Source organism: Schistocerca gregaria, chromosome X (genome assembly GCF_023897955.1).
Source record: "Schistocerca gregaria isolate iqSchGreg1 chromosome X, iqSchGreg1.2, whole genome shotgun sequence".
Classification (NCBI taxonomy): Eukaryota; Metazoa; Arthropoda; class Insecta; order Orthoptera; family Acrididae; genus Schistocerca; species Schistocerca gregaria.
Window position 1 is genome coordinate 651,934,736 of NC_064931.1, and position 72,089 is coordinate 652,006,824.

The 72,089-nt window shown below is 39.7% G+C and overlaps 1 protein-coding gene across 1 annotated transcript; it reads right to left on the bottom strand.

The window, feature by feature from the left end:
- Nucleotides 1-18,882: 18,882 nt before the first annotated feature.
- On the bottom strand, nt 18,883-52,794 carry LOC126298255 (transmembrane protein 267). The gene is made up of 3 exons (XM_049989558.1): nt 52,448-52,794; nt 41,136-41,191; nt 18,883-21,162 (listed from the first exon to the last, which is right to left on the bottom strand). Exons 1-3 carry the CDS (start codon nt 52,686-52,688, stop codon nt 20,845-20,847), a joined length of 615 nt encoding a protein of 204 aa, XP_049845515.1. The 5' UTR covers nt 52,689-52,794; the 3' UTR covers nt 18,883-20,844.
- Nucleotides 52,795-72,089: the final 19,295 nt, after the last annotated feature.

Consider the following 72,089-nt stretch of genomic DNA (forward strand, 5'->3'; position numbering starts at 1 on the left):
AAAATGTGTGTGTGTGTTTGTATGTGTGTTCTAGTGATTTAAAATAGTTGGAAGTTCAGTACTTGACATAAAAGTTTTTGTGGTTTAGTGATAAACAGTGTTCATTTATGTCAGGAAAACTAGTGGCAAGACAAAATATGAAGTACAGAATTTGCCATGAACATTTCTGTGCGGTCATTCCACATCAAATAAAAACCCATTGTCTCATTTTTTGGTTGTTTTGTTGTTCATTTTAAGAATCTATATAAGGAACCAAACTATTCTGCTCTGTCTCAAACAGCTTAGATTCTACCGTCTATTAAAGTTTTTGGAATTTAACAGATTTTGGTTGTCACATGAAGGAAGGACAGTGTGTTCAAATATATAAAATAATTTATTTCTACCTTATTTACCAACGAATAGTGATAAAATTTTAATTGTGTATGCATTAATGTGTAAATAGTTCAGAGAAATGTGAATTCAAAAATCATGGAGCTTTATATGGCCGGAAGAAAATACATGATTGCAATCTTCAAACCAGGTATAGAGACCCACACTAAGAATACTATCATCGAAAGAAACAAAGATAATCCAATTTTTTGTCTTTTTCCAAAAGATACACTCTATCAAAAAAGAAAAAATTAATGATATTTTCAATCCTTCATTGTTCATTACTTCACAGACGAAAATAATTAAGAAAATTCACATGCTTACAGTGTGTTGAGTTGACATTTTCCTTTTGTTTAAGAACATCCAATTTGTTTTAGAAACTTAAAAAGAAAAAGTACTATTCGATCACAATATTATTGCATCTGGGACTGAGGTCACTTCTGTGGACTTATTGTGAGATTTTTATTGCGATATTTCACGAGCATACACTGAACCGCTTGATGGTATATGTACAGATGAACTGAAAGCACTGACCGTGTTATGTATTTCCCTTAGTTACCACTGTGCTTGTTTGCTGTAAGGTCACTGTGTGTTTCTGATAATGGCCACACGAGGCCAAGTGCAAAAATATCATGGTTGTAAAATAATGTGTATAAAAACAAGATTACGTACTTTGTTTAACATGCAGGCAAGAAAACTATTTATGTAATGTGATTCTTCAGATTCTCTCGGCATATTTCTTGCTCGAACAGCTCACGCGTGTACAGTTCGAGCTATTTATGTAATGTTTTGAATTGACTGCATGTTGCTTCCTTTTGCATGAATGTATGAATCAACGCTATTGCTACTTTGGAGAGGTGTATAGCATTATAGAGTTGTTCTCATATTTCAGCAAAATGCTGAATTACATTCCTTTACACTGCATATGGGAATGTATACCTAGACTATTTTAGTAAATAATTCTTCAGCTTCAAATAGAAGGAATAAGATGTTAGCCATTTTTCTTTTATACATATTTAAACAGTGTGAAAGTACGAAATTGTTGAGGCTTTCGTGACCACTTGTTGACAAGCTGTCTATTTGCCTCTGTCTCGGGTTCTTCGGCCGACGTTCGTCTGATGATTTTACTGACGTTTTGCCAGCACGAGTGACTGGCATTGTCAGAGTTTTACCCTCCATTGCCGCTGGTGAACTGGAGCCCAGTTCACGGCCGCAGACGATATGTACGTGGCACGTTAACGTCTAACGTCTTCTCTGCAGTCATTTTCCGTGCGGTTCTCCTCTTGCTATATACGACGGTCGTTTGCTGCAGTACGGGAAGCCAGAATCCGTTTACCTTAAGACATTCTGCTTTCTTGTTGAAGCTATTTCCGTGTTTGTGTATTTCTACTGCTTCTCTGAACTAACGGGTGTGATAGTGCTTCTCTACAGCCAGAACATCCGTGTCGGTGAATTTTATTACATTGTCGCTATCACTTAGCACATGCTCTGCCATGGCCGATTTCTCCACCTGCCCCAACCTGCAGTGTCGCTTATGTTCGTTGATCCTGGTGTTGATTCATCGTCCAGTAATTCTGATATAAACTTTTCCGCGTGTGTATGGTAAGTGGTATATTCCCGACATTGCAAGAGGGTCTCTTTTTGTCCTTTGCCGGTCTAAGACATTCTTTGATCTTCTTTGTCGGTTTGAATATTGTTTTTACGCTGTGTTTGTGCAATATACGGCCGATTCTGTCCGTCACTCTGGGAGTGTGTGGAAGAAAGGCCGTACCCAACATTTCTTTTTCTGATTTCTTACTTCGCCGAGTGTTTTCCACTGTTGCCTTTCTAATATAATTTGTGGAGTGCCCATTGCTCCTTAGAACATTTTCCATGTGTTGCATTTCGCGTTTGAGGTTCTGCGACTCATATATTCGTCCTGCTCGCGTTACTAGCGTATGAATCATGCCTCTTTTCTGGCTCGGGTGGTGGTTTGACAGTTTGTGCAGGTATCGGTCCGTGCGTGTCTGTTTTCGGTACACGCTATGTCCCAGGTTTTCGCCATCCCTTGTGACCAGCACATCTAGAACTGTTAGTTTTTTGTCCTTTTCTACTTCCATGGTACATTTTATGTTGGCCTGGAGGCTGTTGAAGTGCCTTAGGAAGTCACTGAGCTGTTCTTCACCATGGCTCCACAATATGAAAATGTCATCGACGAATCAATCCCACACCTTACGTTTACAAGTCGCCGAGTTCAGTGCCTGTGTTTCGAAATGTTCCATGAAGAAGTTGGCCACCACTGGAATGGCAACACCTTACAGCTGTTTGTAGAAATTGTCATTCAACGTGAAATAGCTCATGGTGAGACATACATGGAAGAGCTTTGTGATGTCTTGTGGGAAAATGGAACCGATGTGCTCCAGAGTGTAACTGAGTAAAACTTTCGTAAACAAATAAATAATATCAAAGCTGACCAGGATGTCGTTTAGTGCAAGTTTTAGTTTCTTCAGCTTCTCACAAGGGAACATCCCCATCGCACCCCCCTCAGATTTAGTTATAAGTAGGCACAGTGGATAGGCCTTGAAAAACTGAACACAGATCAATCGAGAAAACAGGAAAAAGTTGTATGGAACTATGTGTAGTCCATGTGCATGATAGGCAATATTAAGGAGAGTGTTAGGTCAAGAGGCCGTGGTCCCGTGGTTAGCGTGACCAATTAGAGTTTTTAGTTCAAATCTTTCCTCCGCTGAAAATTTTACTATCTTTATTTTCGCAAAGACATAATCTGTCCGTTCGTTCATTGAAGTCTCTGTTCACTGTAATAAGTTTAGTGTCTGTGTTTTGCTACCGCACCACAAAACCGTGCGATTAGTTGACGAAAGGACGTGTCTCCCCAATGGGAACCGAAAACATTAGATCGCAAGGTCATAGGTCAACCGATTCCTCCACAGGAAAACACGTCTGATATATTATATATGTCACTGGTGACGGCATGTGCGTCACATGACAGGAATATGTTGTCGACCCACCTAACTAGTACACTTGGCGAATGGGTAAAAAGATTCTTCCACCTTGCCCGATTTATGTAGGTTTTCTTGTGGATGTGATAATCACTCCCAAAAATTGATGAAAACATAAGAGTTTGTCATATAAACTGAAAAAAAGGTTAAACATTTCACTCGAGGGAAGAATTAAACCAAGGACTTCTCGTTCCGCAGCTTTTTTCTTTCTTTTTTCTTTTTTGTAACATAATATACTTTTATTTACAAAACAACAAATACAGTGATGAGTTTCGAAGGTACTTTCAATTTCTATTTCTGTTAGTTATCCAGTCTTTTTCTTTTCTTTCGAAGGTACTTTCAATTTCTATTTCTGTTAGTTATCCAGTCTTTTTCTTTTCTTTTCTGATATGTAAATTTGTTGCAATCGTCTGTTTCGTTATATGTTGTCCGTTTGCAGGTTGATTTACAATGTTGCACTGATTTGCAAGTCAGAGAAACAATAAGATTTCATTGTTTTCAGTTTTGTTTGCATTTTTGCTAATTTTATGGGTTGTTGATTCAGACACTTCTAAGTTCTTGACTTTAGGTAGTGTTATTGGTCTGGTGCTATTATGTGTGGCCTGTAACTATTTGTAGAGTTGTCTTATTGGCTAAGGCTTACATCTAGGAAACAATGGACAATGACAAATATATAGCGAGGTGTCAACGAGAAGGTGGTTGAGGGGAAGATAGAGATAGAGAGAGAGAGAGAAATAGAGAAATAGAGAGAGAGGGTGATAAGGAACACATTTGAGATATAATAAAAAACTCTGTGAGTGGACAAAACATATTCTACATAAGCTTAACATGATTTGATAGGAATTGCAGAGCGATATAATCTTTTGTTAGTGTACTCACATAGTCATCTTTGGCATAGCGAGAGATGTTTCACACATTTGTATGAACGCTACCTGGGTATGCGCATAGGTGAAGCTGTAGCACACATCTAATAATATTTACACTATATATATATATATATTCCATTTGAGACCACGATATTTTCGTCGTGTCGCACTGTTTTGCGTTGCAGACACTGTGGTTGAACTGCACAATTTTCACACCGCACTCACTTTTAAGACACAAAACACTTTTGGGGCGTTGGAGGGTCTCTGCTTGTGTTCCTCCCAGAGATCTGTGAGGAACTGCACTGCGTCCGTTTGCTTTTTCGCGATTATGCCGTGCGCTGTCAACGCGAACGTCCACATGGTCGCGACGCGTTTGGGTCGTGGGAAACATTTTGCAGCCGGGATCGTGAGGGCTGTAGCTTCTATAGTTCGGTGGTCCGCCCTGTTCATGTGTGCCACCATTTTTCTGCCTGTCTCCCATATCATCTGACTTGTCGGACATGTGAATCGGTGTTCCACGGTGTCGATCTCGTTGCACGATTCTCAGTGCGGCGACTCGCGCATGCCGATGCGCGATAGACGCTCGTTCGTGGGTGTCTTGTTGTGTACGACTTTGTACCACGTGTCTCTAGCTTCTGGAGGTATGGCTTTCTCGGAGATATTCTTCCAGACTAGTGGCCAGTCGTGGCCTGGAAGATTCGTCTCTGTTCTGCTTCTGCCTTGTTTGCCTCTCAGTGCGCGATAGATTTTCGCTGCAGTTCTCACCTCTTTCACTGCTAGGGTGGATGTGATGTAGCTACTGTCCATTATTATTTGCTTCAAGTAGCACATCTTGAAGGGTATTCTACTGACGTCTACCGGCGCTTCCTCGGAATCAGGTCTGTGTTCCTTCAGTAGAGACGACGTGGTACAGTCTACACTTCTGTCCTCCATTTGTAGAGGTCGATGGAGCAACAGGACTGGGTCGAGGGCTACTGTGAATAATGCTATCGACAGTGGGCACCCTTGCCTCACAGATTTCCCTAGTTTTATTGGCGCAGATGTCCAGCCATTTACAGTAACTCGTGACGTGGCATTTGTTAACATGTTTTTATGACTTGAGAGAATTCGGGCCCAAAACCTAGTCTTACCAAGGTCTTCAGCAGGTACCGGTGACGGATCCTGTCGAAGGCCTTTTGGAAGTCTGCGGAAATGATCGCTGCAGTCGCTCTGTTGGATGCGGCGTGGGCTATAACGTTTCTGTACGCGCAGACGGCGTCGAAGATGTTTCTGCCTAACACTGCACATGTCTGCCACGGGCTGATTGCCTTTGTGAGGGCGAGCTTCATATTTTCCGCGACGCATTTTGCTACTAGCTTGTAGTCCGCATTTAGGAGGGTAATTAGGCGGAAGTCTGTTAACGTTTTTGGCGCCTTAGTTTTCGGTATCAGAGTGATGGTCCCTTCCAGGAACGGAGGTGGTATCTCCTTCCCGTCCAGAACTTCGTTGACAGTTTCTGTTATTATTCCACCTACTTTGTCCCAGTAGGTGGCGTAGAATTCTGACGGTAATCCGTCCGCTCCTGGAGCTTTGCCGCTGGAGCAGGTTTTGAGGACGGTTCTGACTTCATCCTCTGACATGGCCTCCGTCAGCAAAGTGCGATCGGTGTTGTTCAGCCGTCTGCACGTTTCTTCTAGTTTTTTTGCTGTTTCTGCGTCGTCTGGTGCATCGCCCTTGAAGAGGTCAGAGAAGTGCTCTTCTATGTGACGCATCATGTCCCTCCTAGTTATCTTGCGGCCAGCTGCGTCGCTAAGCTCCCTTACAGTTCTGTTTTGTGCCCTCTCCCTCTCTCTATGCAGGTGGTGCAGTGTGGCAGGTTATCTTCAGTGGCGCCGCGTGTCTGGTTGTGGACGACAACGCCTTTCATTTGTTGACGCCTGATATTGAGTAGTCGCGCCTTCATTCCTCTGACTCGCGTGAGAAGCAGGACAGCTGAGCGCGTCCTTTAGACACTGCATGTAAAAGTCTGCTGTGCTCTTCCTCCAGAGAGCCTTCTCCGCACTGTGCCTTGTCAGCGTCTTCCTGATTTGTGGTTTCCCACATGCGACCCACCATTGAGTGGTGGACGGATATTGTTGTCGCATCTGTAAACTTTCTTCTAGGGTGAGCGCTATCTCCTGCTGTAGTTTGGCGTCACTTAGATGCTGCGTGTTAAGTTTCCACTCTGATCTTCCTCCTGATATTTTATTCGTTGCCAGCTGGAGCTTGCAAGTGTAGGCACAGTGGTCGGAGAAGATTACAGGGCAGACTTCCACATGTGATACAGAGCCGGCCAACTCTCTGGTCACATAAATTCTGTCAAGCCTGCTTCTTCCGCGGTTGTGGAAGTACGTGAATTCTGTTGTGTTGGGGTATAATAGACGCCAAGAGTCGCGTAGATTCAGTTTTCTTATGAGTTCCTGCAGCTCCATGCACAGATTTGGTACTGGGACTTGACCTTCCGGAGCAGACACGCAGTTGAAATCGCCTCCCAGCACAACATTGCTGTTGTTGCGTGGAAGGAGCGCACAAATATCTTCATTTAAGAACTGGCTTCTGGCTCTTTTGTTTTCTGTGTCTGACGGCGCATAGATATTGGCAAAGTAGGTCCCAGCTATTTTGATCGGTATTCCGCGGCCGTCAGTCAGGGTCTTGATATCGTCTGTGTCGATTCCATTCCTCACCATTACGGCAGTTCCAGTTCTTGTTTCTGCGTCTATGTTCGTGAAGACGTCGAATCCCGGTACTTGTTCCAAGTCCGTGGTGACGACTTCTTGTAACATAGCTACATCGGCAGCTCGGTGCTGCAGGAACTCCGTGAGGGCGTCTATCTTTACAACAGAATTCATTTTACTTATATTGCACGTGATGACGTTATAGCCAGAGCGTTGTTGCATTTAAGCGCTATGTGGAGGCGAGAGTTGAACTTGCTGCGGGCGGTCCGGCCGTAGAACTAGGTCCTCCGGTTCGGTGGCTTATTTCCGCGCATTTTCGGGCGAGATGCCCGACGCTCCCCCGTCGGATGTCTCCATTCTCTCGTCGTTTGAGCTTTGGATGCCGGTTGCGACTGCTCACTCGACTCTTTCGGTTCGTAGTCGGATTGTCTCAAGATGCGGGCGAGTTTCGTCACCTGCTGCTTGATGGCGATCACGCGTACCTCGGTGTACGATGTGGGCGTGGACTGTACGCTGGGCCCGGCCTGCTGGCTGTCGTGAATGACAGCCTCAGCTGACGGCTGGGCGGGCGCGGCGGCGCGCGGCACCTTCACCCGCCGGGTGGCGGGGGACAAGCCGGGTGCTGGGGCTGCGTCGGTCTCCACGCTAACCACGGGACCACGGCGCTCCTTGATATTGCCTGTCTTGCGCATGGACTACTCAGTTTGTTTATTTTGCTTATTTTTTCATAGTTCCACACTTCTTCCTATTTTCTCGATCGATCTGTGTTCAGTTTTTCAAAGCCTATCCACTGTGCCAACTTATAACTAAATCTGACGGGGGTGCGATGGGGAGGTTTCCTTGTCAGTGAAATGTCCTGAGTGCTTTATGTATGTGTCGGTCTTCCCCACGTGCAGCTGGAGCAGAGAGGCCAAGTGTTTGGCCAGTTTATACGTCGGTGAGCCAGGAGTGCAACACTCGGTCTTAGTGGATCGTTGTTCTTATGGATCTTACGTAATCCATACACCAGTAAAATCATCAGACGAACGTCGGCCGAAGAACCCGAGACAGAAGCAAATAGGCAGTTTGTCAACAAGTGGCCACGAAAGAAGTAGTAGTAGATCTCTTTTTACAAGAATATATGACATGTAGAAGTATTTACAAATTTAGTTCAATTAAAATAAGCTAATTCGTATACTCATATATTTACAGACTTCTAGTTAGAGACAATCTATAGATTTACCTCTGGTATACAATACTTTTTATACAAATAACTTATTAAATAATGTAATGTCACGTTGCTCACTCATATCTCACTCGTAGTCACTGCACACACTATACACACATCGTATCATAACACCACTCACTACACACACACACACACACACACACACACACACACACACACACACTGGTGATCTCTGGGCCATTTTCTGCACCACAACTTTCCATTTGCTATCCTGAAAAACTGTGTCAGCATCCCTCCGTAATGAGTGAGATATTGAGCTTAGGAAGAGGAAGAGGTGTTAGTATTGTGCTATGCATAGCTTGGCGGTAAGTATTTCTAAAAAAGAAAAAAAGAAGAAAAAAACATAAAGGATGTTATATGGAATGATGGATATTTTATAATCATTATTATTATTATTTATTTGTATAACTTTTTTATGAAATCCCTACTCTGTTTTAGTTAAGTAATCCTTCAATGTATAAAATGTATTGCAGCACAGATACTTTTTAGCTGTCTTTTTAAATAAGTGTATTTTTGCAATTCCTCTAATCTCTTTTGGTAATTAATGGTATAGTTTTATTCCTTGGTAGAAAATGCTGTTTTGAGTTTTATTTTTATTTTTTCTTGGTAAATGTAAGTTGGGTCTATCTCTTGTTGGATGGTCATGGACAGAGCCGTTTGTGCAGTAATTACCAATGTTATTTTTGATGTATACAACTGACTCGTAAATGTATTCATATGGAGTTAAAATCTCCAGTGTTCTGTAAAGATCTTTACAGTGGGCTCGACTAGTATTTTTTGTTATTATTCTCATGGCTCTTTTCAGGAGTTTGATTGCGTTCATATTCTGTGCATTTTTTCCCCAAAAAAGAATTCCATAGCTAAGAATTGAGTGTACATATGAATAATATGTAACTAAAAGACACTGCATGTGACATACTGATGATAGGATTCTAAGAGCATAACATGCTGATGACATTCTGTTTGCAAGTACCTTTGAGAGTTCACACCACTTCAACTGAGAATCAATATTCATTCCTAGAAATTTTGCATTTGTTACACAGTCTACATTTAATTTAACATTGTCATTTTTCCTCTTCAAACTGAAATTCATGGCAATAGTATTCTTTATGCTCAATCTCATTTTATTACTTATTGCCCAATCATAAACTTCCTTGACAGTTTCGCCGGCCGCGGTGGTCTCGCGGTTCTAGGTACTCAGTCCGGAACCGCGCGACTGCTACGGTCGCAGGTTCGAATCCTGCCTCGGGCATGGATGTGTGTGATGTCCTTAGGTTAGTTAGGTTTAAGTAGTTCTAGGTTCTAGGCGACTGATGACCACAGATGTTAACTCCCATAGTGCTCAGAGCCATTTGAACCATTTGAACCTTGACAGTTTCATTTACTTTCTCGGCAAGGAGTTCTCTTGTTTTCTCAGTTACTATAATACTGCTGTCTTCAGTGAAGAGGATTTTTTCACCATGAGTAACACTACTGGGAAAGTCATTGATGTATGTCAGGAACAGTATTGGCCCTAATATGCTACCTAGCGGAACCCCTATATTAATGTATTTTGGTTCTTGTAAGTGTTTTACTAAATGTTTAGATCTATTGGAAGTATGTGTTATCTGTACTCTTTGTACCCTATCTGTTAGGTATGATCGAAATCAGTCGTTAGCTACCCCTCTTATTCCTAATGCTTCTAATTTATTTAATAGAATCTTATGGTCGTCTGTATCAATCGCCTTAGAAAGATCGAAAAATATACCTGTGACACACTCACCTTTATCAAGAGCATCCAGTACAACTTTTGTGAATCCTACTATGGCTGACTCTGTATTTTTGCCACTCTGGAAACCAAACTGTGATTCGCTTAATAGATTGTATTTATTCAGGTAATTCATTAATCTGTCTTTCATAATTGCTTCTATTATTTTTGAGAATGCTGAGAGCAGGGAAATGGGCCAGTAATTTTCTATGTCTTCTGCATTACCCTTCTAAAACAAAGGTACAACTCTTGCCTGCTTTAACTGCTCTGAAAATGTCCCTGATGTGACGGATTCATTTATTACATTTGTTAAGGGGCCTTGTATAATCTCCTTGCATTATTTGAGTACATACATTGGTACTTCATCTAAGACTACTGACTTTTTATTTTTTAGTTTTTGAGTTGTTTTACTGACTTCATTCTCTGTGGTTGGAAGTAACATCATTGTATTTATTGCAACATTATTTGCAGGTGTTATATAAGCCTTAACAATTTTCTATTAAGCCTCTACAGGGAGGAGATTTGCAGATTGTACGGACGCCTTCACCAACATCGGAAGAAGAAAGCGCGATTGATGTCCTCCCTCGCCTTCCTTTTTCGGTGCAGAGATGAAGATGCTACACTGAAATTCTTGAAATGTACGCGCCTATTCACCACCGCCCAAGCACATCGTATCTGTGACGGAATGGAATGAGCTTTTCTTCGTGAGTGAATTCATATACCACGCAGAGACTTGGCATGAACGGATCAGGAATTTTAGATATGTTCTATCAACCAAGTAGCACAGTGCATGGAGACGACTGGGACAGGATCGACAGCATCACTCACAGGAGCATGCAGAACGAACTCGAGCGCTGCACTGAGCGACAGAAGAAGAAGTTTGAAAGATGCCGGAAGCAGGCTGACAAGGCAATTCCTGACATGTAACGCATAGTGGTCAACCTCACTAAACGACAATTGACCGAAGAGGAGGTGTCTGTTCTTCAAAAAGGAGGGAATTTCGCTACCATCCCGTGAACTATAGCTATGGAGGACATCATTGTTGACACCGAAGCGGCCATTCGGACCCTTCCTTGTGAAAGGGCAGAGGAAATACGCACTGAAACAGCCAGGACACTGCGTCGAGCTAAACCACCAGCTTGCAGTCTGAAGAAAGAAGAGGTACAAGCTATTAAGAATCTCAGCGTCGACAAGAGTATATTGGTACTGCCTGCTGAAAAGGGGAATGCGACCCCCATAATGAAGACCGAAGATTATAAGCAAAAGATCCGAGACCTATTAGATCCGACGACGTACCGAAAAGTAAGCGCAGATCCGACGCAGCGTATCACACAGAATACGAATCGGTTAATCAAGGCGTCTTCTCTGCCGGCCGACATACAGAGAAACCTGCGCAACACAGAAGCCCTACCACCTCGGCTGTATGGATTATCTAAGACCCATAAGAACAACGTTCCACTGAGACCGATTGTTAGCGCTCCTGGCTCGCCGACGAATAAACTGGCCAAACACTTGGCCTCTCTGCTCCAGCTGCACATGGGGAAGACCGACACATACATAAAGCACACGGGACATTTTACTCAGATGCTGAAGAAAGTAAAACTTGCACTAAACGACATCCTGGTCAGCTCTGATATTGTTTCTTTGCTTCCGAAAGTGTTACTCAGTTACACTCTGGAGCACATCGGTTCCATTTTCCCACAAGACATCACAACGCTCTTCCATGCATGTCTTACCACGAGCTATTTCACGTGGAATGGCAATTTCTGCAAACAGCTATACGGCGTTACCATGGGTAGTCCTCTTAGTCCAATGGTGACCAACTTCTTCATGGAACATTTCGAAACACAGGCACTGGACTCGGCGACTTGCAAACGTAAGATGTGGTACAGATACGTCGATGATACTTTCGTTGTGTGGAGCCATGGTGAAGAACAGCTCGGTGGATTCCTAAGGCACTTGAACAGCCTCCAGGCCAACATAAAATTTACCATGGAAGTAGAAAAGGACAAAAAACTAACAGTTCTAGATGTGCTGGTCACAAGGGATGGCGAAAACCTGGGACATAGCGTGTACCGAAAACAGACACGCACCGACCGATACCTGCACAAACTATCAAACCACCACCCGAGCCAGAAAAGAGGACAGATTCATACGCTAGTAACGCGAGCAGGACGAATATGTGAGCCGCAGCACCTCAAACGCGAAATGCAACACATGGAAAATGTTCTGAGGAGCAAAGTGTACTCCACAAATTATATTAGAAGTGTAACAAAGGAAAACACTAGGCGAAGTAAGAAACCAGTAAAAGAAATGTTGGGTACGGCCTTTCTTCCACACACTCCCAGAGTGACGGATAGAATCGGCCGTATATTGCACAAACACGGCGTAAAAACAATTTTCAAACCGACAAAGAAGATCAAAGAATGTCTTAGACCGGCAAAGGACAAAAGAGACCCTCTTGCAATGTCGGGAATATACCACTTACCATACACATGCGGAAACGTTTATGTCTGAATGACTGGACGATGAATCAACACCAGGATCAACGAACATAAGCGACACTGCAGGTTGGGGCAGGTGGAGAAATCGGTGGTGGCAGAGCGCGCGCTAAGTGAGACCGACAATGTAATAAAATTCACCGACATGAAAGTTCTGGGTGTAGAGAAGCACTATCATACCCATTTGTTCAGAGAAGCTGTAGAAATACACAAACGCAGGAATAGCTTCAACAAGAAAGAAGAATGACTTAAGGTAAACGGATCTTGGCTTCCCGTACTGCAGCGAACGACCCACGCAGATAGCAAGAGGAGAACCGCGCCGAAAATGACTGCAGAGAAGACCTCAAACGTTGGCGAGCCAGGTACATATCGTCTGCGGCCGTGAACTCGGCTCTAGTTCACCACCGGCAATGCAGGGTAAAACTTTGACAATGCCAGTCACTCGTGCTGGCGAAACATCAGTAAAATTATCAGACGAACGTCGGCCGAAGAACCCAAGACAGAATCAAATAGGTAGTTTGTCAGTGTGAAAGTAGCTGTGAATGACATACTCCAACTGACAGTTTAGCTCAGCCTCTAAATAATAATACAGTGAACAGTAAATTTTGATAAGTGTCAACAGTTATAGCGTTTTTTTTCAAATTTTTGTTTTGCTGTGTAATGGAGAAATGCAGTGTTGGGTAAGTAACTATAGCAGTTGTCATTTATTAAACTATGACAAACAAAAAGGATGTTTCGGTATGCCATGGGTGCACACATTAGTCTTCGCTACTGGTCAATTTGTTACCACAACCACATTTTCTGCTTTCAAATTCATTATATATGCCAACTTACAAACAAATTTTCACTTAACCTTGACCAGAAACTGTGCTATAGATCAATCTGTTACCGCAACCAAGATTTTGGGTTTCCAGTCTGTACGTTTAGTCTAAAAAGGCCGAACAATCTATTGAAGACCTGTCTGAAAATAATTTAACTCTCTGAAAACTGAAAATGGAAGAAAGTGTCAAGTTAACAACCATTTTTCTTCACCATTGGTGTGTTTTATTGAAAAAGCATGTCTTTTTCAGAAGCTTTGTCAAGACTCATTCAAGAAACATAAATAATCAAATAAGAAACACCTCAAATTCTAACGGTAGAATAGCAGAAAATTTTTATCACAGGGCTACAAAGTGAAACCAGGACAGAAACCTAGTACATCCTGCAGGAAACAACTGACTGAAATTAAAAAAATTGATGAGTGTGGTGTTGAAGTTATATTAAATGCCAAAGATGAGATAGTGGATGATGCTGGATTATCACCTGATGTACTCCAGTAACAGAAAAGTACTGTCACTTGCAAGCTTAACGCTTCATTCAGTGAAACTGGATGTTTCTCTAGAAACTGCATGCCCTTGGTGAACATAGCAAGTTCTGCTATGGCAAATAAAAGCTAAAGAGAGTACCGTACATGAAAATGTAAAACGAAAAACTCAAACTGTTCTCGAATTTGATTAACGATCTGAGGAAAGAAATGATTAGGAAATGGGTGTGGGGGAATAATCTAAATATATGGACAAACTTGCTCATTTAATTAGAAGTGAATTACGCGCTACATCGCAAAACAAACAGATTAGGGTGCTGACAGATCCAGTTGCCCTAAACTGGTCTTGGAGTAATCGAGATTTTCAATGTCTCTGATTCTTCTGTTCATAAAGCTAAAACACTATTGAAAGAGCATAACTTGATCACAGATGGGAGGGGGGAGGGGAATTGAGTTGTGAAACTAATGAATTGGTAGAAATGTTTTGTAAGAATGATGAACAGTCCAGAATTTTGCATGGTATGAAGGATGTTTAGGAATAAATATATACGAGTGAAAACTATAGATTTTATATAATCTTCGTCAGATTGGAACATTCTGACTTAAAAACCCATATTTCAAAATTTTGTTCTCTGTGACCTAAGTGGTCTGTTTTGACTGGTGCCAGTAGGACACACGTACTCTGCATATGCACAATACCACAAAAGATTATTTTATTGATTCATGGGGCTGGTCTTGGAGGGAATAACCAAGAACTTACGTCATATTGTCTGTGAATGAGCAGGTAGGAGATGTATGGCGAGGCATTGTGACAAGCGTCCATCAAAACGGAAAGCACCCATACAATACCATAAAACGATCCAGTTTCGACTCTGTTAAAAACCTGCATATTACTGATTTTTAAATCATTTTCTTGAAAGAAAATTACACGAATACACTATTCTCTTTTACCTCAGAAGTGAGGGAACAGAGGAGGCAGTGGCATGAATGCCCCCTGGCCCCGATGTGCTGGCACCCTTGATCAAACGAAAATCTTATAATTTTTTACAATCACAATTTGAGGACATTGATGTACAGTATTGTGTCAATATTTGGGTACTGGAGCCCAGTTGGGAAGTTCATCGATAAGTTAGTGGGGCAGCTGAACAAGTTAATACCCCAGTCATACATAGCCAAGTCACAAGTCTTATTTTTTAGAACTTTAAACGGAATGACCTCTTCAAACACAGTATTCATTTCAATGGATTTCGGTGAAAACTATACTTACATAATTCAAGTGGTTCAAGGTTACCAAAGCGTGGAGCGAACTGCCTCCGGCTACAACACATATGGTATACATACATTTATAAAAAAATTCCAGTACAATGATTCTTGACATTTGTGGATACTTCTAGAATGTACTCGAACCGAATATAGAAATTAAAATTTTACAAATGAGGCGAGTTTGGAAATCACAACCCTCAATGCAACAGTCTAGTATCATAACCACTACTCCATTGTTAACGTGCTGCAGAACTTCTTCTGCGACACTGCTCCATCCTTAAGCGAACAGCATCTCGGAGTTACGTCCTCCTAGTCCGGGAACGATTCATCATTCCTACATACTCCGACTCCCGATGACTGATGTTCACCCTGGCGGTGATTTTCTTATAACTTCCTTTGTTGATACGCTCTTCGACACCTTTCCGCTTGTTGCCTGTCGCTGGAGCTTCGAATTTACCCTGGGTTGCAGGATCCTTAAAGGGCTTCGTTCAAGGGACGTGGACCGAATCTCTGATCTTTCGTCATCTTGTGTCGGTGTCGAAATCTTCAACTTCGTAAGTAACACCAGACAACTGTTTCACAACCTTATAAGGTCCAAAGTAGCGCCTGCGAAGCCTCTCAGAGAGACCAACCTTCCGAAGAGGAGTGGAGATCCAGATGAGGTCACCAGACTGGTAGACAACAGGGCGGTAGCTCGCGTCATACCTTCGGCGATAGTTTTCTTGAGCCTGCAGCGTGCGGAGTCGAGCTAACTGCCGAGCTTCCTCAACTCTGGTTAACTCCTTGCCGATGTAGTCGTCGTCCACATCAGGATGTAACGGAAACACAGTGGCCGTTGTTGTAGTCGCCTCACGCACATGCACCAGGAAAAATGGCGTAAATTCCTATGGTGTCTTGTTTGGCGGTGTTGTAGGCAAACGTCACGAAAGGTAGCACCTCATCCCAGTTGCTCTGCTCAACACTGACGAACATTGATAGCATGACGGCCAAGGTCTTACTTATTAAGGTATTCAGTAAGCCGGTTAGTTTGTGCATGGTGGGCAGTCGTCATGTGACGAGTAATGTAGCACCGACGGCTTATCTCTGTCACAAGATTCGATTGAAAAACTTTTCCTCGACCCGTAATTAACGACCTTGAAGCACCGTGTTTTCATACAGTGTCTTCCACGATGAATTTGGCTACCTCGAATGCTTCAGCTGCTCTGAGGAGGTCAATCCCAACATGGTGGAAAGGTTTTTCGGCTGGTGGAATTGGTATGAGTCGGCCAGTTGGTTTCTAAGGAACTGCCTTTCTCCCCTGGCACTCTCGACAGGGCGACACGTAGCGACGGACATTGGTAAATAAACCTGGCCAGAAAAATCTCTTGCGGATCCTATCGTATGTCTTAATAAGTCCTAAATGTCCGGCCTCAGGTGATTCATGGAATTTCAGTAGAACACCTAAGCACATGTGTTTAGGAGTCACTGGTACCCACCTCTTTCTAAACGGATCAATGTTTTTCTTGCAAAGTAATCCATTAACTACCTCAAATTAGCCTTCCACATCCTCTGATCGATTTAAGGCAAGCACAATTTGAGATATCTTGGCGTCCTTCTTCTGCTCAGCAGAGAGATCCTGGAGCGCAGCGAGACAGTCACCAACTTCATCAAAGTCTTGATGGACTTGCACAGGGTCTCTTGAGAGACAGTCGGAATCTTGGTGTTTTCTTCCACTTTTGTACACTATGGTAATGTCGTACTCTTGGAGACGTAGTGCCCACCTGGCGAGTCGTCCTGTTGGATCCTTAAGAACTGTCAACCAAAAAAGTGAATGATGGTATGTAACAACTGCGAATGGCCTTCCATAGACATACTGTCAAAATTTGCACATGTCCCAGATCACTGTAAGACATTCTCTTTCTTCAGTTAAGTAGTGTCTCTCAGCTTTTGTAAGTGTCTTAGAAGCATAAGCTATAACCTCTTCTCCATCCGAAATTTGCACCAGAACAGCACCGATCCCATACCCACTGGCATCTGTGTGTAGTTCTGTAGGTGCTCTCTCATCACACAGACCAAGTACAGGGTCAGTCGTCAGAGTTTGTTGCAGCACACCGAAAGAATCTTGGTGAGCACCATCCCAGATAAATTTAGCATCGGCTTTTAACAACACTTGGAGTGGCCTGGCTTTGATACAAAAGTCTTTGATAAAACTACAGTAATAAGAACACAATCCGAGGAAGCTTCTGGGGCATTACACAAACCAAACGGCATTACCTTAAACTCATACAGGCCTGCAGGGGTGATGAATGCAGTTTTCTTACGATCAGACTCATCTACTACGATTTCCCAGTATCCCGAGTACATGTGCATGGTTGAGAAAAACTTATCCCCTTTCAGACAATCTAGTGTATCGTCAATTCGTGGAAGAGGATAAACTTTTAGTTATCTTATTAAGCTTCCTGTAATAAACACAAAAACGTCAACTGCTATCCTTCTTCCTGACGAGCACTTCTGGTGAAGACCATGGTCTCTACGAAGGCTGAATGACGTCATTCTTCATCATTTTCTCTACCTCTCCGATAATTATTCGACGTTCTGTTGCTGACACATGGTATGCTCTCTGGCTTATTGGTTCCGGTGCTAATCCGGTGCTTCACCGTCGATTTGTCTAATTTGCTCATCACCTGTGGATTGAAGCATTCAGAGAACTCTTGAAGAATGGCAAGAAGCTTATTCTGTTGTTCCTTGATGAAATCTGGTGATAGTCGAGCTATAAGATTTTGTCTCGTAGTGGTAGCGCTAATTTTGCCCACAGACTCAGCATGAGAAATTTCTATGACGCTCAGCTGTTCGGCAATTAACAGCTCAGCGTTTGCTATGCACATGTAGCTTGGAAGGGTCTGCAGTTCTCGGCGACAGTTAGCTATACACAATTCACCAAATCTGTTCTTAAACGAGACAACGGAGGCTGCGATGACCAAGTTATTCTTCAGTGGTATGCTTCTCTCACATTCCACTACAAGATCCATGGGTTGATGCATGGCAAGAGAAATGACACTTACCCTTCTAGCGCTGACTGCAGGAATGATCACTTCATCCAGCACACATAGTGTGCACACACTCTGATGCACAGTATCTCATCTCGTCTAGCACAATCTTTGAGTGACCACAATTTATAATTGCCTAAGAAGCTTTCAAAAAGTCCCACTCTTGTAAGACGATAAATTGTAAGGGCTGTGTATGGCCACTTATTCCCACACGAATGACACCTCTTCCTGTAGGTTTTACATATTTCCCATTAGCCACCTTCAGCAGAGATGTTTTGTTGTCGGCAAATACGGTTTTCTGCAATTGGCGACGGTACTTCTCCGAAATGACTGAATATGATGGTCCAAAGTCCACAAGAGGTTGAGCTGGTCGGCTATTCATGAGGATATTGACGTAGTTTCCTATCATTTTTGTAGTGATCAATGGCAGAAGATTTTTCTCTTCGGCGGTCTCACCTCCAAGGAAGGTCGCACCGTTTAGTATTCCAGTTTGCGGCGACTAGGTGATCGGCTGGCGCTCTTAATCGGCGATGGAGACCTTGATCGGTGTGTTGGGGAGCGCCCTCTCCAGCGGCTAGCTTGCGGCGATGGTCACCTACGTCGTCCCGCAGCCACATCTTCTTGTTCATCTTCGTCGTCCCGGAGTTGGCGTCGGCTAAGATCGGTCTGCTGTCTTCTGGCGCTGGCGTCATCAAATATCCATATGTCTCGGTCGTTCGCAGTCGAAACCTACTGGTTGGTTATCCTGGGTCCTCTAGACGTCAGTCTTCTTTGGTGCCCAAACAGGTTCCTTATGCGGCATTGTAGGAATGTAACTTTTCCTGGGTCTCGACTTTTTCACCGTTTTAAATGGAAATGAAGGACGAGAGATTGGGTTCAATGTACTATCATTTCTGTACAATCAAAGGAGCATCAGGGGTAGTTAGGAATGTGCTGTGCATAATCCGATAATGTTGGAAATCAATATGTTGGAATGTTATAGTGTCCTCTTAGCAATTTCTTTCTAGGTATATTAACTTTGCATTATAGAGCAGAGGATTCAGACAGTATTTCTTAATGAAAAAGAACCTGAACTAATTCTCTAATAATTAGCTTATTTGAATTAGATTCAAATGGAGTATGACTCCTGCATGGAAATATAGTTCAGTTCTTTTCCAATCAATGGTGTGTGTCACGACTTACATTCACATTGTGAGAAGGCGACATTGGAACAAGAATGGCTAAATAAGGTTTTAAATTGATTACCACAAGGCTGTGCTGAAGTGCTACTGGGAGTCTGAAAATAAATAAATGCAACTGAAATACCAAAATTTTTAGTCATCCGTCATCCACCTGTTCAAATAATTACCTACATTTGGAATAAATTTGAAGCTAATAGTCCTGTTACTGATGTGAATAAGTGAAGATACAGGAGAAAACAAAAGAACTAAATTCAGCTACCAGTGTTGTATTCCACCAATTTACACAAACACTGAAAAATCTGTGAATCAGCATGCACACAAATGTGGAGTATGGCAATCAGAAGAAACAACCAACTGTAAAAGGTGTAAAATGAATTGCTCATTTCAAAACTACTTACTGTTATGAACAAGCACAGCCTGGACTAAATGTTTCAGTATTGTGGTTAGTGTGGAAATCTAAATCACAAGGATGAAGGGTTTTAAAGAAATAATAAAAGTGGTATGTCTGATGAGGTGTAAACTATCATAAATATGTGATCTCTGATCTTGTAGACACACACATTCTTGTGGGTATTGAAGTGCATCTGACAGGGGATCACTATGTTGTTCATCATCACATGGTTTCATTGACCAGTTGTTTAAATGTACTGTAACTGGTGAGGTGTATCTTAATATGCTCCAAATATTGATTTTTCTCCATTATTCCATCACTTTTAGGAGACGAGAAATTTTATCTATAACAAGATGATGATGATAATGATGCACACTGCTAACATTGACTCACATCAATGGATAGATAAAAAATGCCTTTTGCCTGCCACACACTACAGGCCTCACATCCACATTTCTAACAATGGAAGATCATGTCTGAAATTTCTTAACAACTGCAAACTACAGTGAAGGTTCTACAAGAGAGCATTGAAGCATCATGTGCAGTCATCACAGCACACACATTGACACGTGTAGTTGGTATAGCATTTAGTGGCACTGGCACTTTAGTGCTTAATGATAACTTTGGGGACCCAGAATGACTCATGGATGGAATCTAGTCATACTGTTCCAAGGATAGTGAATGTGAAAGAGTGAATACTTCTTTATACCCTTTGGCAAAGCAAACTTCTCAAACTGCACTATCATCTTTCCTCTTTGAGAGTATCATAAAAGAGAATCTATCATTTATCCTGATCTAAGTTAGGCATAAAGTAAAGTTCTAAGAAAATATTTACTTACATACTTTGGGCACTTCTAATAAAGGACAGACGAAAGAAGACCAAACATATATGTAAGCTTTCCATGTATACAGTTTAGGCAACAACACCCACCAGGGCTGTTTCCCCACAAGTAAATAGTTCTCAAATTTATTTTTACTGTATTAGTACTAATTTTAGGAATTCAGATCTACTCATTCCAAAGTTCAGGAAACTAAACTATAAAGCAAAATATATATTTCAACACACTACTCACTTTTTTTTACACAATAATGATGATAGTGCATATTCTTATCTAAATCCCAGTATTTCAGAGAAAGTATGAAAGTTACAACAATAACGCAGAGTCAGAGATAGAAGACGACAATTTGGCAGTGATGTTTGCAATTCTGGACATTAGTATTGATATCAAAGTTTTAAAACAGAGTAACAAATCTCTTCTAGAACTTGATAACCAGTACTATACACTTATTGTATCATAATTGTAAGTGGTATCTGTCAGTTTCATTCCAGCTACAATTAAGAATGGTATCAGTACAGTAATAATTACATATAAATAATATGGTAATGGGTAAGTTGTACCACAGGGCCAAAGCCACAAGCCCCGTCTAGTAGAATCTCTAATGTGATGACTGAGTAATGCTGCAATAAGTAACCATGAATATCTTTTCATCATAGAGTATTTCAGTACATAACCAACAACTACTCCTATTCCAAAAACTAATAATGGTATTGATGTGCAGTGCAGGAATGGACGAGACTTCAATTGTAAAGCATTCTGAAACAAAAATTTAGAGTTAAATTAATTTCATCTTCTAAATCAATGTGTATTTTAATAATTTACTTTTGTGGCAGTAAAAGTTATCAGAAACAGTGGCCAAATGTGGCGAGTGGTGCAAGTGTTGACACAGTATCTGAGCAGTCTGTGTGTGGTGAGCATGGTAGCACATTTTGAGGCAATAGACTTTGAATGTGAGACGATAATCAGTGCAAGATACATCTGTCGCACAATATGGGGGAATCATAAGAATTAGGGTTTCCAAAGTCAAAAGCATTTGAAAAACTGTGACAATGGGAATTTTTTCTCACTAACAAGCCCAATAATGTGTGAAGTCAATGGATAAAATCTTTAAAAAATGATACAACCAGTCCAGTCACAAGAAAACCATATCTATTACAAATGTTCCTGTTATTTATGCTATCACTGTTTAGGAATATAACAATATTATGGAAAGGATAGCCACTACCCACCATTAGTAGAGGTGCTGAGCCACAGGTAGCCACAACAAAAAGACTGTCACAAAATGAGCTTTTGGCCAACAAGGGCTTTGTTGAAAAGTCAACAGACAGACAGACAGACAGACAGACACACACACACACACACACACACACACACACACACACACACACACACACACACACACACACACACAGGTCATGTGTGTGCAAGTTGTGTTTGCGTGAGTGTGTTTGTGTGTCTGTTGTCTATCTTGACAAAGGCATTGTTGGCCAAAAGCTCATTTTGTGACAGTCTTTTTGTTGTGCCTATCCACAATTCAGCATTTCAACTATATGGATAGTACCAACTGTCCTTTTCATAATATTGTTACAGTCTATCCTAGATTTTCCATTGTTTGATTGCTTAGGAATGGTTAGCCATAATTTGTTTTTCCTTCACAAACTTCACTTTTCAAGCAATTTAAAAAAAAAATGGTTTTAACAAATAACACTTTCAGACTCAAAATTTATGTGCACACATTTGTAGAACATTTGCAACATTTATGACAATACTGGTACTGACTTTGTAGCAATCAAATCTGTATTACACACACAGAGCATTGCTCTCTGTCTGCTGGATTATTCATTATTATCAAACTTATTATATGGGGATAATTATTAACCTTTAACTTCCCAGCATGTTCATATGGACACAACTGCTGTATAGTTCTCTTCTCTCTTCATTGTCAGTTTAAAATATTTTTTTTGCAGTGGTAGTCACGTATTCTTGCCAGAGAGGGGCCATTCCGTGCCAAGTGGTCTAATATCGAGAAATGTTCCCACATGACCATCATGCATTTTGATGAAATTTTGTATGAACATTAGCACATGTTCTCAGTGAACACTGGTATAGCTTCAGTTTCAGAAATTCAATACTTACAGAGATATAGTCACTTGTTTGAAACCATAGCTTCCAATAGTGCATCCTTGAATTTTCAGCAACTTTGAGATGAGATATCTCTGTAAGTATTTGCATGAAAGAAACAAAACTTGGCCATCGTACACAACTTTTAGAGCTCTTTAAAGTAAAATATTAAGAAAAGGATTTCTGAGCAAATTTCATATACATAATTTGAAGCAAAGTTGGGCATTAAAATAGCTGTTTAAAAAAATGCTAACTTCAGTTTTTTATGTCTCCAAAAGTAATTGTGGGATGTACATGAAACTTTGCTCACCATAACTCACCAACACAAGGTCTTAGAACAAAAAATTTCATTCTCCTATTGCTTACCATTATTTCACAAATCTAGGGTGAAGTTGAAGATTTTTCAAAAAGTGCTAAAATGGGTATTTTTAGTCAAATTTTTCAAAAAAGTGTTTTCTCCAAACTCTTTTAAACTATGGTCATTAGAAAGAGCATATTCTAAACTATTTACAAAAGTTGATTTGGTTTTGCTATGCAAACACATAAGGCCCTAAAAAGTAGCATCATCAAAGAGGCGCACTGGAAGTTTGAACACATTTTTCTGGCACTCAAATTATACATGAAACGTTTTATTATGCCTAATAAATGTTTATTAGTGCTGTGAATAATTGAAATAAAAAGATCTGGTAAATAGGCAATGAGACTGTCAGAAAAAATTGAAAACTATGACAAGTAGCCCTTCTGCTTTTATCATAAGTGTTCATCTGCATACAACTCTTCTCATTTGTGTAAAAAAAAAAAAGAAGAGATCATAAAGAATTCAATGAATAATAGCTTCATATTTTTTGTAATTCTCAAAATTGTAAATATTTACAAGTGGAAAATGAAGACCTAATTTTTGGATTCAATTGTATAAAACATTTTTCCAAAAAAGAATTGTTTTGCTTGAATCATGCATCAAGTGATGTAAATTTTCCAATCAATATTGCAGAGATTGTAATACCTAGGTGTTGTAACCTGTGAATTTTTGTCTTAAAGTTATTAGGGAAACATGTGAAATTGGTTCGTTAAACATCTAAGAGTTTTAATTTTGTATTTAACCACACTTAAATGTGTCCTACTACCTTGGTAAGTACGTAACCACTAGTTTCACAGAGAAAATTCACAAGATCACTGTTTACAGAAAATATGACGACGACAATTACTTTAAAAATCAGATTGTTTCATTATTGTGATCCTTGTTTGAACAATCAGTATTTCAGTGGTGTGTTTACAGCATAGTGAGTGGGTTCTCTTGACTGAGTGTGGCTTGTTAAGTGATTCTTAAGACCATCAAAGTTTGTAATTTTATTTACAAAAATATGTTTTGATTGTGTCTTTTATAGAATATATCTCTTATTAGATTTTTTTCATTGGTATTATACATCATGTATAATTTTATTCAGTAGCAATTTATCTGAAATTTAAGCAGGTTATAATTTTCATTTAGAGGCCAAATACATTATTTAGTTACTGATTAGTGATGGATGCAGAAGGGAACAGCATACCTTCCTGCTCAATTGGGCAAGGAGATAGTGGAACAAAGTGTCATGTCACTTTCTTTGTCAAAACACCTGCTTTAAAATGGTTTTCGGATTTTAGTGATGAGGAAAAAGAGTTGTTGGTCTGGTGTTCTGAAGCAAACTTGAACAATACCTCTCAAGTTTGCCTACACCATGAAGCCCTGTTATTGACACAATATGAGAGGTTAAAAAAAATGCTTCAATCCCTTTGGGAAGGTGAATCATAGTGTTAAGGCAGGAGTTCGCACTCTTGATACTGAAACAGCTAATAAGGCTTCTGATATGTTGAAGAAGCACCTTGTTAATAACATAAAGCCAGGTCAGAAAATTTGTCCGGCTTGCAGGACTACCTTAAATAAACACTTGGACAAAGCTTTATCAGCCTCATCATCACATTCTGATGAGGACTTTACACCAAAAGAATAATTAAATAGTAGCTTATTGTCTATCGGTATTTCACTCTGGAAGAGAACAGTAAGCTACAGAGATAAGCCCCAATATGTGAAGAAGAAAATTCAAAAGGCTCAAAATGTGATTAAAAACAGAATTGTAAATACAACAGGAGTAAACTGACAAATTGAAGATGCTAGTGAAATTAAAGAATGTGGAAACTGTGCCGACTATGCACATTTGCTGACTGAACTGAAAGCCAAGCTGCAAAATGCAATTCATAAAGAACAGATGCAAATTTTAACCTTGGCACCTGGTTGGACAGTCAGACAAACAGCAGCTCAGTTCGGCATGTCCAAAAGAATGGTGAAGAATGCTCGGAAGCTTAAGGCAGAGAAGGGCATTCTGGCACTTCCCAAAAATAGGCAAAGCAGGAAATTACCAGCAGAAGTTGCTAGTAGAGAGCAAAATTTTTTTGAAGATGATGAGAATAGTAGGGTGTACCCTGGAAAAAAAGATAGTATTTCAGTTAGAATTTTAGATAGAAAGACATACATGCAGAAAAGATTGTTACTTTGTAATTTACGGGAAATGTACGTTATCTATAAGAATATAAATTGTCCAGAAATAGGGTTCTCAAAGTTTTGTGAACTTAGACCCGTATGGTGTGTAATAGTAGGATGAGCTGGAATGCATGCAGTTTACATCTGTGCAATTCACCAAAATGTTAAGCTTATGCTTAGCGGAGCTGGTATACGTGAAAATTATAAGGAGATTCTTAGCAAGTTTGAACTCTAAACAGTGCATGCTACATCACTGTGAAAGGTGTCCTGGGCCCGAAGCTATAGCATCTGCATTGTCAGTTACTTCCTAGATCATGAGCCACAGGAAGTTATTGTGTTCAAGCAATGGATACATACCAATCGGGCCATACTGGACACGAAGCAAATGGTAGTGGATGAATTTATTGAAGATGTAAAAAACAAAATATGGAGTCTGTCATGCTATCATTACATTGACAAGCATCAAAGTTTGCATCTTAAAGGCCTTAAATGTCATCTGAAAGACGAAGAGATTGTTGTCCTAATGGATTTTGCAGAAAATTATACTTTTATCATTCAGGATGCTGTGCAAGGCTTCCACTGGGACAACAGTCAAGCAACAATTCATCCATTTGCTATCTACTTTCATCAAAATGAGAAAGTAGAATCTTTAAGTTTTTGCATTATCAGTGATTGTTTGCGGCATGACACTATTACAGTTCACGTTTTTATCAAGGAGCTCATCAAATATATAAAAGCACGGTTTGCACAGATATCCCACATTCATTATTTCAGTGATGGCTTCAGTGCTCAATATAAAAATTTCAAGAATTTCCTAAATTTGTGCTATCATACGAGTGATTTTGGAATGACAGCCGAATGGAATTTTTTTGCTGATAGTCACGGGAAATCACCTTGTGATGGGATTGGAGGTACAACAAAGTGGTTAGCAGCAAGAGCAAGCTTGCAACGTACACTTAATGGACAAATTCTTACTCCCCTAGATCTGTTTCACTTCTGCTCTGAAAACATCAATGGAATTAAATTTGTTTTCGTCAGTAAAGATAAAATTGAAAAAAATATTGTGTCACAAGAAGAGAGGTTTAAACTTGGACAAACTGTAGCAGGCACTAGAGAAAATCATCACTTTTTACCTAGTCATGAAACAACAATTCAGGTCAGATGAGTTTCAAATGATTGTTCATCTTTTCTAGCTAAAATGGGTCACAGTAATGAAGGAGGCATATTAATGTCTGCTCTCCAACCAGGACAATATTTTGCATGCATCTATGAAAACGTGTGGTGGATTGGGAATATCTGTGAGACCTCCACACAGCAAAGGGATACATTAATAAACTTTATGCTCCCACATGGCCCAGCAAATTCATTTTATTGGGCACCAAGAAGTGACAAGTGCTGGGTTCCAGAACACCACATTATTGTAGTTATTCCAGCTCCATCAGTAAATTCGTCTGGCCGGCAATACACCATTCCTCTTGATATCCATCAGAAAACTAATGTAGCATATCAAAAATTCAAATAGGTTCGAGGAAGCAATCTAAGGAACCCAAGAGTGCCTTCTAATTTTACACAGGGCACTTAAATAATTTTACTATCATGCTTGGGAACCTGTGTAAAGAAACAAGAAACCCACCCATGGCTGTTGTTGCTAAGCTATCGGGTGTGGCCCCTATGGCAATGGGAATGCTGGTTTTCTCAGGTGAAATGAAACGAGCAGTGGTTAAGTCACCATGGACCATAGCAACTCATTTATACACTTCTTTTCCATCAGTAAGCTGGTGTTGTTCATTAAACAGGCAACTAATAATTAGACGATTATGCAAATAAATTTTACGATTTACATTCATTCTTAACAATAATTTGTGTGTGTGTGTGTGTGTGTGTGTGTGTGTGTGTGTGTGTGTGTGTGTGTGTGAGAGAGAGAGAGAGAGAGAGAGAGAGAGAGAGAGAGAGAGAGAGACTGACTGGGAGGGGGGGGGGAGGTGACAATTAAGAATAACATTGTTTCTATTTTATTCTTTTACTATTCTGACTTAAGCTAGGTCCTATTCATCAGGACTTCTTATTTCACTTATCCCAGACAGTAATAAACATGTATAAACCAAAATAAAAGATTTCAGGCATAATTTGAGTGCCAGAAAAATTTGTTCAAACTTCCAGTGCGCCTCTTTGATGATGCTACTTTTTAGGGCCTTATATGCTTGCATTGCAAAACCAAAACAACTTTTGTAGATAGTTTAGAAAATGCTCTTTCTAATGACCATAGTTTAGAAGTGTGTGGAGAAAACACATTTTTTGAAAAAATTGACTAAAAATACCCATTTTTAGCACTTTTTGAAAAATCGTCAACTTCACCCTAGATTTGTGAAATAATGGAAAGCAATAGGAGAATGAAATTTTTTATTCCAAGACCTTGTGTTGGTGAGTTATGGTGAGCAAAGTTTCATGTACATCCCACAATTACTTTTGGAGATATAAAAAACTAAAGTTAGCATTTTTTTTTAAACAGCTATTTTTTCGCCCAACTTTGCTTCAAATTATGTATACGAAAATTGCTCAGAAATCCTTTTCTTGATATTTTACTTTAAAGAGCTCTAAAAGTTGTGTACGATGGCCAAGTTTTGCTTCTTTCATGCAAATACTTACAGAGATATCTCATCTCAAAGTTGCTGAAAATTCAAGGACGCACTATAGAAAGCTATGGTCTTAAACAAGTGACTGTATCTCTGAAAGTATTGAATTTCTGAAACTGAAGCTTTACCAGTGTTCATTGAGAACATGTGCTAATGTTCATACAAAATTTCATCAAAATCCATGAGGGTCATGTGGGAGCTTCTAGACCACTTGGCATGGAATGACCCAGAGGGTCTGAATTTTACATTCCTTGTTTTAACACTTCACTGGTACCATGTACATTGTAACTGTGACAGTCTGTTCTGTAGGTAGTGCTTTCATAATAGCAATGGAGCATACTGTAGTAAGTATTTTTTTTTTTTTTATGAAGAACTTCATTTTTCCGAATGAAAACTTTTGCTCTAAATCTGAATATGTTAATTGAGATTTTTATTTTAGAGAAGTTGTTATCCATCGATGCACTTTCTGTTTATGATGTGAGTATTTCAAATGTGTCGATATGGATACACTGGGCTGTTGCAGGGTCAAAAATGATTCAATTTCGTTATCTCTTTTATTTCATAGCAGAGGCCTGGCACAATCTTTCCAGCAGGGTTTGACTGCAGAATGTGTTAGACATCCCATCTGAGGAAACGAACCTTCCTCAGGGTGATGGAATTTACATCATACTTCCCTGATCCAGCAGTTTTCATGGATGAGGATTTAGGTGTTGGTGAGGAAGGGGAATAAAAGATAATCTCAACACTCAATATCTGTGGGACAAAGCAGGAATAAAATCAACAGATACGCAAATAGAAACTGATTTGAGAATTACACATTACAGACACAGAATTAAGCAAAAACCTGGGTTAATGGGGCACTAATGTTAAATCTGAAATCTTTTACTGATTCAAGCATTCACATAAATGTTGACAAGTCTGCTGTGGAAATTTTAGAGTTATTTCTGGATGTGATACAATTCCTATTTGATGAGTCAAACAACTACACACTTTTTACAAACTTTTCAAATCCTAACATAAGATGAGAAGAAATGAGATGTTTCCTAAGCATTCTCGTCAGTAACAGGTTATACTGGGATTCCAATCTAGGCACAAGAAACAAATTTGTATGCATTGCCATGAGAAGAAATCATTTTAAACAAATTCTTAGGTGTCTGCACTGTAACAACAATAACAAGTTTGATGAAAAAGACAAGATGTGGAAAATTAGACCCTTTACTGGAAGAGTAAGAGGCAAATTTAATACACTTTTTGTTCCTAGTTCCTCAGTGACATGTCTTATGATGAATCAATGATAAAATATTTTGGGAGACACTCTTGCAGGCAGTTTATCAGTGGGAAACCCACACGATTTGTTTACACACCACCTCTGTATATCTTGTAAATTCTTCCTTTTGTCAAGGAAAATTGCTACGTGCAAATACAGCATATAAAAAGAGTTTGGTAATGCTGCTGCCCCACTCATTCAGATGGCAGATGATTTAAGACTGAAAACTTCCATTTAATTTCTTTTTTAGCAACCTATAAGCTACTTTCATTTAATTTCTTATTTACATGATTTGCTGTTCCATCATTCCTGAGAAGAAAATGTTTTGGAAGAACAGGCATATTAGAGAAAACAGAGTTCCCAAACCTTGGCCCATTTCTTCAAAGCAAGTACTAGTTAGAAAGGGAATATTTTGAATCTTCACTTTTCAAGGATAGTGGTGTTATTGTCAAAAGATGGATGGACAATTCAGTGGTTGCTGCGGCTTCTACCTGTGAAGGAGCTGAAACCATATCATCCACAAGAAGATATTCTGCAAAGGTAAAGTAGGCAATTCAAGTACAATGTCTGCAGCTTATTGCAACTTATAATAAACACATAGGAGGAGTGAATAGGGTGGATCAAAATATTGTCATTTACAGAACAAATATTTTTAAAAAGAAATTGTACTGGACGTTACTTTCTTGGCTCACTGACATACCCATACACAATTTGAGGCAGCTGAAAAAAGGAACAGGGGCTACAATTATGCAGCTTGAATTCAGGAGAGAATTTGTGAATCCTGTAAAGGGAGCAGGCAGGCCCTCCTCTATCAGTTCCACATGCAGATATAATTTGCATGCTCCAAGTGATAGAAGATATGATGGTATATCAAGAAGATTGAGAAAAAGAGAAGATGTGTACATTTGTACTGCAAAGTTCAGTTCAGTTCACAAAAATATAGGAAATGTGATGTAGAATTGAGTGCAGAATGTGTTGAAGTATACCACAAAAGTCCAAATTTTGCCTTAGCTGTAATAAAATGTACTTAATAAAAAATATCTGTAACTTAATTTCAATGCCATGGACAAATTTCAAACACGCATTACACACCTAGTGTGTTCACATGGACACATTATGTTACAGACACACTATGAGAAAGAAAGATCAAGTAATAGCTTGTTTGCATTATTTAGATGTATTTTGCATTATTTCAATGTATAAGAAGCTAATAAACTGAAAATAAAGTAAAATATCCAATTCTGAAAGATGTGGACGGCTAGGGGTTAAGCAGTTAACAGAATTATTAAACATGATATGCACTGTCCTGAAATGTGATGCAATCGATTCCCAAAAGTGGTAAACTATTTTTTTTATTAATCATGCACTTCTGCAAACTAAAATGTGTATTTCCTACTACTGTTGACAATAATGCAGCAGTAGTTGTACTGTATTTCTTACTCTTGTTGACATAGTGCACCAGAGAATAAACACTGTGCTAGGTTTTCATGCTGTTAGTTGTGTACCCACCACTAGAATCTGGTACACATGGTGTTAATCAAGTATTTGTTGGAGAAAAAAGATTTTCAAGCGTTGTTCTCCTGAATCTCTTTTATAGGTATTATTTGTTACATTCTGCCATATATAATCTAGAAGGAAATGTTCTGATAAAACTTCCTAGTGAACTTAAATTTATTTTATGCAAATATCATGCTATATTCAACTGGAACATGCAGGGTTACAAACGGAGTGCTTGGCCTCTTGATGTAAGAAAAAAGAAAGCCCATACACTGAAGGTGATGTTAAAGCTAATGGTTCTGGAAGAAGTGTAACCTCTATTGAGTCAAGATGAATGTTCAGTATCAGTTGTCAGCTTTGGCCAGTGACGTAACATTAATTGCTGCTGTCATGCTACCTTTTGCTGCACATATTCACAGCTTTCTTGTTAGTTGGCAAAGTTAAGGAATATGAAAGTACAAAACAGGTTGTGGTGATACATTCATATGGAGCTTAGCTTGAGGTATGGGGTAAGTTGGAAAGTGACAGTTTGGTTGAGAGCTGGCAAAGCCAACAAAAATGAAAATAAATAAAGCTGGTTGTGGTGACAGACTGAATGTAGCTTAGCATGTTTGTTTTTTTAAAAAATACCGATAACATTATGTTATATTTCCCTTACTGTTTGTGGCATTTGCCACATATTTCCTACGTCACTGGTCAAAGCTGATGCTTGTATCGAAAATTCCTCTACACCCACCTCTGTTTGCAGTAGTGAATCTTCCGCAAGTTTTGAGAATTTGTTGCTTCAAAGGATTTTTTTAAAAAGGTGGCAAACTTATGTCCAAGTGTGGTTGGTTGGACTTATTATCACAGGTAATAAACCCCAGAAGAGCACAGTAACTCACTACCAAAAAAAAGGACAAGCCTCCAAACAAAACAGGAGTACGCCAATAGCAAAAGAACCAGAAAGCTATGCCCGTGAACAAAGCTGTGGCAAGTACACAGAAGAGAAAAGGAAACTGAGTAAACTGATTCGGATTCAAATATATCTCTGAAGAGTGATGAGAGCCTAGATGTGTCAGGCTCTTTGAAGGATCCATGCCAGATCCTACTATAATGGCTAATGCAACACCTATAGATGGAGAAGATTATATCTTGGCTAAATTTCAAGGAGAAAAGAGATACTCATTCAGCTACAGGTATGTTTCAACCAAACAAAAAGTACTACAAAATGACACAGAATGAAAGTATTGTGATTGGGAAGAACGCCAGTTCCTCATGTTACTACAGGAGGTGGGAAGTTTCAAATGAGGAATCTGCTTTGTGTTTAATGGTCCTGTTGATGTTCATGAAATATATTATTACAAATAGAAAAAACCAATGAAGTAATTTTTGTAGTTCACTATTACATTTGTTTTATGCTATAATTATAAAAATACAGAAAAATACCCATTATATGTAGGCCTATATAATTTACTGGTTTCTCTATCTCATTTTTATGACCTCAACCTCTTGTCTTCATTGTACATAAGAATATCAGTGTATGTCATATTTCAGACCAGCTGTGTCATATTTAAAATTTTCAGTCAAAAAATGATAGCTTTCTAATTTTTTTCTGGTCTGCATTTGTAATAAAGATTTAAACACAGTGTCATTTTGAAGTAGTTTTTACCCGTTACATGTACAATTTTATCCTAACAAGTACCTGTACTTTTTCTGTAAACAATACAATAAATTTTATGATTTTGTATCATATTTAGGTAACCTTACCTTACAAGACAACAATTGGTTATAGTAAGGCAAGATAACACTGAATAAAATTTAATGAAATCTACAGGTGCCTTCATGAGGTTCAGGCCATGCTATATTTTTTGTTTGTTTGTTTGTTACGGAAGGACACTTTTTCTGTGAAATCTAGGTAAAAAACTTTAATTACAAATGGAAAACTAGGGCACAACATATATTCTGCAAACTGTTACAAGCAACAGGAATTTCTTTATGCATTTAAATAGTGATATTATGTTTCCATAATTTCAATATTAATTATTTTACTGAGCATTAAGGAAGGACAAGAAAAAGCACATTTTTTTATACTGGAATATAAAGATTAATTCCTGCTCTGATGTTTATGTTTCACTAAGCAAAATTTTTAATTGGTTAACTGCACCTGTTTAGTACACAAATAAGGGCATAATAGATTTTTTAGCTCTTAGATTAAATGCTGCATCCAAGAAAGTGAATAGCTGCAGTGTTACGGAAGGATGTTACGGAAGGACATTTTTTCCCAGCTATACAAATTTGACTTTTAACACAAAATACATCGTTGTTTATTGAATTTTATAACAATAAATGCTATCATACATGTTACATATTAATTTATCATTGAAATTAAAATTATGTAGCATAGGAAAGTGAAATTATTGTTAGTAAAATATAGACTTTGTACATACATAATTTAAAACACTGTTCTGAGAAAGTACCCTTCACATTTAAAAAGGTAACACTGGAAAATGGTTTATAAATGTCAAAATAATTGAAAAAATATATACTTAGGCATAACTACTTGCTTAAGAAGGCATGAGTTATGTTGCTGAGATATTTCTTTTTTGTTTTTTTTTTTAAGAAAGTACCAGAAAAAAAACCTTTCATTTATTCTTCATAAACATCAACAGGATCTGAAAATTTAAAAGTAAGTCTTTCAGAACTACCATTAATATGTGGTTCACTTAACACAGAAATAATGTCAGCAGGAGAAACATTAAAGACATCATTATGGACAATTTTAAATGTGTTTTTAGTATTGTCTGTTGACTTCATTCCCATCACTTCATAAATGTCCTTATCAGCATAAAACTTCTGAATAATGCATGCATACCTGTGTACAACAGCTGTATCACTAAACACTTTGGAAAGTAAAAATGAACCATTAGACAAGGTTGAATCATTTGTTAACTTGCTTTGAACTACTTGGTTCTGCTGCTGCTTGAAAACATTTGCACTCTGAATAAGTTTGTAGGTCCTTCCACTACTATGCTGCATGGAAAAAACAGAATTTTCCAAAAGTGTGACGTGTTTTTTATCAGAAGAGGGTTGTGCAAAATGATATTTTCGAAGGCCACTTATAGGCAAACGGTTATTCCATCGGCTTTCCAACATTTTCTTTACTGATTCAATTCTTGACTCTGGAACATAAACCACAATAATACTTTTGGCAAGATCTTTTGCAGCTGTTGCAAATTCTTCTGCATTATTCACTACTATTTTTTCCCAGAGTATAGAATGAAAAATGACTTTCTCCAGTTCCCCACCGATGTCATCATGTGGATCCTTTCCATGAGCCATTTCGAAGTATCTTCAATCAGCTGTTACACCAAAATCTTTTTCATGAAAAAGAAGATCACAAACAGAGAACCGGCTTTTGAACTGACTTGCACCTCCATCACTAAAGTAATGGACATGTGAAATTGGAAACCCAACTTTTGTTTTCAGATGTGCTAAAACTGCCCGATTGAAAGCATGGACACTGTCCTTACTATGTTCTAAAGAATCAGATACAACACAGTAGTTTATGTGCTTCAGTTCAGGACACTTGTAATACACAATGGCTGTAAAAATAGACACACTGGGTGAACACCAGTGAGCCTGCATGATCTGATTGATGTTTTATCGAAAAGTTTTCGGAGAAATCCTCTAGTACAACAATGTCTGTTTCGGGAATGACACATCTACATCTACATGACTACTCTGCAATTCTCATGTAAGTGCTTGGCAGAGGGTTCATCGAACCACAATCATACTATCTCTCTACTATTCCACTCCCGAACAGCGAGCGGGAAAAACGAACACCTAAACCTTTCTGTTCGAGCTCTGATTTCTCTTATTTTATTTTGATGATCATTCCTACCTATGTAGGTTGGTCTCAACAAAATATTTTCGCATTCGGAAGAGAAAGTTGGTGACTGAAATTTCGTAAAAAGGTCTCGCCGCGACGAAAAACGTCTATGCTGTAATGACTTCCATCCCAACTCGTGTATCATATCTGCCACACTCTCTCCCCTATTACGTGATAATACAAAACGAACTGCCCTTTTTTGCACCCTTTCGATGTCCTCCGTCAATCCCAGCTGGTAAGGATCCCACACCGCGCAGCAATATTCTAACAGAGGACGAACGAGTGTAGTGTAAGCTGTCTCTTTAGTGGACTTGTTGCATCTTCTAAGTGTCCTGCCAATGAAACGCAACCTTTGGCTCGCCTTCCCGACAATATTATCTATGTGGTCCTTCCAACTGAAGTTGTTCGTAATTTTAGCACCCAGGTACTTAGTTGAATTGACAGCCTTGAGAATTGTACTATTTATCGAGTAATCGAATTCCAACGGATTTCTTTTGGAACTCATGTGGATCATCTCACACTTTTCGTTATTTAGCGTCAACTGCCACCTGACACACCATACAGCAATCTTTTCTAAATCGCTTTGCAGCTGATACTGGTCTTCGGATGACCTTACTAGACGGTAAATTACAGCATCATCTGCGAACAGTCTAAGAGAACTGCTCAGATTGTCACCCAGGTCATTTATATAGATCAGGAACAGTAGAGGTCCCAGGACGCTTCCCTGGGGAACACCTGATATCACTTCCGTTTTACTCGATGATTTGCCGTCTATTACTACGAACTGCGACCTTCCTGACAGGAAATCACGAATCCAGTCGCACAACTGAGACGATACTCCATAGCTCCGCAGCTTGATTAGAAGTCGCTTGTGAGGAACGGTGTCAAAAGCTTTCCGGAAATCTAGAAATACGGAATCAACTTGAGATCCCCTGTCGATAGCGGCCATTACTTCGTGCGAATAAAGAGCTAGCTGTGTTGCACAAGAGCGATGTTTTCTGAAGCCATGCTGATTACATGTCAATAGATCGTTCCCTTCGAGGTGATTCATAATGTTTGAATACAGTATATGCTCCAAAACCCTACTGCAAACCGACGTCAATGATATAGGTCTGTAGTTAAATGGATTACTCCTACTACCCTTCTTGAACACTGGTGCGACCTGCGCAATTTTCCAATCTGTAGGTACAGATCTATCGGTGAGCGAGCGGTTGTATATGAGTGCTAAGTAGGGAGCTATAGTATCAGCGTAATCTGAAAGGAACCTAATCGGTATACAATCTGGACCTGAAGACTTGCCCGTATCAAGCGATTTGAGTTGCTTCGCAACCCCTAAGGTATCTACTTCTATGAAACTCATGCTAGCAGATGTTCGTGTTTCAAATTCTGGAATATTCCATTCGTCTTCCCTGGTGAAGGAATTTCGGAAAACTGCGTTCAATAACTCCGCTTTAGCAGCACAGTCGCCGATAACAGTACCATCGGCACTGCGCAGCGAAGGTATTGACTGCATCTTGCCGCTTGTGTACTTTACATACGACCAGAATTTCTTTGGATTTTGTACCAAATTTCGAGACAATGTTTCGTTGTGGAACCTATTAAAGGCATCTCGCATCGAAGTACGTGCCAAATTTCGCGCGTCTGTAAATTTTAGCCCATCTTCAGGATTTCGCGTTCTTCTGAACTTCGCATGCTTTTTCCGTTGCCTCTGCAACAGCGTTCGGACCTTTTTTGTGTACCACGGGGGATCCGTTCCATCTCTTACCAGTTTATGAGGTATGAATATCTCAATTGCTGTTGCTACTATATCTTTGAATTTGAGCCACATCTCGTCTACATTCGCATAGTCAGTTCGGAGGGAATTTAAATTGTCTTTTAGGAAGGCTTCTAGTGGCACTTTATCCGCTTTTTTAAATAAAATTATTTTGCGTTTGTTTCTGATGGATTTGGAAGAAATGGTATTGAGCCTAGCTACAATGACCTTGTGATCACTAATCCCTGTATCAGTCATGATGCTCTCTATCAGCTCTGGATTGTTTGTGGCCAAGAGGTCAAGTGTGTTTTCGCAACCATTTACAATTCGCGTGGGTTCGTGGACTAACTGCTCGAAATAATTTTTGGAGAATGCATTTAGGACAATCTCGGAAGACGTTTTCTGCCTACCACCGGTTTTGAACAAGTATTTTTGCCAACATACCGAGGGTAGGTTGAAGTCCCCACCAACTATAACCGTATGAGTGGGGTATTTATTTGTTACGAGACTCAAACTTTCTCTGAACTGTTCCGCAACTGTATCATCGGAGTCTGGGGGTCGGTAGAAGGAGCCAATTATTAACTTAATTCGGCTGTTAAGTATAACCCCCACCCACACCAATTCGCACGGAGTATCTACTTCGACTTCACTACAAGATAAACCACTACTGACAGACACAAACACTCCACCACCAATTCTGCCTAATCTATCTTTCCTGAACACCGTCTGAGACTTCGTAAAAATTTCTGCAGAACTTATTTCAGGCTTTAGCCAGCTTTCTGTACCTATAACGATATCAGCTTCTGTGCTTTCTATTAGCGCTTGAAGCTCAGGGACTTTTCCAGCGCAACTACAACAATTTACAACTAAAATTCCGACTGTTCCTTGATCCAAGCACGTCCTGTAATTGCCGAGCACCCTTTGACATTGCAGCCCATCCCGCACTTTCCCGAAGCCTTCTAACCTAAAAAACCGCCCAGTCCACGCCACACAGCCTCCGCTACCCGTGTAGCCGCCAGCTGAGTGTAGTGAACTCCTGACCTATTCAGCGGAACCCGAAACCCCACCACCCTATGGCGCAAGTCTAGGAATCTGCAGCCAATACGGTCGCAAAACCGTCTGAGCCTCTGATTCAGACCCTCCACCCGGCTCTGCACCAAAGGTCCGCAGTCGGTTCTGTCAACGATGCTGCAGATGGTGAGCTCTGCCTTCATCAAATCAGATAGCCGCTGGAATCCAGAGAGAATTTCCTCAGATCCAAAGCGACACACGTCATTAGTGCCGACATGTGCCACCACCTGCAGCTGGCTGCACCCTGTACTCTTCATGGCATCCGGAAGGACCCTTTCCACATCAGGAATGACTCCTCCCGGAATGCACACGGAGTGCACACTGGATTTCTTCCCCTCCTTAGCCGCCGTATCCCTAAGGGGCCCCATTACGCGCCAAACATTGGAGCTCCCAACTACCAGTAAGCCCACCCTCTGCGATTGCCCGGACCTTGAAGGCTGAGAATGATCCTCTGAAACAGGGCAGGCGGCTGCATCTGGCTCAGCCAGAGACAGTGCCTGAAACCGGTTTGTCAGACGCACTGGGGAGGCTTTCTGATCAGCCTCCGGGGACGCCTTTCGCTGCCTGCCACGCCTTGGAACGACTTCCCAATCAACCACAGGCGAGGGCTCAGCCCCACTACGGGCAGCAACCGGGGCAACCACAGCGGCGGACCGATCTGGGGACAGACGGGATGAAGTTGACATCCCCGTGATACCCGAGTCCGGCTCCCCACAGTGGTGCCCATTGGCAACAGCCTCAAGCTGCGTGACCGAAGTCAGCGCCGTTTGTAGCTGTGAGCGAAGGGATGCCAAGTCAGTCCTCATCCGAACACAGCAATCGCAGTCCCTGTCCATTCTAATCGATGTTTAACAACAGTTACCGAAACACGAGTCCGTGCCTAGATAACGCAAGCGGAACACGCAAAGAATGTATCAACTAACCTGTACAAATGCCTAACGACTGCGCTACAATCTGCTGAATTTACGATTACAGTAACTAAAACTCGAAATTGCACCTCCTATACGAAACTCGCACATAATTTAAATAAGAATCTACGAAGTAAACACTAAAGCGCGATGCTACACCTGCAAATACTATAATACGCCCGAAATATATGAATTAAACAATGCAAGTACCCAAAAACACGCAAAGAAATTAATTAAACTATCTAACAAATAAGTAAGCTAGGGTTATACGACTTGCTGCTGCAGCTGCTTATCCAACGGCGGCAGGGAGACACGTTTTAACGTGCGCAACTCAAAGTGTTACCTACGTGCAATGTAAACATGCCTGGTCAAAGTCTGTAATTGTAAATAAAGTTGTACCTTTGCTTCTGACAACTTTGCATTTCTTGTTTCTTTGTAGGACCTTTTTCTAGACACCATTTATGAAAAGTTATTCTTTTGTTTGAATCTAACCCTTCAAAATAGCTGTCAACATTTGAAGTGCCACACTATTCACAATTCCTGCCTATACAGCTGATATTGGTGGAATCACAAACTGTTTTCCCAAGTACTTCATCTAAACTTTTTGGTATGCTTGGCACATGCTTGTTCAAAGACCTTAATAACATAGCAGCATTTTCATGATAAGTGCAGACACAAACTTTTCGATCTCTTAGTGTTATATATACCGCATGCTTTGGTCGTAATTGTTTAAATTTTGACTGTCCAATGGGTAACTCTTTGCAGAAAAGTTCTAAATTTCTTTAATATTGTATAACAAAAATCTCTTTTGCCTGTACTCTTTACCACATTTAAGAGAAATGAATTCATTTCTGCCAGAGCACTGCCAGCTTATATTATCTCTTTCATAAAATTGTAGCACCTTCTGTATTTTTTGATTTGGCACAGAATCCCTTCTTTTTTTCTTTCAAATACTGATTGTTTTGATTTTGCATTCCTAGAAGTAAAGCCAGCAACTTAAAAAAAATTATTAAGTTTTTGAGGTGAAAAGGGTTTGACGAGTTTTCCAAGAACTTCGGCCTCCTTGGAAGGTTATTTTGGGAGACATCTCTTGATCCTAGTGGTAGCTTTACCTAACGTGCTAGGTGACATTTTTAATGTTGGATTTGCACTGGTTTGACGAGCAAGGGTGCATTGTATATTTTTCTTATCTTTTTCATATTTTCATAAATGACCCATCTTTCCCTCAGCTATTAACTTCTGTCGTTTTGCTTATTTTTTCTTGTGATCTTTTTGACAATACACTTCCGCTGTTACTGGGTCATACATTTTTCATTTTCTGCATTCCTTAGCACGCTCGGCACCAGTTTTGGCCATCACACCTGCACATATATTCAAGAATCTTGTTAAGTCTATAACTGAACCAAAGAAGCAATTGAATTTACATTACATTTCCAAAAATTTCATAGTAAGCCATTGATGTACATTACATTTTATTTGCAAGCTCAAAGAGTGAACATATGTTCAGCTCAAAGGAGATATGCCATGTCTGTTTAGAGTATGAAGTAAAAATTACAAAGCCAAAAAATTGAGAAATGCTTTTTACATGTTTTTAAAAGTGTTGCACATAACAATGTCACCTAGTCTTTGCAGAGTAGGCTATGATATTCCTTCACTGTTAATAATTATAAAAATATTTGAAAGATGTCAGATAAATACTAACAATATGCCTCAGCATGTAAATATTTGATACACTTGCTCATATAGCACATGAAATTATAGCCTACATTCTTCACTCAGGCTTTTGAAGTAATCAGGCTTGTTCGAAAAAAATGTTTCAGACTTATGCATAAATAAACAAACTTTGTTTACATTAAACTAATACTTACTTTCAAATTGTTTATAACATTTATAACTAGCAAATTTACACTTCCAACACGAACAGTGACTTGAAACCTATACAACAATGGAGAGAGAGAACAGAAAACTGGAGAAAAAACATCTGACAATTGTTTCATTGCCTAGCTAGGTAAAGGCATGCTGTGAGTGGCTGGTTTCTATTTTAGAGGTAAACTCAAATATACATTTATAACAAATGTCCTTCTGTAACAAGTTTTACAAAATAAATATTTATTAAATAGTCATGTTACATGAGGTTTTATGGTACTGAAGACATCGTAAAACTCTTCTATTAGGAAATTATGGAAAAGAAAATTTTATATTAACTGTTCATTATATTTTATATTATGTCAACAGTTTGTTACGGAATGACATTTACAACTTTGGGGGGAATTTTATGTCTTTGATAAACATATCAAATTCCTTCTTTTAATACCAATTTAGTCCTGTTAGGCTAACTTAAGTGTCCACATAGATTTTGTTACAGGATCATCAATGTGTGTGATACAAATAATAAAAATGAAATGTCCGTATGTAACAGAAAATATTTTATTGTTTCTAAATGTGTGAGGAAAAAATCACACTAATATTTTTTTAAAAACGAGAATGACTATACCATATGAAACTACATAGTTTTCTGAACAAAATAGCAGAAGTTTTTTGGTGATTAAAAGGTTTTTGAATTTCAGTACTTGTGGCATACAATGTCATGGCCTGACCCATGAATTTCCACTCTTTCCCACTTCTACAATAATTAATACTGCACCATTCAGTCTTGACAACACACAATTTCTGAAATCTGGATCTCGAGGAATAATAATAATAACTGCTAAGACTTTGTAATTCAAACAAACTGGAATCTTGTCTACTATACTTCATTCAGCTAGAAATATAGAGCCTGACAAGCCTTCAGATAAATGAATTTCCCCCGTCTGCAAATGACTACGTTTTAAACAGAACTGGGGAAATGAGACAAAATAAACATGCCCATAGCCACAACACATGAAGCACATATAATAGCATCCTGTATAACTCGACAAAAGTTACTTTAGTGATTCGTACAAAATTCAGATAACTCACTCGTATAATCAGTCATTCAAAACAGCAGGGGCAGAAAAAAAGGTCTGAAAATAATAGGATACTGGTTTTACTTTATAAACGGTGATAAAGGATTAGTCGTAGAAATTACTGGATCAGAAGAACAAATGGACTAACCTCAAGATACACGGATCTTGCTGCTACAAAATGATCAACATCAATTGCAGAAGCTGCTGAAGCAAAGCAAGCGCTGTATCATGTATAAGATACAGAGGCGAGCGAGTGCACGGGACTTACCCTAGTTCACTGCTAGTAGCGTCACGTCATCGTAACGCGCCTGCATATAGTATTGCACCACATTTAACATAAAAGTAAAAATTAAGATTTGTGTGTAAAACTTTGTTAAAGTATAGTTCTATGTAATAATGTTTCAGGTAACAAATCTTAATGTTATAAAATTAGTAGTTTACGTAAAATTCACGTTTTGAAAGAAAAATAGGAGGTGCTAAATAATGACGCTAGGAAGCCAAAATTTGGTGAGAAGGTGCAGTAAGAAGTCATTAATGAGTGGTGCTGGTTTCCAAAACCATAAAACTAAAATTGACTCCAGAATCCGCGTTTTTCGGAAAAATCAGAGGCGCGAAATAATAGAGCTACAATATTGAAAATTGGTAGGATGCTTCAGTTCACCCTAATAATAATAATGGAAATACCACAATCAGTTATCTCTTCTAGTTTTTTAGTAATTTAGTAAAAACTACTTTTGTGAGTAAAATGTACATAAGCATTATAGATTAAGTACTTTAAATTTTAATGATAAAACAAATTCTTTAAGACCAATGATCAGATAGGACAATTAACAAAGCTACACCAAGTTTTAGTCTTGTAGCATAATTAACAGCTGATACAAGTCTTGATAAAGCTATGGTTCAGAGGTAACAATCTACCGTTAGTTCCATTGTAAAAATTCTAGAGAGTAAAGTTTTAATTTTAGCGGGCTGAGATTTTCTACGTGCTTCTGTACTGCTCAGATGTATGTATACAAAAATTGAGAAGTTTGTAAAGCTATTATTAAATGTGATATTTAAGATTATGTGCCTGAGATAGCGATCATTTGGAGGCTGCAGGCATCTGCATAGGAACGGTAAGAACAGATGCTCTCTTGGCGGTACGCGCCGGAGCTATATAAAAAGAGCGGCAGAGGCAGTAGTAAGCTCACTCCGCATTAGACCAACGCCTAGTCCACGCGAGCTTAACGTCCGATCGCGCCTCGCCTCGGGTGACGTCATAGCGGGCTGTGACATGCGCGTACTTAGCAATGTAAACGGACATTGAAAATCGCGAGGACTGTACACCGTCCTGGATCGTTTAGACTTCGGTAACAAACTGTTATTGTGCCGTCCGTGTGAAGTATAATTCCGCGTGGCAAGTGGTGGCTAACTCCACTTTTAAGGCGAGCATTAATCTTTTTTTTTAACATTATTGCGAACTATTAATAGACCACCGTTAGTTAGAGTAATGAACTATTCGGGAGGAACTTGCTGTAGAAGTCGCCTCTGAACTATTAAACGATTGGCTGAATTAACAATATTTAATGTCTTTAGCATTTTCAGAAGTTTCGAGTAATTTGTGTGAGCCTTTAAGATAATAAAATCTTGTTTGGAACTTTAAATTTTATTGAAGCAGCCCTAATCCCGTGAAGAACTATGGATATTTTTCGTTTAGCTGGGCTGTATAGGAATGTGGCCGTGCAGACTGGGAACTAAGGTCAGTAAGTTTCCCTTCGCTTTCTGACTGGCCACCAAATTAGTTGCCAGGCTCGCGTGATTTAAGGTGGCAATGTTCAACTTTCATTCAACATTAAACAACGACTTCTTCGCCGTCCCACATATGTTGCATCGGCAATAGTCTGTTACGTGAAATGAACATTCAAACAACTCATTCTACCAACTTCTTCGCCGCCCCACATATGGTGCATCGGCCGGGAAAACTGAATTAAAAGCAAATAAAAGTGCTCGATGTGTGAAAGCGATTGGTATAAATTAACGAACTCGGTAGGCAATAACGGGACACTGAATTGAACTAGTGTGGGAACAGTGTTACCAGTAAAGGCGGGTGTAGTGTATAACAATAAGTGTCTACCGCTGTACGTTGGTTAGTGACGATGGTGAGGAAGGCGACGATGCTGGATCGCGGCTGCCGACGGCGCTGAGACTAAAGGAAGACGGTGCGTCATCGCGGAGCTGCGCTGATCTGCGAGACAGCTGCCGGCTGCGCCGAGCGGTCAACGGTGCCTTGCTGCCCCCCCCCCCCCCCCCCCCTGGAGCTATTGCAGTAGGCGATTCCTGTGGCGGTACTCGACGCTACAGCTGCTGCTGCTGCCTTCAATACGTCGCGACGCGTCGCATCACGATTGCTGGTACACCGCGACGACATCATTCGTCGAAATCAAGCATTTAAGTTAAGTCAAAGACTTTTAAAATATTTATTAACTGCTGCTAACAAACTAAAAGATATGGAAAGTAGTGTACATTTCAGAAGGGAACCGGTCTCTGACCAAGAATCCTCAGGATCAGGAATTGAGTTTAATGAGGATGGTTCCATTAATCCCTCAAATATTGAACTAGAACGTAATTTGTCACCAGTAAATTATGACTTTAATTTAAATGAGAGTGCAGGGATGCAATCAATAAGTGAAATAGAAGTCAAAAGGGAGCCAGTAGAGTTGCTAACTTTGTCAGGTAGTGAAACTGAGCTCAATATATCTCCAGCTCAGTCAAGTCAAGAGATACAAAGTATCAAGGTAGAAGCTCCGGATTGGATGCAAATACTGTTTGCCAAACTCGAATCAAACCAAAATAAAATTGAGGCTAAAATTGAAAATAGTAATAAAAAGTTGGAGAATAAAATTGAGGTTAGTAATAAAGAACTAAAAGAAGAACTGCAATCAAAATGGAATAGTTTGAATTATAAGATAGATGCTATTCATCATGACATTCAAGTAAAAGTAGGGCAACAGTTAACTAAAATGCATAGTACTTTCAAATGTGAAATAGATCAAATTAAAAAAAATTATCAAGAGGCAGATGAACTTTTGGAAGTGAGGTTGTCCGAAAGATTGAGCAACGAGTCCAAACTTTGCTCTGACAAAGTTAAAGAGGTACAAATTAAAGTAGATACTTGTCAGAAAAACATTGAGAAAGTAAAAGAAACCTGTACCGAAATTCGTGGTGCAGTGGAACAAAGATGTTCTGCCAGGATAGAAGCAGTAGAGTCACAAGTAGAGGAATTAAATACTAACATTGCTAACCTAGAAAATAGAGTAACCTCTGTTAATTCTAGTCATTCTACTGTACAGCATGTGACTTCAGTTGACGCTGCTTTTATAGGGTGTCGACAGTTTTTGCGCTTTGATCCTGATAAGTACATTCACCCTCTTGAATTTTGGAATGACTTTGAGGATGTTCTCCCCAACACTTGGTCAGAAAGAGAAAAAATTTCATTTATAAGAAGTCATTTGTCAGGTGATGCTTTGCGATGGTCAGCGGATGTAATGATCAAATGTAAAACTTTATCTGAATTTAAGTCTGCATTTCTCAACGAATACTGGTCACATAACAAACAAAATGATGTGTTAAGGGAATTCTGGAGTGGTAAGAAGTTTTTCCCAGGGCGTGAATCAGTAAAGGATTTCGCTAGGAAGTGGGTTTCAAGACTGTCACATTTGACAGAAAAGATGAAGCCAGATATGATCATTATGGGTTTAGAAGGTAAGCTGCCGTGGTACTGGCAGAAGAGGATCATTTCCGCCCCTAGAGATAATATAGACAAATTTATTGAATATCTGGAAAGAGTGGAAAGAGAAGCTGCTGCTGAGGAGCAGGTGCAGCAGAATAACAAATCTTCTAACAATCACGTACAAAATAATGGAAACGTGAACGTTAGAAATATGGAAGTTAGGCACACCAAAACAAACTATCGAAACCAAAGCCGTGGCAGAGGAAGAGGGGGTAAATACTCACCACGCTTTCGTAACAACTACTATGACGAAAGTGGAGAAGTAAATATTATGCCATTAAGACAAGAAGGGAGTCATGATGCTACTATATCTAGTGGTGTCACAGATGAACACAACAGGCCGCGTGTGGGAAACTAAATCCCGTCTATGAGGAAACTGGCGCTCACCAGGCGGTAACAGTAACACAGCCAGTAACGGAAACACAGACAATCAGCCAACATACACAGACAGACAACATGGATGACGAAATAAATACAGATAATACCAGTGATGTGTTAAGCCACTCTCACAAAATAGTGGATAGTATTTTGGATACACTAGAAAAATGGGTCAAGGAAGAACAGAAACTCAAGGTAGATAATGGGGAAGAAATAGATAATGGGTTTGAGTCTGATGGGAATAATGATGAAGTAAAAGCTTACATCTTCGATGAAAATGGCAATCTAAAAGCTGAAGTAGAAGTAGCAGAAGTAGAATCAGTACTGCAAAACTTTAGAGAGGAGGAAATGATGAATGAAGGGGGTAGAAATAGTAACGAGGTGAAAGAATCTAGTAGCTGTGTAAACGTGCCACAAATGGTTGAAGGTGACGACATTCTTATGAACAGCAATATTGCGCAGGGACGCAGTTGCTCAGAGGTAGAGGATAGTTTGGCTGATGTGCAGCAAAATAAAAGTAGAAAAAGTCGTCAGATGCTTCGATTTAAAGTTAGTGGACAGATTAGAGAAAGCAGCTAAGATTATAGAGCATGATGAGCCCCAGGATGTAAATGTAATTGCAACTGATCAGAATTACTTTAGCTGGAAGAACATAGAACGAGATTTATTAGACGAGGTGTGTGAGCAACCTGTTCAATGTAAAATAACTCACCCTGTTATCAAAGTAAACATATCAGGAGTCACTGTGCGTTGTCTGCTTGACAGTGGCAGTGAAGCAAGTGCTTTATCACAAACATTTTTTGACACCATACCCAATAAAGAGAAGTTAACAGTTATGAAAGTAAGTGGCTTAAAGATTATAGGTGCTACTGGAAAAGTCTCTAGACCAGTTCAACACGAAGCTTTGATACCCATTGGTATAAATGACGTAGTAATAGATCATCCTTGTTTGATTGTGCTAGGCTTAAGTGTTGATATGTTGATTGGTGCTGATTTCTTATCAAAGTACCAGGGAAAGATCAATTTTGATCAGAACAACTTAATTTTAACTTTACCTGACTCTAAAGTGATAAGAGAGTCTTTTATAGGAAGTTATATAAGCGGTAGTAATGAAACTTGGGAACTGCCTATTAGAGTAATAAAGAATAAAGGATACTTGCAGGAAAATTTGGTTTTCAGTGAGAATGAGGAAAGTGCTAAGGTTGAAGAGAGACACATCCTAAAGGAAATAGAGGAAAAGGTACAATCAACAAAGCAAATTGCTGACGAACAAAGATCAGAGTTAAAGAGTGTGTTAACTAAGCATAGTAATGTATTCTCAAACGCACCTGGTGAAGTTAAAGGTTATGAATGCCATTTGAATATCAAGCCTGGGAAGGTATTTTTTAAGAAGCCTTATCCAATACATGTTGCAAGGAAACAAGCAGTGCGAAATGAAATTAAACGTATGTTGGCATGGGGTGTCATAGAGCAAGCAATTAGTGAATACAATAGTCCTCTTGTTGTAGTGCCTAAGCGTGATGGAAGTGTTAGATTAGTATTGGATGCACGCTGGTTAAATGAAATTGTCATCAGAGAAAGTGATCGTCCTCAAAATATGGATGAGTTAATTCAAAAGTTCCGAGGGGTTAAGTACTTTACTTCCATGGACATAACATGTGGTTACTGGAATTTGCCGCTGGCTAAGGAATCACGTAAGTATACAGCATTTTTGTATGAAGGAGTATGCTACCAGTATAAAGTAGTTCCGTTCGGATTGAATATTTCAGTGTGTGCCTTTGTAAGAGTTATGGCTCATGTATTAGGACAGGAATTATTAGATCAAGTAACCATTTACGTAGACGATATTCTGTTGGCAACTTCCACATGGGAAGAACATATCAGTCTGTTGGACAGGGTACTAGAAGCTCTTGAAAATGGAGGTATGAAATTAAAGTTAGAAAAGACTGAATGTGTAAAGGACAGATTAAAATTCCTGGGCCATGAAATTAGCAGAGAGGGTATATTACCTGATCCATCCAAATTATCATGTATTGAAAAGTTTGAAGCGCCCCGAAATAAAAAGCAACTCAGGTCAATGTTCGGTTTGTTTGGATTCTACCGACGTTTTGTTAAAGATCATTTATTTAATGATCCATGTTTACTCAACCTGCTAAAAAAGAATACCCCATGGGTTTGGACTCCAGAATGCCAGTCTGCTTTTGAGGGATTAAAAGATTGTTTAATTAATAGTCCGCTCTTGCACCATCCCGATTTTACAAGACCCTTTTGCATGTCAGTGGATGCAAGTGGTTATGGGATTGCTGTAGAATTGTTTCAGCTAGAAACAGAAGGCGACCAGGAGGTTCATAAAACTATTGCTTTTGCAAGTCGTTCATTACAATCTGCTGAGCGAAATTATGCTATCTCAGAATTAGAGGCACTAGCCATAGTATTTGGTATGCAGAAGTTTGAGCACTATTTGTTAGGACAGAAGGTAATTATCTATAGTGATCACAAAGCACTTACATTTTTGAAGACTTGTAAACTAAGGCATCCAAGGTTGACAAGGTGGGCCATGTACCTTCAGCAGTTTGATCTTGAAATTAATTATATACAGGGAAAGAGCAATTTGGTAGCAGATGGGCTATCAAGAAGTGCTGAATTATGGAATGAATCAGAACTTCCTTTGGCAGAAAGGAATGAGGTAAGTATGTTGACAGTACATGAGCTCAGAGAGGAGAGTGCCTTAAAGAAAGTATTTAAGAATTTAAGACGAGAACAGAATGAGGATGATCAATTGAAGCTAGTTAAAAGCTATTTAGGGGACCCTAATTATCCAAAGGTAGCACAATATTACTGTCTACACAAAGGAATTTTGTTCCGTAGGAGGAAGGTAACTTTAGCAGAATGGAAAGTGTGTTTTCCTTCACAGCACGTAGATCTGCTAATAGATTATGTACATCTAAGGTATGGTCATTATGGTACAAAAAAGTGCATTGCTAAACTAAATGAGAAAGTCATCTTTGATAACATGCATCGTAGAGTTGCAGAAAGGTTAGCATCCTGTGTTATTTGTCAAAAGGTAAGAGCAGTAAATAAAATAGTGCAAGGGGATATGCATCACGTAGACCCAAGTGAACCCTTAGAGTTATGTGCAGTTGATCTTTTTGGACCTCTCCCGACATCTAAAGGAGGATGTACGCATGTTTTTGTGGTGATTGATGGGTTTAGTAAATATGTTAAACTGTATCCGATTAAGAGAGCCAATGCCAAAACACTTGTAGATAAATTGGAGAAAGATTATTTTGTGAAAATTGGCAAGCCAAAGAACCTATTGTCAGATAATGGTCCTCAATTTGTATCAGAAAAATTTAAGTTGTGTCTTGAAAGGAGCGGAACTCAGCATATAAGGATTTCAGCATACTTTCCGCAAGGAAATATGAGTGAAAGGGTTATGCGAGAACTGAATAGACTATGTAGAACCTACTGTGCTAGGAAGCATTCAACATGGGCTGATCATATTAAGTATTTTGAAGAGATAATTAATAATCTGAAACACGATGCCACAGGTTTTGCTCCATGTGAGCTGATGTTCAATCAGGAACCACATAATATCATTCCGAGTATGATTGACTTTCCAGTTCTAAGTCAGAGTACATTGGATGAGAAGAAAGCACAGGCCAGGGCAAATATACGCAAAAGAGCTTTAGATAGGAAAAAGAGGCATGATGCAAGGGCTTCCCCCACTAGTTTTAAAATTGGTGAGCTAGTGCTGGTCAAAACAAAAGAAAAATCAAAGAAAATTTCTGCAGAAACTAAAAAGTTTATGCATGTATATCATGGACCATTTAGAATAGTAAGTAAACCTCATGCAAATGCCTATCGTTTGGAATATCCAAAGAGTAAGAGAGAACTAGGTCTAAGAAATATTGTGGATCTAAAGGAATTTAAAATTAACAGTAATTAATTACTGTAGGGAGTCTGCCACTCTTTGGCGGATACACGGTTTGGCGTACCGTGCAGTCCCAGCTGGGTGAAACTTTATTTCCTTTTCAAGTTTCATTCCCTTCTTCTGGTCTATCATAACAGGTAAGAATCACATATGTCTTCATGTTGTATATATGCTATTAGGTTTTAAGTATTCTTAGTAAGGATCTACCTAGTGAATGGCAAAACAAAAGTCTGAGTACCAATAAGAGGCAAACATGGCTAAAATAAATAAATTAAAATATTTCATGTAATTGTAAAGGGTTAGAAACTACAACTAAGAGAGACACTTTGCAGTATACGAAGTACGGTATGAATATGAATAATCCATGAGATTATGCAGAAGGTAGTATGTTGCTAGAAATAAGGTTGTCTGAAGGAAAACAGCGTAAGAAGGTAATGCTCATAGAGGCAAGCAATGGCGTTTTAGAATTAAATAAATGGAGATGTGTGGAAGTGGTGTGAGGATCGCACCAAATATATAGAAACAGGACGTCAATAGGCTGACAAAAGGAAAAGGGAGAAAGAAGTGGAGAAATGAAGTATTTTGAATCTGGAAGAAAAGGGAGAAAATGAATAAGGTGAAGAAGTGAAGTAAGTAAATTGAAGTAAATGATGTAGGATTAAAGAATAATTCCCTCACGTCTCGTGAAATGGTGAAAAACGCTAAATCTTGCTTGAGGCAAATAAATAGTTAAACAGACAACAGAAACACACAAATATTGGAAAATGCAGAAATTTGGAATCGGTATACTGAAAATAACTAATTTCTTTAGTAATTCATACAATAAAGCAAAGTGCTGGTCAGCAAATGACTTCTTTGATGAACTAATCCATACGATCATTAAGCCAGAATACATTAAAACTAAAAGGTTACTCAATTTTCTAAGTGGAAGCAAGATCTTAATATATTAATTTGCTAAAAGAATTTTCACTATTTAGGAACCTAAAAGATTGTTTATGAAAGAAGAAAGTAGGAGCTATTGTATCAGATACGACTTAGTGCTAAATGTCTTTCTGACAACTTCACAATTAGTAAAATAGTGCCAGAATATAAACTATAAAATGTACTTTGTCCTACCTTAGATATAAGTTGAAAACAGAAACTTAGACTGTATTGTCTGTTTCTCAGGGACATGCAGGCTGCATGAATGACTGACAACAAGCGGTAGGGAGATTGGAAGTAGAGACGCAAACCACAGTGAATACAATTTCCTCCCACAATTTTGTCAATCAGTGAAATTAAATGAGTGTTACAATAGGACACCCACCACAGTGCCGAGTATTATAGTAAGAGAAAAATGTGAGTGCGTTGCAGTGATAAAAGTCGTGTGTATTTTCTTTTTCAGGAAGAGACTGATTTTAAAGAAAAAAAAATAACTATTTTGTAACCATTGAAAAATTTATATTTCCATGTAAATGTATGTAAATAATTTGTGAATGTCTTCTGTACTAGGTTTTCTATGTGTATATGAGTATGGTTATTTTGTGTATGTAGTAATAAGGAATTTCCTAAGAAGAAGCAACTTAAGTTGAAAGAGGTATACTAAAGTAATCCATCGCTTGTTTGTTCTTTTAGAAATTTAATTTTGTTCAAAAATAGATTTTCACGAAAATTTAAAAGGGGGTGATGAAGCAAAGCAAGCGCTGTATCATGTATAAGATACAGAGGCGAGCGAGTGCACGGGACTTACCCTAGTTCACTGCTAGTAGCGTCACGTCATCGTAACGCGCCTGCATATAGTATTGCACCACATTTAACATAAAAGTAAAAATTAAGATTTGTGTGTAAAACTTTGTTAAAGTATAGTTCTATGTAATAATGTTTCAGGTAACAAATCTTAATGTTATAAAATTAGTAGTTTACGTAAAATTCACGTTTTGAAAGAAAAATAGGAGGTGCTAAATAATGACGCTAGGAAGCCAAAATTTGGTGAGAAGGTGCAGTAAGAAGTCATTAATGAGTGGTGCTGGTTTCCAAAACCATAAAACTAAAATTGACTCCAGAATCCGCGTTTTTCGGAAAAATCAGAGGCGCGAAATAATAGAGCTACAATATTGAAAATTGGTAGGATGCTTCAGTTCACCCTAATAATAATAATGGAAATACCACAATCAGTTATCTCTTCTAGTTTTTTAGTAATTTAGTAAAAACTACTTTTGTGAGTAAAATGTACATAAGCATTATAGATTAAGTACTTTAAATTTTAATGATAAAACAAATTCTTTAAGACCAATGATCAGATAGGACAATTAACAAAGCTACACCAAGTTTTAGTCTTGTAGCATAATTAACAGCTGATACAAGTCTTGATAAAGCTATGGTTCAGAGGTAACAATCTACCGTTAGTTCCATTGTAAAAATTCTAGAGAGTAAAGTTTTAATTTTAGCGGGCTGAGATTTTCTACGTGCTTCTGTACTGCTCAGATGTATGTATACAAAAATTGAGAAGTTTGTAAAGCTATTATTAAATGTGATATTTAAGATTATGTGCCTGAGATAGCGATCATTTGGAGGCTGCAGGCATCTGCATAGGAACGGTAAGAACAGATGCTCTCTTGGCGGTACGCGCCGGAGCTATATAAAAAGAGCGGCAGAGGCAGTAGTAAGCTCACTCCGCATTAGACCAACGCCTAGTCCACGCGAGCTTAACGTCCGATCGCGCCTCGCCTCGGGTGACGTCATAGCGGGCTGTGACATGCGCGTACTTAGCAATGTAAACGGACATTGAAAATCGCGAGGACTGTACACCGTCCTGGATCGTTTAGACTTCGGTAACAAACTGTTATTGTGCCGTCCGTGTGAAGTATAATTCCGCGTGGCAAGTGGTGGCTAACTCCACTTTTAAGGCGAGCATTAATCTTTTTTTTTAACATTATTGCGAACTATTAATAGACCACCGTTAGTTAGAGTAATGAACTATTCGGGAGGAACTTGCTGTAGAAGTCGCCTCTGAACTATTAAACGATTGGCTGAATTAACAATATTTAATGTCTTTAGCATTTTCAGAAGTTTCGAGTAATTTGTGTGAGCCTTTAAGATAATAAAATCTTGTTTGGAACTTTAAATTTTATTGAAGCAGCCCTAATCCCGTGAAGAACTATGGATATTTTTCGTTTAGCTGGGCTGTATAGGAATGTGGCCGTGCAGACTGGGAACTAAGGTCAGTAAGTTTCCCTTCGCTTTCTGACTGGCCACCAAATTAGTTGCCAGGCTCGCGTGATTTAAGGTGGCAATGTTCAACTTTCATTCAACATTAAACAACGACTTCTTCGCCGTCCCACATATGTTGCATCGGCAATAGTCTGTTACGTGAAATGAACATTCAAACAACTCATTCTACCAACTTCTTCGCCGCCCCACACTGCCAAACAACAAGCAGCAGACTCAGCTAATAAAACGTAGGCTGATACGTGTGCATAATGAACGCACACCAACAACCATGTTAAAAAACCAATTACTCCATGAGTTAAATTGTCTGATAATGACTTGGCTAATCGGTTGTCACTTGCATTAACCACAAAATCCCCAATCAGTGGAACAATAGCCAACAAACAAGCTACAACATACGTCGTATAACCCATCACAACATTGGGATAACATGTCACAAATGTCAACACGCATTTCAATTCTTGCCCGCTTCAGGCAAAGTTCACACTTCACACTTTCACAGGTAAACAGAAACGTCAGTTATCATCTTTGTTCGAGCCAGTGGAAAGAGAAACTTAAATGAGTACAGTACAACGGGCGTTCGGCTGAAACCGATCGAACATTAAAGAAAACTGTCATAAATCCTTCTTAGGTGATTTAAATATTGGTTCACATGCTCCCGGAATAATATATAAAGTGGTGCGCTATGGGATTCGAGTACTATATTGAAAGCTGGAGTAGCTTTTGATTGTTACTAAAAATCTTAAGCTAACGACGACACAATCTTTAGCAAATGTAACATTCATGATTAAAAAATAATGAAACACTGAATAGTTTAAGTATTTTTTCACAATTTGTACCATGCTTTGTGAAAATTTATTCTCATGATTAAGTACAAACATTTGCATATGTATTTTATCGGATGTTTCGGAAAATCGGACAAAGGAAATCCGTCCAACTGCAGTAAACCGTAAAAACACAATTTCATGGCAAGAGATGCAGAACAACAGACATACAAACACCGCGTAAAATACCTAATAAATATTTTCTCTTGATGATAAATGTAAAGTCTCGAAATGTATCATAGTAAGCATAAAAATACATTACCAGCGGAGTGTTTCATTATTCAAATTATGAATGACAGTTGCAGGCTTTCCAAGAACATCAGTTGTGATGAATGAAATTGAGAAATGTCGTTTCTCAATTAAGAATACAATATGCAAACGCGAGGGGCCATTTTCATGAGGGCAAATAAAAATGTTTGCTGGAGCATTACCAAAAACTTGTCATTATTCTTTATGTCCTCACTCTGTAGCCCATGAAGCAAATTCCAGTGAACTCTTCGAGTTTCTCTTCTTGCCATTCACTGTTTCATCCCCAATCGTTTCGAATTATCATTCTTTTCAAACAATGTGCTCGTCACCAACAGATACTGCCGACAGGGGATTCACTGTTTGGCTAACGATTCCAAACAACTACGATATAACTTTTTGCGATAGTGTAATCACTTGAGTGATGGAATCTGGTTAAAGAAGTTTGACGAAATCCTTGACATAGATCTTTTACGGTGTTATACGGGCCGCGTGCTTCATTCGTTTGTGTGAGCTGGCACATTGGTGACGTAATACAGATGTGTATTTATGGTTGGACACCCCTTCAAATGGTTCAAATGGCTCTGAGCACAATGGGACGCAACTGCTGTGGTCATCAGTCCCCTAGAACTTAGAACTACTTAAACCTAACTAACCTAAGGACATCACACACATCCATGCCCGAGGCAGGATTCGAACCTGCGACCGTAGCAGCAACCCACGGTCATCCTGCAGACATCTATTTAAGGATCTAGGGATCCTCACAGTAACCTCACAGTATATATATTCCCTTATGAAATTTGTTGATAATAATCCAACCCAATTCAAAAGTAATAGCAGTGTGCATACCTATAACACCAGGAGAAAGGATGATCTTCACTATGCAGGGTTAAATCTGACTTTGGCACAGAAAGGGGTAAATTATGCTGCCACAAAAGTCTTTGGGCACCTACCAAACAGCATCAAAAGCCTGACAGATAGCCAACTAACATTTAAAAATAAATTAAAAGAATTTCTAGATGACAACTCCTTCTACTCATTGGCTGAATTTTTAGATATAAACTAAGTAAAAAAAAAAAAAACTTAATCATTAGTGTCATGCAATATTTTGTGTAATGTAATTTCTTGTACAGACATCTTTTATTAACCTGACACATTCCACATCATTACGAAGTGTCGTATTCATGATCTATGGAACAAGTATTAATCTAATCTAATCTAACGCGGCTCCGGACTGGAGCGCCTAGAACCGCACGGCCAACGCGACCGGCGACACGCCTTCGACGCAAATGATGTCACTCACGGCTCTCAACGACCACTGCCCTAGGAAATCATCTTGTTCCAAGTGAGTCGACCAGTTCAGTTAAGAACAATATTCACACTGACTGGTGCATTATTTGTTATTGTTTTTTTCAGCTACTAATGTGGAGGTTATATAGGTGCAGTTATATTAAAAGTAAGTATTTCTTAACTACTAGTATAAGTAGTTACGGTAATTTCTTAAAGGACTTCTCAGGTGTTGTTCCAAGGTCATATCATAAGTTATGCAGCCCCTGGACAATTTATTAGATGCACTACAGTTTGTTAGCAAATTTTGATTTATATCTAAAGAATTTTTTTTTAAATTCATAAATTGTGATAAAGTGTTCCTCACAAGCGACTTCTAATCAAGCTGCGGAGCTATGGGGTATCGTCCCAGTTGTGCCACTGGAATCGTGATTTCCTGTCAGGAAGGTCGCAGTTCGTAGTAATAGATGGCAAATCATCGAGTAAAACTGAAGTGATATCAGGTGTTCCCCAGGGAAGCGTCCTGGGACCTCTGCCGTTCCTGATCTATATAAATGACCTGGGTGACAATCTGAGCAGTTCTCTTAGATTGTTCGCAGATGATGCTGTAATTTACCGTCTAGTAAGGTCATCCGAAGACCAGTATCAGCTGCAAAGCGATTTAGAAAAGATTGCTGTATGGTGTGTCAGGTGGCAGTTGACGCTAAATAACGAAAAGTGTGAGATGATCCACATGAATTCCAAAAGAAATCCGTTGGAATTCGATTACTCGATAAATAGTACAATTCTCAAGGCTGTCAATTCAACTAAGTACCTGGGTGTTAAAATTACGAACAACTTCAGTTGGAAGGACCACATAGATAATATTGTGGGAAAGGCGAGTCAAAGGTTGCGTTTCATTTTCAGGACACTTAGAAGATGCAACAAGTCCACTAAAGAGACAGCTTACACTACACTCGTTCGTCCTCTGTTAGAATATTGCTGCGCGGTGTGGGATCCTTACCAGGTGGGATTGACGGAGGACATCGAAAGGGTGCAAAAAAGGGCAGCTCGTTTTGTATTATCACGTTATAGGGGAGAGAGTGTGGCAGATATGATACACGAGTTGGGATGGAAGTCATTACAGCATAGACGTTTTTCGTCGCGGCGAGACCTTTTTACGAAATGTGCTTTCATCGCTGAAGCATACTAGTAAAAATCAAGAAGAATAATTAATATTCTATCTATAAATGTACATAGGTTATACCATATCGTAAATAATAATTTTACATTCAAATTACCGATCTCCAGACGTCCACAACCTTATCATACCACTGTTTAGCCCACTTCAGACGCTTTACTTTCAATGTGGCTGTTAACATTGGTTTTATAGCGGGCCGACAGGTCTTGAAATCAATTTCCTTCATCTTTCTGCAAACAGTGCGTTCAGAAGCATTCACGTTAGCGTATTCCAGGTGAGATTTTATCTGTTTTGTTTTTACAAATCTGTTTTCTAGGCAGATTCTTTTGAAAAATATTTCTGGCTTTGGGGTGAAAATTGGTTTCGTTCCACACTTATTCTCCTTCTGGGGCTCAATTCTTCAGCTGAATCAATTTTCTTCTTTATGCATTTCATGCTATCTTCTGACATTTAAAAGCTTCGTGAAATTTCCTGATTGGAGGGCTATGACCTCAGATTTTTTACATGGTGAAATGTCCCCTCTTTTACCCATTTTTAAGGGTCACAACTAGTAATATCTGGGTGTTAAACAATCAATTGTGATGTTGATATTACGAAACTGATAATCAAAGAGAACAAAGTATTACACCAATTACACTTGAGAATGCCACTGAACAGGTCCTTTCCTGTATGCTGTACTCTGCACATTGATACATACAATACGTCAACAATACAATGTCATGTAGCAACGATAGATACAAAATTCGACAATGTAATATGTCCCCTTAATAACTGTCATAAATTCTCCTATTATATGCATTAAATGCAATTATTACAAATAACATTAAAATGTGAAATGTGTCTAATAATTTGTAGAAATATATGCAAATACTTCTGTAAATTGTGGATTAATGTTCTTTTCCAGACACTTAAAATCTCGAGTGATTGCAGCATGGCTGGGTGTAGAAGTAATTACAAATCACAAAACGAAACAGTCACAACATTTTCTTCAACCAGCAATAAAGAACTAAAGGAAATGTGACTGAAGAATTCCTTGTGGTATCTCAGAATTAAATAAGCCTTTAATATCCATAAAGCAGTTTAGTAAAGAATGCTTGGTAAATACGGAACAGTTTGAAGTTGATGGAGAAGAGACATTCAAAGCTGAAACCAGATGCAGTGCGATCGAATTTCCTTAATTTGCTACTGTATTTTACAACAGCCAGCCCTTATTGCTGAAAGTTATGTGTTGCAGAAAGTGATAATTATGAAAAGCAGTGATATCAAACTAGAAAGGGTCTAAGACAAACGAAATGGTATTAACAATTTAGGAGACATACAAATATTTTTCAAGTGCTTCTCATATAAACAAGAATCAATAGTGTGAGTAAACAAAATATAGTGCTGTGCTTAATTGGTACTGGTGACTTAATACCTAACATTATTAGATCAGGTAGCTGTTAAGACTGATCTGAGTGCCCTCTTTTCCTTGAGAAGGTATAAAACGCCCCAACATGAAGTGTCCAATGAATATGTGCCATTAAATTCCCAACATGTTACTGTAATTAAACATGTTGAGTCAACAGCATCTTCTTTAGACACCTGAAACAAGAGTTCTGCAGCTCAAAACATGGTGAATATGTTGAAGGAGAGTTTTTCAGGTGACAGATGTTGATACCCACTATTAATAGTTGAAGATACCAATTTATTAATAAAAACAACAACAATCAGGTACAGTATATATTTTAATGACTAAAAAGATGTAAATAACATATCTGTTTCATTCATTGGTTCCACTTCTCCTTACGAAAAATTTTAACTATGAAGTTGGAAGAAACATGAACAAAAGAGAGTATTCAATTTTTAATTTTATTTGAAAGAGAGATACAGGTTTTGGAACATACTCATTCACTTCAAATTTTTCCATGTGCCACTGAGTATGTGCACAGTGCTTGATTTGGGACAGTACATAGCGGTACCTCTGACGAAATAAAACCAGAACCTCAGTTTTTGAGTTGTGGTATGACAGAAATTTTTGGGAAAAAAATGTGACACTTGCAGTTCGCTTTCAGTTGAACAAAAAGCATTTAGTCAGTATGGTTTGACAATTGTGAGCCTTCCGTTGTGGCTGAGCAGCTTTAGGCACTTCAGTCCAGAACTGTGCTGCAGCTATGGGTGCAGGTTCGAATCTTGCCTTGGGTATGGATGTGTGTGATGTCCTTAGGTTGGTTAGGTTTAAGTAGTTCTGAGTCTAGGAGACTGATGACCTCAGATGTTAAGTCCCATAGTGCTTAGAGCCATTTGAACCATCTGACAATTGTGAGAAATTTGGTGGAAATTGCGAAAACAAAACAAATCCCACAAACTAGCTTCTGTTGGCAGATAACATCATGACAGTTCCATTGTTCATTTTGTCTATGGGAATCTGATCATTACTGTCAACAGATCACTCTATTAACAAAAACAGTTTGTTAACTACTTTTTCTTAAGTGGAAAGGCTGACCATTGCCTTGTTCTGACCCTTCAAATTATGTGGAAACTTAGCTGCTTTGTGGATGGGACTCTGATATGGAGACCAACAGCAAGCAAGGAGAGAGAGGAGGTACATTCTACTAAATCCTTTCAAAGATTTGGACAGTTATACAAACTGTAAGTTAAACCATTTAATATTTTCCCTCTTTCATTACCCTATGTATCAAATATATGTATACTCATATTACTGAAATTCATTTTTTGTAACAAATCGTAAATTCAGAAATAATGTTTAACTCAATTAATGAAACATCTAATAAAAGATTGCTGATGAATATGAAGAGTTCTATTTTTATCTGCACAAATACTGTTTTCATACATTTAAAATGCTCAGGAAAGCGTTAAAATAACGTTTGAAGAAGTCTAAAGTTCAAAAACATCCCCTAGGAAGATCACAGTACTGGATCCCCATTTTTTACAAACCATGCACTATATAAAAACACAGAATTTGAAGGGTACAGTATTTGATGTAAAAGTTTTGTGTGAACTTAGAAGAAAATTATGAATGAAAGAAAATGTGTGTGTGTGTTTGTATGTGTGTTCTAGTGATTTAAAATAGTTGGAAGTTCAGTACTTGACATAAAAGTTTTTGTGGTTTAGTGATAAACAGTGTTCATTTATGTCAGGAAAACTAGTGGCAAGACAAAATATGAAGTACAGAATTTGCCATGAACATTTCTGTGCGGTCATTCCACATCAAATAAAAACCCATTGTCTCATTTTTTGGTTGTTTTGTTGTTCATTTTAAGAATCTATATAAGGAACCAAACTATTCTGCTCTGTCTCAAACAGCTTAGATTCTACCGTCTATTAAAGTTTTTGGAATTTAACAGATTTTGGTTGTCACATGAAGGAAGGACAGTGTGTTCAAATATATAAAATAATTTATTTCTACCTTATTTACCAACGAATAGTGATAAAATTTTAATTGTGTATGCATTAATGTGTAAATAGTTCAGAGAAATGTGAATTCAAAAATCATGGAGCTTTATATGGCCGGAAGAAAATACATGATTGCAATCTTCAAACCAGGTATAGAGACCCACACTAAGAATACTATCATCGAAAGAAACAAAGATAATCCAATTTTTTGTCTTTTTCCAAAAGATACACTCTATCAAAAAAGAAAAAATTAATGATATTTTCAATCCTTCATTGTTCATTACTTCACAGACGAAAATAATTAAGAAAATTCACATGCTTACAGTGTGTTGAGTTGACATTTTCCTTTTGTTTAAGAACATCCAATTTGTTTTAAAAACTTAAAAAGAAAAAGTACTATTCGATCACAATATTATTGCATCTGGGACTGAGGTCACTTCTGTGGACTTATTGTGAGATTTTTATTGCGATATTTCACGAGCATACACTGAACCGCTTGATGGTATATGTACAGATGAACTGAAAGCACTGACCGTGTTATGTATTTCCCTTAGTTACCACTGTGCTTGTTTGCTGTAAGGTCACTGTGTGTTTCTGATAATGGCCACACGAGGCCAAGTGCAAAAATATCATGGTTGTAAAATAATGTGTATAAAAACAAGATTACGTACTTTGTTTAACATGCAGGCAAGAAAACTATTTATGTAATGTGATTCTTCAGATTCTCTCGGCATATTTCTTGCTCGAACAGCTCACGCGTGTACAGTTCGAGCTATTTATGTAATGCTTTGAATTGACTGCATGTTGCTTCCTTTTGCATGAATGTATGAATCAACGCTATTGCTACTTTGGAGAGGTGTATAGCATTATAGAGTTGTTCTCATATTTCAGCAAAATGCTGAATTACATTCCTTTACACTGCATATGGGTATGTATACCTAGACTATTTTAGTAAATAATTCTTCAGCTTCAAATAGAAGGAATAAGATGTTAGCCATTTTTCTTTTATACATATTTAAACAGTGTGAAAATACGAAATTGTTGAGGCTTTCGTGACCACTTGTTGACAAGCTGTCTATTTGCCTCTGTCTCGGGTTCTTCGGCCGACGTTCGTCTGATGATTTTACTGACGTTTTGCCAGCACGAGTGACTGGCATTGTCAGAGTTTTACCCTCCATTGCCGCTGGTGAACTGGAGCCCAGTTCACGGCCGCAGACGATATGTACGTGGCACGCTAACGTCTAACGTCTTCTCTGCAGTCATTTTCCGTGCGGTTCTCCTCTTGCTGTATACGACGGTCGTTTGCTGCAGTACGGGAAGCCAGGATCCGTTTACCTTAAGACATTCTGCTTTCTTGTTGAAGCTATTTCCGTGTTTGTGTATTTCTACAGCTTCTCTGAACTAACGGGTGTGATAGTGCTTCTCTACAGCCAGAACATCCGTGTCGGTGAATTTTATTACATTGTCGCTATACTTAGCACATGCTCTGCCATGGCCGATTTCTCCACCTGCCCCAACCTGCAGTGTCGCTTATGTTCTTTGATCCTGGTGTTGATTGATCGTCCAGTAATTCCGATATAAACTTTTCCGCGTGTGTATGGTAAGTGGTATATTCCCGACATTGCAAGAGGGTCTCTTTTTGTCCTTTGCCGGTCTAAGACATTCTTTGATCTTCTTTGTCGGTTTGAATATTGTTTTTACGCCGTGTTTGTGCAATATACGGCCGATTCTATCCGTCACTCTGGGAGTGTGTGGAAGAAAGGCCGTACCCAACATTTCTTTTTCTGATTTCTTACTTCGCCGAGTGTTTTCCACTGTTGCCTTTCTAATATAATTTGTGGAGTGCCCATTGCTCCTTAGAACATTTTCCATGTGTTGCATTTCGCGTTTGAGGTTCTGCGACTCATATATTCGTCCTGCTCGCGTTACTAGCGTATGAATCATGCCTCTTTTCTGGCTCGGGTGGTGGTTTGACAGTTTGTGCAGGTATCGGTCCGTGCGTGTCTGTTTTCGGTACACGCTATGTCCCAGGTTTTCGCCATCCCTTGTGACCAGCACATCTAGAACTGTTAGTTTTTTGTCCTTTTCTACTTCCATGGTACATTTTATGTTGGCCTGGAGGCTGTTGAAGTGCCTTAGGAAGTCACTGAGCTGTTCTTCACCATGGCTCCACAATATGAAAATGTCATCGACGAATCAATCCCACACCTTACGTTTACAAGTCGCCGAGTTCAGTGCCTGTGTTTCGAAATGTTCCATGAAGAAGTTGGCCACCACTGGAATGGCAACACCTTACAGCTGTTTGTAGAAATTGTCATTCAACGTGAAATAGCTCATGGTGAGACATACATGGAAGAGCTTTGTGATGTCTTGTGGGAAAATGGAACCGATGTGCTCCAGAGTGTAACTGAGTAAAACTTTCGTAAACAAATAAATAATATCAAAGCTGACCAGGATGTCGTTTAGTGCAAGTTTTAGTTTCTTCAGCTTCTCACAAGGGAACATCCCCATCGCACCCCCCTCAGATTTAGTTATAAGTAGGCACAGTGGATAGGCCTTGAAAAACTGAACACAGATCAATCGAGAAAACAGGAAAAAGTTGTATGGAACTATGTGTAGTCCATGTGCATGATAGGCAATATTAAGGAGAGTGTTAGGTCAAGAGGCCGTGGTCCCGTGGTTAGCGTGACCAATTAGAGTTTTTAGTTCAAATCTTTCCTCCGCTGAAAATTTTACTATCTTTATTTTCGCAAAGACATAATCTGTCCGTTCGTTCATTGAAGTCTCTGTTCACTGTAATAAGTTTAGTGTCTGTGTTTTGCTACCGCACCACAAAACCGTGCGATTAGTTGACGAAAGGACGTGTCTCCCCAATGGGAACCGAAAACATTAGATCGCAAGGTCATAGGTCAACCGATTCCTCCACAGGAAAACACGTCTGATATATTATATATGTCACTGGTGACGGCATGTGCGTCACATGACAGGAATATGTTGTCGACCCACCTAACTAGTACACTTGGCGAATGGGTAAAAAGATTCTTCCACCTTGCCCGATTTATGTAGGTTTTCTTGTGGATGTGATAATCACTCCCAAAAATTGATGAAAACATAAGAGTTTGTCATATAAACTGAAAAAAAGGTTAAACATTTCACTCGAGGGAAGAATTAAACCAAGGACTTCTCGTTCCGCAGCTTTTTTCTTTCTTTTTTCTTTTTTGTAACATAATATACTTTTATTTACAAAACAACAAATACAGTGATGAGTTTCGAAGGTACTTTCAATTTCTATTTCTGTTAGTTATCCAGTCTTTTTCTTTTCTTTCGAAGGTACTTTCAATTTCTATTTCTGTTAGTTATCCAGTCTTTTTCTTTTCTTTTCTGATATGTAAATTTTTTGCAATCGTCTGTTTCGTTATATGTTGTCCGTTTGCAGGTTGATTTACAATGTTGCACTGATTTGCAAGTCAGAGAAACAATAAGATTTCATTGTTTTCAGTTTTGTTTGCATTTTTGCTAATTTTATGGGTTGTTGATTCAGACACTTCTAAGTTCTTGACTTTAGGTAGTGTTATTGGTCTGGTGCTATTATGTGTGGCCTGTAACTATTTGTAGAGTTGTCTTATTGGCTAAGGCTTACATCTAGGAAACAATGGACAATGACAAATATATAGCGAGGTGTCAACGAGAGGGTGGTTGAGGGGAAGATAGAGATAGAGAGAGAGAGAGAAATAGAGAAATAGAGAGAGAGGGTGATAAGGAACACATTTGAGATATAATAAAAAACTCTGTGAGTGGACAAAACATATTCTACATAAGCTTAACATGATTTGATAGGAATTGCAGAGCGATATAATCTTTTGTTAGTGTACTCACATAGTCATCTTTGGCATAGCGAGAGATGTTTCACACATTTGTATGAACGCTACCTGGGTATGCGCATAGGTGAAGCTGTAGCACACATCTAATAATATTTACACTATATATATATATATATTCCATTTGAGACCACGATATTTTCGTCGTGTCGCACTGTTTTGCGTTGCAGACACTGTGGTTGAACTGCACAATTTTCACACCGCACTCACTTTTAAGACACAAAACACTTTTGGGGCGTTGGAGGGTCTCTGCTTGTGTTCCTCCCAGAGATCTGTGAGGAACTGCACTGCGTCCGTTTGCTTTTTCGCAATTATGCCGTGCGCTGTCAACGCGAACGTCCACATGGTCGCGACGCGTTTGGGTCGTGGGAAACATTTTGCAGCCGGGATCGTGAGGGCTGTAGCTTCTATAGTTCGGTGGTCCGCCCTGTTCATGTGTGCCACCATTTTTCTGCCTGTCTCCCATATCATCTGACTTGTCGGACATGTGAATCGGTGTTCCACGGTGTCGATCTCGTTGCACGATTCTCAGTACGGCGACTCGCGCATGCCGATGCGCGATAGACGCTCGTTCGTGGGTGTCTTGTTGTGTACGACTTTGTACCACGTGTCTCTAGCTTCTGGAGGTATGGCTTTCTCGGAGATATTCTTCCAGACTAGTGGCCAGTCGTGGCCTGGAAGATTCGTCTCTGTTCTGCTTCTGCCTTGTTTGCCTCTCAGTGCGCGATAGATTTTCGCTGCAGTTCTCACCTCTTTCACTGCTAGGGTGGATGTGATGTAGCTACTGTCCATTATTATTTGCTTCAAGTAGCACATCTTGAAGGGTATTCTACTGACGTCTACCGGCGCTTCCTCGGAATCAGGTCTGTGTTCCTTCAGTAGAGACGACGTGGTACAGTCTACACTTCTGTCCTCCATTTGTAGAGGTCGATGGAGCAACAGGACTGGGTCGAGGGCTACTGTGAATAATGCTATCGACAGTGGGCACCCTTGCCTCACAGATTTCCCTAGTTTTATTGGCGCAGATGTCCAGCCATTTACAGTAACTCGTGACGTGGCATTTGTTAACATGTTTTTATGACTTGAGAGAATTCGGGCCCAAAACCTAGTCTTGCCAAGGTCTTCAGCAGGTACCGGTGACGGATCCTGTCGAAGGCCTTTTGGAAGTCTGCGGAAATGATCGCTGCAGTCGCTCTGTTGGATGCGGCGTGGGCTATAACGTTTCTGTACGCGCAGACGGCGTCGAAGATGTTTCTGCCTAACACTGCACATGTCTGCCACGGGCTGATTGCCTTTGTGAGGGCGAGCTTCATATTTTCCGCGACGCATTTTGCTACTAGCTTGTAGTCCGCATTTAGGAGGGTAATTAGGCGGAAGTCTGTTAACGTTTTTGGCGCCTTAGTTTTCGGTATCAGAGTGATGGTCCCTTCCAGGAACGGAGGTGGTATCTCCTTCCCGTCCAGAACTTCGTTGACAGTTTCTGTTATTATTCCACCTACTTTGTCCCAGTAGGTGGCGTAGAATTCTGACGGTAATCCGTCCGCTCCTGGAGCTTTGCCGCTGGAGCAGGTTTTGAGGACGGTTCTGACTTCATCCTCTGACATGGCCTCCGTCAGCAAAGTGCGATCGGTGTTGTTCAGCCGTCTGCACGTTTCTTCTAGTTTTTTTGCTGTTTCTGCGTCGTCTGGTGCATCGCCCTTGAAGAGGTCAGAGAAGTGCTCTTCTATGTGACGCATCATGTCCCTCCTAGTTATCTTGCGGCCAGCTGCGTCGCTAAGCTCCCTTACAGTTCTGTTTTGTGCCCTCTCCCTCTCTCTATGCAGGTGGTGCAGTGTGGCAGGTTATCTTCAGTGGCGCCGCGTGTCTGGTTGTGGACGACAACGCGTTTCATTTGTTGACGCCTGATATTGAGTAGTCGCGCCTTCATTCCTCTGACTCGCGTGAGAAGCAGGACAGCTGAGCGCGTCCTTTAGACACTGCATGTAAAAGTCTGCTGTGCTCTTCCTCCAGAGAGCCTTCTCCGCACTGTGCCTTGTCAGCGTCTTCCTGATTTGTGGTTTCCCACATGCGACCCACCATTGAGTGGTGGACGGATATTGTTGTCGCGTCTGTAAACTTTCTTCTAGGATGAGCGCTATCTCCTGCTGTAGTTTGGCGTCACTTAGATGCTGCGTGTTAAATTTCCACTCTGATCTTCCTCCTGATATTTTATTCGTTGCCAGCTGGAGCTTGCAAGTGTAGGCACAGTGGTCGGAGAAGATTACAGGGCAGACTTCCACATGTGATACAGAGCCGGCCAACTCTCTGGTCACATAAATTCTGTCAAGCCTGCTTCTTCCGCGGTTGTGGAAGTACGTGAATTCTGTTGTGTTGGGGTATAATAGACGCCAAGAGTCGCGTAGATTCAGTTTTCTTATGAGTTCCTGCAGCTCCATGCACAGATTTGGTACTGGGACTTGACCTTCCGGAGCAGACACGCAGTTGAAATCGCCTCCCAGCACAACATTGCTGTTGTTGCGTGGAAGGAGCGCACAAATATCTTCATTTAAGAACTGGCTTCTGGCTCTTTTGTTTTCTGTGCCTGACGGCGCATAGATATTGGCAAAGTAGGTCCCAGCTATTTTGATCGGTATTCCGCGGCCGTCAGTCAGGGTCTTGATATCGTCTGTGTCGATTCCATTCCTCACCATTACGGCAGTTCCAGTTCTTGTTTCTGCGTCTATGTTCGTGAAGACGGTACTTGTTCCAAGTCCGTGGTGACGACTTCTTGTAACATAGCTACATCGGCAGCTCGGTGCTGCAGGAACTCCGTGAGGGCGTCTATCTTTACAACAGAATTCATTTTACTTATATTGCACGTGATGACGTTATAGCCAGAGCGTTGTTGCATTTAAGCGCTATGTGGAGGCGAGAGTTGAACTTGCTGCGGGCGGTCCGGCCGTAGAACTAGGTCCTCCGGTTCGGTGGCTTATTTCCGCGCATTTTCGGGCGAGATGCCCGACGCTCCCCCGTCGGATGTCTCCATTCTCTCGTCGTTTGAGCTTTGGATGCCGGTTGCGACTGCTCACTCGACTCTTTCGGTTCGTAGTCGGATTGTCTCAAGATGCGGGCGAGTTTCGTCACCTGCTGCTTGATGGCGATCACGCGTACCTCGGTGTACGATGTGGGCGTGGACTGTACGCTGGGCCCGGCCTGCTGGCTGTCGTGAATGACAGCCTCAGCTGACGGCTGGGCGGGCGCGGCGGCGCGCGGCACCTTCACCCGCCGGGTGGCGGGGGACAAGCCGGGTGCTGGGGCTGCGTCGGTCTCCACGCTAACCACGGGACCACGGCGCTCCTTGATATTGCCTGTCTTGCGCATGGACTACTCAGTTTGTTTATTTTGCTTATTTTTTCATAGTTCCACACTTCTTCCTATTTTCTCGATCGATCTGTGTTCAGTTTTTCAAAGCCTATCCACTGTGCCAACTTATAACTAAATCTGACGGGGGTGCGATGGGGAGGTTTCCTTGTCAGTGAAATGTCCTGAGTGCTTTATGTATGTGTCGGTCTTCCCCACGTGCAGCTGGAGCAGAGAGGCCAAGTGTTTGGCCAGTTTATACGTCGGTGAGCCAGGAGTGCAACACTCGGTCTTAGTGGATCGTTGTTCTTATGGATCTTACGTAATCCATACACCAGTAAAATCATCAGACGAACGTCGGCCGAAGAACCCGAGACAGAAGCAAATAGGCAGTTTGTCAACAAGTGGCCACGAAAGAAGTAGTAGTAGATCTCTTTTTACAAGAATATATGACATGTAGAAGTATTTACAAATTTAGTTCAATTAAAATAAGCTAATTCGTATACTCATATATTTACAGACTTCTAGTTAGAGACAATCTATAGATTTACCTCTGGTATACAATACTTTTTATACAAATAACTTATTAAATAATGTAATGTCACGTTGCTCACTCATATCTCACTCGTAGTCACTGCACACACTATACACACATCGTATCATAACACCACTCACTACACACACACACACACACACACACACACACACACACACTGGTGATCTCTGGGCCATTTTCTGCACCACAACTTTCCATTTGCTATCCTGAAAAACTGTGTCAGCATCCCTCCGTAATGAGTGAGATATTGAGCTTAGGAAGAGGAAGAGGTGTTAGTATTGTGCTATGCATAGCTTGGCGGTAAGTATTTCTAAAAAAGAAAAAAAGAAGAAAAAAACATAAAGGATGTTATATGGAATGATGGATATTTTATAATCATTATTATTATTATTTATTTGTATAACTTTTTTATGAAATCCCTACTCTGTTTTAGTTAAGTAATCCTTCAATGTATAAAATGTATTGCAGCACAGATACTTTTTAGCTGTCTTTTTAAATAAGTGTATTTTTGCAATTCCTCTAATCTCTTTTGGTAATTAATGGTATAGTTTTATTCCTTGGTAGAAAATGCTGTTTTGAGTTTTATTTTTATTTTTTCTTGGTAAATGTAAGTTGGGTCTATCTCTTGTTGGATGGTCATGGACAGAGCCGTTTGTGCAGTAATTACCAATGTTATTTTTGATGTATACAACTGACTCGTAAATGTATTCATATGGAGTTAAAATCTCCAGTGTTCTGTAAAGATCTTTACAGTGGGCTCGACTAGTATTTTTTGTTATTATTCTCATGGCTCTTTTCAGGAGTTTGATTGCGTTCATATTCTGTGCATTTTTTCCCCAAAAAAGAATTCCATAGCTAAGAATTGAGTGTACATATGAATAATATGTAACTAAAAGACACTGCATGTGACATACTGATGATAGGATTCTAAGAGCATAACATGCTGATGACATTCTGTTTGCAAGTACCTTTGAGAGTTCACACCACTTCAACTGAGAATCAATATTCCTTCCTAGAAATTTTGCATTTGTTACACAGTCTACATTTAATTTAACATTGTCATTTTTCCTCTTCAAACTGAAATTCATGGCAATAGTATTCTTTATGCTCAATCTCATTTTATTACTTATTGCCCAATCATAAACTTCCTTGACAGTTTCGCCGGCCGCGGTGGTCTCGCGGTTCTAGGCACTCAGTCCGGAACCGCGCGACTGCTACGGTCGCAGGTTCGAGTCCTGCCTCGGGCATGGATGTGTGTGATGTCCTTAGGTTAGTTAGGTTTAAGTAGTTCTAGGTTCTAGGCGACTGATGACCACAGATGTTAACTCCCATAGTGCTCAGAGCCATTTGAACCATTTGAACCTTGACAGTTTCATTTACTTTCTCGGCAAGGAGTTCTCTTGTTTTCTCAGTTACTATAATACTGCTGTCTTCAGTGAAGAGGATTTTTTCACCATGAGTAACACTACTGGGAAAGTCATTGATGTATGTCAGGAACAGTATTGGCCCTAATATGCTACCTAGCGGAACCCCTATATTAATGTATTTTGGTTCTAGTAAGTGTTTTACTAAATGTTTAGATCTATTGGAAGTATGTGTTATCTGTACTCTTTGTACCCTATCTGTTAGGTATGATCGAAATCAGTCGTTAGCTACCCCTCTTATTCCTAATGCTTCTAATTTATTTAATAGAATCTTATGGTCGTCTGTATCAATCGCCTTAGAAAGATCGAAAAATATACCTGTGACACACTCACCTTTATCAAGAGCATCCAGTACAACTTTTGTGAATCCTACTATGGCTGACTCTGTATTTTTGCCACTCTGGAAACCAAACTGTGATTCGCTTAATAGATTGTATTTATTCAGGTAATTCATTAATCTGTCTTTCATAATTGCTTCTATTATTTTTGAGAATGCTGAGAGCAGGGAAATGGGCCAGTAATTTTCTATGTCTTCTGCATTACCCTTCTAAAACAAAGGTACAACTCTTGCCTGCTTTAACTGCTCTGAAAATGTCCCTGATGTGACGGATTCATTTATTACATTTGTTAAGGGGCCTTGTATAATCTCCTTGCATTATTTGAGTACATACATTGGTACTTCATCTAAGACTACTGACTTTTTATTTTTTAGTTTTTGAGTTGTTTTACTGACTTCATTCTCTGTGGTTGGAAGTAACATCATTGTATTTATTGCAACATTATTTGCAGGTGTTATATAAGCCTTAACAATTTTCTATTAAGCCTCTACAGGGAGGAGATTTGCAGATTGTACGGACGCCTTCACCAACATCGGAAGAAGAAAGCGCGATTGATGTCCTCCCTCGCCTTCCTTTTTCGGTGCAGAGATGAAGATGCTACACTGAAATTCTTGAAATGTACGCGCCTATTCACCACCGCCCAAGCACATCGTATCTGTGACGGAATGGAATGAGCTTTTCTTCGTGAGTGAATTCATATACCACGCAGAGACTTGGCATGAACGGATCAGGAATTTTAGATATGTTCTATCAACCAAGTAGCACAGTGCATGGAGACGACTGGGACAGGATCGACAGCATCACTCACAGGAGCATGCAGAACGAACTCGAGCGCTGCACTGAGCGACAGAAGAAGAAGTTTGAAAGATGCCGGAAGCAGGCTGACAAGGCAATTCCTGACATGTAACGCATAGTGGTCAACCTCACTAAACGACAATTGACCGAAGAGGAGGTGTCTGTTCTTCAAAAAGGAGGGAATTTCGCTACCATCCCGAGAACTATAGCTATGGAGGACATCATTGTTGACACCGAAGCGGCCATTCGGACCCTTCCTTGTGAAAGGGCAGAGGAAATACGCACTGAAACAGCCAGGACACTGCGTCGAGCTAAACCACCAGCTTGCAGTCTGAAGAAAGAAGAGGTACAAGCTATTAAGAATCTCAGCGTCGACAAGAGTATATTGGTACTGCCTGCTGAAAAGGGGAATGCGACCCCCATAATGAAGACCGAAGATTATAAGCAAAAGATCCGAGACCTATTAGATCCGACGACGTACCGAAAAGTAAGCGCAGATCCGACGCAGCGTATCACACAGAATACGAATCGGTTAATCAAGGCGTCTTCTCTGCCGGCCGACATACAGAGAAACCTGCGCAACACAGAAGCCCTACCACCTCGGCTGTATGGATTATCTAAGACCCATAAGAACAACGTTCCACTGAGACCGATTGTTAGCGCTCCTGGCTCGCCGACGAATAAACTGGCCAAACACTTGGCCTCTCTGCTCCAGCTGCACATGGGGAAGACCGACACATACATAAAGCACACGGGACATTTTACTCAGATGCTGAAGAAAGTAAAACTTGCACTAAACGACATCCTGGTCAGCTCTGATATTGTTTCTTTGCTTCCGAAAGTGTTACTCAGTTACACTCTGGAGCACATCGGTTCCATTTTCCCACAAGACATCACAACGCTCTTCCATGCATGTCTTACCACGAGCTATTTCACGTGGAATGGCAATTTCTGCAAACAGCTATACGGCGTTACCATGGGTAGTCCTCTTAGTCCAATGGTGACCAACTTCTTCATGGAACATTTCGAAACACAGACACTGGACTCGGCGACTTGCAAACGTAAGATGTGGTACAGATACGTCGATGATACTTTCGTTGTGTGGAGCCATGGTGAAGAACAGCTCGGTGGATTCCTAAGGCACTTGAACAGCCTCCAGGCCAACATAAAATTTACCATGGAAGTAGAAAAGGACAAAAAACTAACAGTTCTAGATGTGCTGGTCACAAGGGATGGCGAAAACCTGGGACATAGCGTGTACCGAAAACACACGCACCGACCGATACCTGCACAAACTATCAAACCACCACCCGAGCCAGAAAAGAGGACAGATTCATACGCTAGTAACGCGAGCAGGACGAATATGTGAGCCGCAGCACCTCAAACGCGAAATGCAACACATGGAAAATGTTCTGAGGAGCAAAGTGTACTCCACAAATTATATTAGAAGTGTAACAAAGGAAAACACTCGGCGAAGTAAGAAACCAGTAAAAGAAATGTTGGGTACGGCCTTTCTTCCACACACTCCCAGAGTGACGGATAGAATCGGCCGTATATTGCACAAACACGGCGTAAAAACAATATTCAAACCGACAAAGAAGATCAAAGAATGTCTTAGACCGGCAAAGGACAAAAGAGACCCTCTTGCAATGTCGGGAATATACCACTTACCATACACATGCGGAAACGTTTATGTCTGAATGACTGGACGATGAATCAACACCAGGATCAACGAACATAAGCGACACTGCAGGTTGGGGCAGGTGGAGAAATCGGTGGTGGCAGAGCGCGCGCTAAGTGAGACCGACAATGTAATAAAATTCACCGACGGGAGAGCTGCATCAAACCAGTCTCAGGACTGAAGACAACAACAACAACAATGGAAGTTCTGGCTGTAGAGAAGCACTATCATACCCATTTGTTCAGAGGAGCTGTAGAAATACACAAACACAGGAATAGCTTCAACAAGAAAGAAGAATGACTTAAGGTAAACGGATCTTGGCTTCCCGTACTGCAGCGAACGACCCACGCAGATAGCAAGAGGAGAACCGCACCGAAAATGACTGCAGAGAAGACCTCAAACGTTGGCGAGCCAGGTACATATCGTCTGCGGCCGTGAACTCGGCTCTAGTTCACCACCGGCAATGCAGGGTAAAACTTTGACAATGCCAGTCACTCGTGCTGGCGAAACATCAGTAAAATTATCAGACGAACGTCGGCCGAAGAACCCAAGACAGAATCAAATAGGTAGTTTGTCAGTGTGAAAGTAGCTGTGAATGACATACTCCAACTGACAGTTTAGCTCAGCCTCTAAATAATAATACAGTGAACAGTAAATTTTGATAAGTGTCAACAGTTATAGCGTTTTTTTTTCTTCAAATTTTTGTTTTGCTGTGTAATGGAGAAATGCAGTGTTGGGTAAGTAACTATATCAGTTGTCATTTATTAAACTATGACAAACAAAAAGGATGTTTCGGTATGCCATGGGTGCACACATTAGTCTTCGCTACTGGTCAATTTGTTACCACAACCACATTTTCTGCTTTCAAATTCA

What these genes read in the sequence shown, in the direction of transcription:
- LOC126298255 (XM_049989558.1), bottom strand. Translation starts at nt 52,688, where the DNA reads ATGGGTTATACGACGTATGTTGTAGCTTGTTTGTTGGCTATTGTTCCA. An exon ending in GTGGGGCGGCGAAGAAGTTG is followed by an intron (nt 41,192 to 52,447) that starts GTAGAATGAGTT and finishes GCTTTGCTTCAG; the next exon opens with CAGCTTCTGCAATTGATGTT. An exon ending in CAAGATCCGTGTATCTTGAG is followed by an intron (nt 21,163 to 41,135) that starts GTTAGTCCATTT and finishes TTTTTGTTTCAG; the next exon opens with AATGCTTTACAATTGAAGTC.